Source organism: Rutidosis leptorrhynchoides, chromosome 7 (assembly GCF_046630445.1).
Source record: "Rutidosis leptorrhynchoides isolate AG116_Rl617_1_P2 chromosome 7, CSIRO_AGI_Rlap_v1, whole genome shotgun sequence".
In the NCBI taxonomy this organism is placed as follows: domain Eukaryota; kingdom Viridiplantae; phylum Streptophyta; class Magnoliopsida; order Asterales; family Asteraceae; genus Rutidosis; species Rutidosis leptorrhynchoides.
This window is the reverse complement of record NC_092339.1, coordinates 138,673,530-138,745,618: the sequence shown is the minus strand read 5'-3', so window position 1 is coordinate 138,745,618 and position 72,089 is coordinate 138,673,530.

Below are 72,089 nucleotides of genomic sequence, written 5' to 3'. Positions count from 1 at the left end.
CGCGACTCGCGGCCTTTTCTGCCTTCAAACTCCGCGAGTCGCGGAGTTTGAAATTCCAGCTCACCAACTTTGGAGTCTTTCTTGCCAACGGATTTTTATTATTTATATAATATATAAATAATTATAAGAATTATTTAAATATTATATTATATTTATGTGCATAGTTGACTTGTAATTTTTAGTCCGGTGCGTCGAGCGTTGAGAGTTGACTCTGGTCCCGGTTCCGGATTTTTGAACGTCCTTGCGTACAATTTAATATCTTGTACTTTGCGTTTTGAATCTTGTACTCTTGTAATTTCGAGACGTTTCTTATCAATAATTGGAACCTCTTTGATTGTATTTTGTACTTTTGAGCTTTTTGGTCGTTTGCGTCTTCAATTCGTCGAATCTGTCTTTTGTCTTCACCTTTTAATATTTAAATGAATATCACTTGTAAATAGAACAATTGCAACTAAAAGCTTGTCTTTCTTGTGGAATAATGCTATGAAATATATGTTCATTTTTAGCATTATCATATTAAAATTCAGGGTTTTACAACTCTCCCCCACTTAAACTAGATCGTGTCCTCGTTATCTAAACCTCATCGCGAACAAGGAAAGTTTCTTCAACATATTGAGTTCTCACACAACTCTACACCCCCTTGATGCCACCATTGCATCCTATCGGTCACACTTTCTCGCCACGTAACGTTCCAATCACACAACTATCCTCCATGATTCTTTGGCACACTCTAGAGTATCCTCACCAACCGTCAACTAATTTGAGTCATCCACACCACGCACAGGGTGATGGAGTTTCCCACATGCTCCTCGGCGACTCCAACCGACACGCAACCTTACACGACTCCCAACTCGTCCACCATTACCATGTGAACATCGTTTCGATCGTTCATTAAGGATGGTCTTGTCACTTCTCGCACGTACAAGTCCTCAATACTCTAAAGAACTTACTCTTGAACACGCTCTACACTAACATATCTCTACACGAGACAGTCAAAATCAATACTCTACATCCCGAGTTCGCTCACCAAATGGGATGACTTCCAACAAACCGCTCGAACATGCCTACCAAACCGAGGCAATACCGTACCCTCCAGGTACATACTCCCCCACTTAGGGTTTTAAACCTATACTTTCAATGCCAAGATGATAACATTTTGCGGAATTTCAGAATTCCACAACACACATGACCGGTCTCGGCGTCGGTCATACTCAACAATTCTTCGCGGGCTTACAACAAGGTACTCGAACCTTGACCTTTCAAATCGGTCAAACGTTAACGCCCGCTAAACACCATGATAACCACAGTTGTATCTTCGGGTTTCTCACCGGTACGCAAGTACAAGGTAACCACACCATCGGAGTGAAGCATTTCACTAGCAGGTATAAGGAGACACCTGAGGCAGTGTTATGCAACTCGCATCACTACCATCGAGTCTCAAGAGCTCGACCCTTACGGGGTCTACTCTCGGTGTCACACGTCACCTGACTACTCAAAGTCACACAAATCCAACGAACCTTACGGCCCAACACCCATAACTTTCTAGCGACACCCGCCAGTCACCATACACATAGGTCGCATAGATAGCCTAGAAATCCTTCCACTCATCACTAAGGTGATGCTTGGAAACACCAAGACTTACACCCTTTCCAATTTCATCATAACCATTAACACGGTTACTCTCACATCAAATCTAGTCAACAACCATGACTCTACTCGCACACTTACGTGGTTGGCGAAAGCGCCTCCCAAAATGGCACTACCACGTATACACACAAGGAAAAGTGGTCGACAAAGAGTGTACAACACTCACCACATAACTCACACTCAAAAGTGGCCGACGAAGAGTGAATAACACTCGCCACATACACATCAAACTGTAATCGTGGTCAACGAAGAGTGAAATCTCACGGGATCACTCACCACACTATATCAACTGGCTAACGAAGAGAGAATCCTTACGCCAGGAAGTCACTCGCCACCTCACTCACAACCAGCATCAAGACACAACACTCTAGATAAGACGATCACACGTCACGTACCCTTGTAAGGTGATAAAACACCTGGTACACACTAACCCAATAACACACGCACACAAGGGAACGGTACTCGCACAATGACCGCTGGCACTCGCACAATGACCGAAAGTGTACATACGTCTTATAACACTAACCCCTAGGTGGTATCAAACTCGCAAACTTAAACCCACCTTACTCGCCCATGCACACATGATGATATGGTATCGAACGCTCGAACTTTAAACCCATATCACATGCCAACCCGATGTGGTACCGAACACGAGAACTTAAACCCACATCGCATCCACGCTCTTTCGGCCTCAATTACTCAACGAGTAGTGTAACATCGCACCCTGATACACTATAGTGAATCATGACGGATACCACTAACCGTCAACACACGCTCTTTTGGCCTCGATCACAACGAGTAGTGTAACATCGCGCCCTGCTACACTATAGTGAACCCTGATGGATAGCACTAACCAACACCACAAGTACAGTATATGTAGAGACCCGTCCTAATCCATCCGGACGAAGTCCATATCGATTATAAACGATTCACAATAGTTGATTTCATCGCGAGGTACTTGACCTCTATATGATACATTATACAAACATTGCATTCGTTTTTGAAAAGACAATCTTTCATTACATCGAAAGTTGACGGCATGCATACCATTTCATTATATATCCAAATATAATTGACTTAATAATAATCTTGATGAACTCAACGACTCGAATGCAACGTCTTTTGAAATATGTCATGAATGACTCTAAGTAATATCTCTAAAATGAGCAAATGCACAGTGGAAGATTTCTTTCGTACCAGAGAATAAACATGCTTTAAAGTGTCAACCAAAAGGTTGGTGAGTTCATTAGTTTATCATAATCATTCATTTTCATCATTTTAATAGACCACAAGAATTTCATTTCCAGTTCTCATAAATATACGTCCCATGTATAGAGAAAAAAATCATTCATATGGTGAACACCTGGTAACCGACATTAACAAGATGCATATAAGAATATCCCCTATCATTCCGGGAAATCCTTCGGACATGATAAAACAACATCGAAGTACTAAAGCATCCGCAACCATGGATGGGGTTCGTTAGGCCCAATAGATTTATCTTTAGGATTCGCATCAATTAGTAGATCAGTTTACTAATTCTTAGGTTACCAAGCAAAAAGGGGCATATTCGGCTTCGATCATTCAACCATATAATGTAGTTTCGATTACTTGTGTCTATTTCATAAAACATTTATAAAAGCGCATGTATTCTCAGTCCCAAAAATATATATTGCAAAAGTATTTAAAAAGGGAGCAAATGAAACACACTCTACAATATTTTGTAGTAAAAATATTCATACGACGAAACTGAACAATGCAGGGTTGACCTCGGATTCACGAACCTATATCAGTAATATATATCAAATAATGTAATGAACCTATAGTATTAATTAAACAAATATTAATTATATAATATTTTTACTTATTTAAATTAGTAATATATATGATAAACAACTAATTAGTATTTATTATTAAGTTATCTTTATAAATTTTATTAATATAAATATGTTTAAGTATTCAAAATTTTAATATCCTAATATTTTTAAATCAATTCAATTTATAATAAACATACTTATATACAAACGTATTTAATTTAATTTTTAGCAAAAATTTATACCTTTTAATAAAAGAAAATTATAATCAATATATGTAAAATATATTTATTATATTTATTAATAACACCTATATGTATTGATCATATATAAAAATATATATATTTTTCATTTAAACCATGTTCTTGTATATATATATATATATATATATATATATATATATATATATATATATATATATATATATATATATATATATATATATATATATATATATATATATATATATATATATATATATATATATATATATATGGAGAGTTTACTTATACATATACCTATCGTTTTAAATAACAATCTTTACTCCATTACATACAAATACTTCTAAGTACGTCGTGTTAATATCTATTTATATGTCCATAAGATTATCTTAATATATCATAATCTTAATCATACATAATATAATCATAATAATAACAACAACAACAACAACAACAATACTAATAATAATAATAATAATAATAATAATAATAATAATAATAATAATAATAATAATAATAATAATAATAATAATAATAATAATAATAAAAATAATTAAAAATAATAATAATAATAATAATAATAATAATAATAATAATAATAATAATAATAATAATATTAATAATAATAATAATAATAAGAAATAAATGATTATACCCTTAAAAATCTCCTCTAAAAAGAATTGCCCATGACGAGGCTCGAACCCAGGAGCTCTCGCATACCTGCTAACACCAAAGACCATTACTCCGTATATTTTTTCCTGACTTAAATCCCATCGATATAAATATGACCCGTATTTTCGTTTTCAAGCCCAACCGAATTTTGTATTAACTCGGCCCAATGGAAAAAACACGGCCCAACAGAGAACAAGCCCAACAGCAACCTTTTAGAATTAGAAAAAAATAAGCAACTGGCTAGGTTCGATCCTAGGACCTCTCGCTCATCATCCCATCTCCTAAACCATCGAGCTACTGGCTCACATCTGTATCATATAAATCTTAAATATATTTAGCTATGACTATTTATCATCTTCTTACTAGCATCACCACAATCATCATCTTATCAACATCATAGTAACCGTAATCTTCATCATCATCATACTTTATATTTGTAGTGACCCGAACTTTTCCATGTTTATATATATTAATTGAGATTGATATTTACATGATTAAATGTTTCCAACATGTTAAGCAATCAAACTTGTTAAGACTTGATTAATTGAAATATGTTTCATATAGACAATTGACCACCCAAGTTGACCGGTGATTCACGAACGTTAAAATTTGTAAAAACTATATGATGACATATATATGGATATATATATAGTTAACATGATACTATGATAAGTAAACATATTATTAAGTATATTAACAATGAACTACATATGTAAAAACAAGACTACTAACTTAATGATTTTTAAACGAGACATATATGTAACGATTATCGTTGTAAAGACATTTAATGTATATATATCATATTAAGAGATATTCATACATGATAATATCATGATAATATAATAATTTAAAATCTCATTTGATATTATAAACATTGGGTTAACAACATTTAACAAGATCGTTAACCTAAAGGTTTCAAAACAACACTTACATGTAACGACTAACGATGACTTAACGACTCAGTTAAAATGTATATACATGTAGTGTTTTAATATGTATTTATACACTTTTGAAAGACTTCAATACACTTATCAAAATACTTATACTTAACAAAAATGCTTACAATTACATCCTCGTTCAATTTCATCAACAATTCTACTCGTATGCACCCGTATTCGTACTCGTACAATACACAGCTTTTAGATGTATGTACTATTGGTATATACACTCCAATGATCAGCTCTTAGCAGCCCATGTGAGTCACCTAACACATGTGGGAACCATCATTTGGCAACTAGCATGAAATATCTCATAAAATTACAAAAATATGAGTAATCATTCATGACTTATTTACATGAAAACAAAATTACATATCCTTTATATCTAATCCATACACCAACGACCAAAAACACCTACAAACACTTTCATTCTTCAATTTTATTCATCTAATTGATCTCTCTCAAGTTCTATCTTCAAGTTCTAAGTGTTCTTCATATATTTTACAAGTTCTAGTTACATAAAATCAAGAATACTTTCAAGTTTGCTAGCTCACTTCCAATCTTGTAAGGTGATCATCCAACCTCAAGAAATCTTTGTTTCTTATAGTAGGTTATCATTCTAATACAAGAACTTCGAGCCATCCAAGGATCCGTTGAAGCTAGATCCATTTTTCTCTTTTCCAGTAGGTTTATCCAAGGAACTTAAGGTTCGTGAATCAACCAGTGGCCAAGTCTTACTTCCCGACGAAGTAAAAATCTGTGAAAGTGAGTTATAGTCCCACTTTTAAAATCTAATATTTTTGGGATGAGAATACATGCAGGTTTTATAAATGATTTACAAAATAGACACAAGTACGTGAAACTACATTCTATGGTTGAATTATCGAAATCGAATATGCCCCTTTTTATTAAGTCTGGTAATCTAAGAATTAGGGAACAGACACCCTAATTGACGCGAATCCTAAAGATAGATCTATTGGGCTTAACAAACCCCATCCAAAGTACCGGATGCTTTAGTACTTCGAAATTTATATCATATCCGAAGGGTGTCCCGGAATGATGGGGATATTCTTATATATGCATCTTGTTAATGTCGGTTACCAGGTGTTCACCATATGAATGATTTTTATCTCTATGTATGGGATGTGTATTGAAATATGAAATCTTGTGGTCTATTATTATGATTTGATATATATAGGTTAAACCTATAACTCACCAACATTTTTGTTGACGTTTTAAGCATGTTTATTCTCAGGTGATTATTAAGAGCTTCCGCTGTCGCATACTTAAATAAGGACAAGATTTGGAGTCCATGTTTATATGATATTGTGTAAAAACTGCATTCAAGAAACTTATTTTGTTGTAACATATTTGTATTGTAAACCATTATGTAATGGTCGTGTGTAAACAGGATATTTTAGATTATCATTATTTGATAATCTATGTAAAGCTTTTTAAACCTTTATTGATGAAATAAAGGTTATGGTTTGTTTTAAAATGAATGCAGTCTTTGAAAAACGTCTCATATAGAGGTCAAAACCTCGCAACGAAATCAATTAATATGGAACGTTTTTAATCAATAAGAACGGGACATTTCAATATTATCATCATCGTACTTTATATTATCATCATCATACTTTATATTATCATCATCCCCTTGCCATCATAACATCATCATCTTCATTCATCATCGTCGTGTACCATAATCATCAACATTACATCATCGTCATCCGATTATCATTATCATAATTTTACGATCTTCATCTCCTTAAATCTGTCTGTATCGTCTATCTATATTCTCGTTTATATCTTTCTAAGAATTATCATTATCTTCAATTGCTCAGCCCATCATATACCTTGACCCAAAAGTAATATTACAAGTCCAATGTACATAGGCCTATATTAAGCAACCCGTTTCTTTTTGATCTAGTAATTATACGAGCCGTAAGGTTTCCGTTTATAAAGATAATAAAAAAAAAGGCCTCTTAATAATTAAGTGGGGTAGTTTGTGTAGTGAATGTCGGCCAATCATAAAAAGGAATCACGCATTAGCAGTTTAACATCAATGATACGAATGAAAGTGCCGGTGATGTCCTAAATAGCAATAACACACACACACACACACAAAAAAGGGCTTGTGGTGGGGTGGTGTTTCGTGACGACTGAAACAGGAAACACGAGAGTGGTGGAGGTTCGGTGATTGGTGATTAAAGGTGGTGAGGGTGTCGATGGTAGTAATAGAAACCAAAAGCAAAGGTGGTGATTGAATAGTGATCGAATAGATGGTGAAGAGGTTGATCATAACAGTATCATGAGGGGTTAGGTTTGATGGTTCATGGTTGTGGGTTACATCCAGAGTAAAAGTGGAGCTTGAAACGAGCAGCAAAATTTTATAATAATGGCGGTCGTGGTGAGATGGTGATGGTAGTGTGTCGTTGGAGAAAGAGAAGAACAAGAGAAAGGTGATCGATTTGGGTGGTGCTCGATGAGTATGATAGAGGTGGTGCTTCTCTTGTGTGGGTCTGAACCCGAAACACAATTATAGTAGGAGGTGTAGGTGGTTTTTTTTTTTTTTTGTGGTCGATGGCAAGTGGTGATCAAATTTGAGTGATTCCGACCGAAACAAGGAAAAAGAAAATGAACACAAGTGGTTTAGTTTGTCGATTACACAGAGTAGATCAAGGTGGTGTTTGCAATATTTGTATATGTAGGTATATGTTAGTATATGGATATATAAAAATTCGATAGAATATAGCGGTGATAGAAAGTTGGCTAAATAAGATAACATAATGAAATGCGGGTTTCATGGAGCAGTAGCACAACAACAAAACAAAATGAATTGATTACAAAGTGTTCGAGGAAAGGTTACTGAAAGTGAATATCAATATCAATATCTATATCATTATATTTATATTTATATAAAGTTACGGATAGTGAAGGTAACCAACAAAAACAGTAAACTTAAATAATATAGTAATAATAAGTATCTTCATTGTTTCAATGGAATCAATCAAAAGTAAAAGCAGTAATCAGTTATCATCCCGTGACAATTTGTTGGGTGTATACTATCGACAGTTTTCACGAACTACTATTTCGTATCTCGTTGACAATTAGTGGCGGATAAAAGACTTCAGAAAAATCCCATATTTGTAAATTAACTTTATTTATTTATTTTGGTCATTATAGTATAAAATTCGATCCTAAATTCGTTAGATAAAAATTACATCAACTGTCCCTCTCATTTATGGGTAAAATATAAAAAGTGTTAAAACTTAACAAATAGTTCCTAGATACATTTTTAATAAGCCTAAAATTTATAGGACTCATTTTCGTAACACCGTTTATTTTAAAATTACATAAGTTTGAATTTAACTTGCTTAATATCAATCGAAACAACAAATGAGTATTACAATTATTAATATTTATTTTTAATATACTTTATGTATATATAGAGATATATTTTAAATAATAATTATTATAATATCCTATTTTTTATTTTATTAATCTTTAATAACAACAACATATAATACTTCAAATTATATTTCGAATTATTATTTATATATACATATACACATATATATTTATAATTAATTGTTCGTGAATCGTCGAGAGCAGTCGAAGGTCAATTGAATATAAGAACATCGTTTCAAAATTTTCTAGACTCAACATTACATACTTTGCTTATCGTATCGAAATCATATAAAGATTAAGTTTAAATTTAGTCGGAAATTCCCGGGTCATCACAGTACCTACCCGTTAAAGAAATTTTGTCCCGAAATTTGAGTGAGGTCGTCATGGTTAACAATAAAAATGTTTTCATGACGAATATGAATTGATAATTGAAGTTTTATCACCGTTGAGTAATATGAATAAAACAATTTGATTACTCGAAGCGTATGAATGAAGCTGTCTCAAAAGATTGAGATCGAGATTTAACTTTTGATGTAATCACGGTGGATTTCTAGAATTTAAGGGATTTGGAGAAAATCTTCGAAATCTAAAAGATTTGATTCTTCGGTAATTAAGGAAATTAGTATCTCTATAATTAAATGTGGTTATTAGTCCTGATTGCTCTGTCGGATATTTTCACTATAAATCAACTTCCTACGTTCCATTACTTTCACCATTTCAATACTTTCTTTCTTAATTCATACATCCAAAAGATTGTGAAAATGCTTAATCCCGTTTTAATCCTTAAAATTTTTCTAATTATCATTTCTGTCATCCTTCTTTTCAATCTTTCACCGAAAAAATCTATTTACTTCTACTATTACCTTGACACTATTCTTACTTCTACCGTGTATTTATTTTGCTATCCGTATTAACATCCACGGTTTGTAATCTCTGTTTTGTTATTGGACTTTATATTTCCTCTTATAATTTGGAGATCTTTGCCTTTTTATTCTCTTCTCAACCTCTAGTAAAGCGAGTAACGGTCCAGAATTCGTAAGTATGGAGTTTCGAATGACCGTGGTTAATGTTCTAAGAGAGAAATTGTGATAGCACGCTCTTGATTGGTTAAATTACCAGAATTTAAGAGAAAAGATTTAACTATCAAGAAAATTTGTTCTTGATATGTTTATAGATTAGATAGAATGTAAGAGTCGTGTAACATGGCACATGATGATGTTATGGTCTGTGAATCATCATGTTCCATTTGGAAACTCAGCATGACTTACTGTAATATAATCACGTTGATCAATTGTCATTATATTATACTAACTCATGCATCAGTTCCCAACATTACTTTAATAACATTCATATTTTAAGCTCAAAAGTTTACAGAATATAGAAACTAACAGTTTCTATATGATGTAACACTGATAGCACGAAGAGATTAATGATTTCAGATAAGAATAGTTATGAAAATATCTTCAGAAATATGGAGGATATTTATAATGAAAGATACGATGATATCTTGAAATTTCTAATATCGAAGGATGGTGAAGAAAATTTGTTCGCAAGAGTTTGGAGTCAGAAGCAAGGTATTCGCTAAAGATTTCATCAGAAACAGAATCATCAGGATTCTTAATGTACAAGTTTAGTCCTTGTGATTTGTTCAGAGACTCCTTCGTAGTTTGCTCAATCAGTTTTTCAGTTTTAAACTTTTTCTGAGCTTTGCCAACATACAATTTTTTATCATCAACTTTTGGCTGTTGAGGTCGTTTACAGTTTTTGTTACTTCATTCAACTTTTCAAAATTCAGAGTATTAATTCGCAGACTGGGTGCTTTTTATAATTTCAGAATGGAAGATCATAGTTCTAAGAGATACATGTTATATGAATACATATAACTATTGATGTGGAAACGTTGCGAGACTCACAATACAAATTTGCTGATTCCCGGTAATTGGTATAGCATTTCTTGTTACAAGATGCGGATGAGTACATGATGAGACTTCAATAGATAAATATAGTGATTTTTCGGAGGGATTTAAACCAAGGAGCAACAAGGTTGCTGGTATGTCTGTTGGTAATATTGTAGAATATAAAAGATTTCCCGGTAACAATGGAAAACGTATATATCAAAGTTATAATAAGGTTTATTTGAACGAACAGTCGAAGTTGAGTTGTTGAAGCTGTGACAAATTTGGCTAATTTGGAAAGAAATTAAAAAGTTATTTTCGGTAATAATAACGCTAAAGGAGTTAGCACAGCTACGTGTTAAATGTTTACTCTGTTCCCGAGAGTTTTTCAGGTGCATAGCTATATGCATAAATCTTTCCTTCCGTAGATGAAGTGCGGTTGGTTCATTCTCTTGCTTGAGGTGTTTTCAAGAATCATGAAAGGTTTGAACGTAGATCGTAATCGTCAAGATACAAATGAGGTTTAAGATGAAATCAAGTGGCAAACTTGAAGAAATGTTTAGTTTCATATGTTATAATCAATATTTTAATTCATTTTAATTGTCCAATGTTATTAGTCCACAGTCGATAGTCTACAGTTAACAGTCCAATAATTCATATATCTCTTATAATATTTGAATTAATTAATACGTATCGTGACCCGTGTGCATGTCTCAGACTCGATCACAACTCAAAGTATATATATTATTATAGAATCAACCTCAACCCTGTATAGAGAACTCTAGCATTACAGCATATAGAGTGTCTATGGCGATTCCAAATAATATATATAGATGTGTCGATATGATATGTCAAAACCTTGTATACGTGTCCCGATATTTAAAGTACGTAAAATAAATAACAGAAATTAAATGACGATAAATTAAATGCATAAAGTAAATAACAGAAATTAAATGACGATAAATAAAATTGCGATAATTTAAATTGCGATAAATAAACTGCGATAAATAAAATGTAATCAGTTAGCTAGGAACAGTTAGCTAGGATTTTGTTAGCGTGGATTCTTAACAAAATTTTCTCATGGTTAATTTGTTTGTTTCTAACAAATTTTTATTTTTGTCCAATGTTTTCTTCATTATGCCACTTGTTGGATTCTGAGAGATCAAAATCTAAATATGAAATTGAATGAAAAGGGTTATTCTGCGGTGAATGGATACGTATATCGGTGGTTGTAAATAGGATAGTAAATGACTGTTGAATTAGATTTGAAAGAATGTACAGTGTACTTATTAATATGAAATCTAAATATTCCTCGGGTATTACCTACCCGTTAAAATATTTTCACCATTAACAGTTTGTACGAAAGAATTTTTTTTAATTACAATCTTTATGAAAAAAATATATATACCTATATATTTTCTTCAGATGTAATCATGGGTTTAATGAGTTAATATGATATTAAACTCATTTGATTTACCGTTAGAACAAGAATATATAATCTCTAAAACATTAGAGATTACATAATCGCTATGTCGAACGAAGATAAATGATGTAGAATGTCATGTAGAACGATGATTATACTCGAGGTACAGAATGAGATGTCGAAGCTGGTGATGCGGATGTTATTAGTGGTACTAGTGCTGTTGGTGCTGAGGCTGGTGATGTTACTGGTGTTGGTGATACTGCTGGTGCTTGTAAATTGTGTACCATGCTCTCTAAAGGTAACACTCTAGCTCGGAGTTCTTTAACTTCTTCTACTAACCCTGGTTGGTTATCAGTGTGAGGTAGAGGTCGGATATCTTCTCTAGTTCTGTTAATGGTAGCCTCAAGATGAAAAATTCTTGCAAAAAGGGTATAAACGGTGTTGCGAATAGGTTCGCCGGTGAGCGGGTCAAGTACTCCAAGGTTAGGTGGTAGATTTGGTTCATGATATGGAGTACCTTCTTCCCTTCTCCATAGGGTGAGTATGTTGCGAACCCACCCCCATTTTATCCAGTAATCATGGTAGTTGATTAGTTGGTGTGCTCCTGTCACGCTGTCTAAGGAGTCAGAGGAATGTGGTCGATTCGTAGAGGCCATCTTACGCGATCACAGAAAAGATTTTTGGTATGAAGAGTTTAGTGACAGCAATTGATAGTTGGATGTATTCTCAATGCATAATATGCATAGATATATATAGTACCAGGATCCCTTAAATTATGGAGAAATTTACGAGAGATATCAGGCAAGGTCTACAGTAACAGATACGCTAAGATATGAATTTTGTCTATACACTATTCATACAGTCAATGCAGTAAAACGTGTCGAGACTAAGAATAATGAGCAGGTATTTTCCTAAGGATGATAAACCGATGATTTCCGACAAAAATGATAAGCAAAACTTTTGACATGCAGACACGGTCGAAGTCCAGACTCACTAATGCATCCTAACGACTATCAGTTAGACACACTAATGCAAGACCTAGTTCACTAAGACCACCACTCTGATACCAACTGTAGAGACCCGTCCTAATCCATCCGGACGAAGTCCATATTGTTTATAAACGATTCACAATAGTTGATTTCATCGCGAGGTACTTGACCTCTATATTATACATTTTACAAACATTGCATTCGTTTTTGAAAAGACAATCTTTCATTACATCGAAAGTTGACAGCATGCATACCATTTCATAATATATCCAACTATAATTGACTTAATAGTAATCTTGATGAACTCAACGACTCGAATGCAACGTCTTTTGAAATATGTCATGAATGACTCCAAGTAATATCTCTAAAATGAGCAAATGCACAACGGAAGATTTCTTTCGTACCTAAGAATAAACATGCTTTAAAGTGTCAACCAAAAGGTTGGTGAGTTCATTAGTTTATCATAATCATTCATTTTCATCATTTTAATAGATCACAAGAATTTCATTTCCAGTTCTCATAAATATACGTCCCATGCATAGAGACAAAAATCATTCATATGGTGAACACCTGGTAACCTACATTAACAAGATGCATATAAGAATATCCCCTATCATTTCGGGAAATCCTTCGGACATGATAAAACAACATCGAAGTACTAAAGCATCCATAACCATGGATGGGGTTCGTTAGGCCCAATAGATCTATCTTTAGGATTCACGTCAATTAGTAGATCGGTTTACTAATTCTTAGGTTACCAAGCAAAAAGGGGCATATTCGACTTCGATCATTCAACCATATAATGTAGTTTCGATTACTTGTGTATATTTCGTAAAACATTTATAAAAGCGCATGTATTCTCAGTCCCAAAAATATATATTGCAAAAGCATTTAAAAAGGGAGCAAATGAAACTCACTCTACAATATTTTGTAGTAAAAATATTCATACGACGAAACTGAACAATGCAGGATTGGCCTCGGATTCACGAACCTATATCAGTAATATATATCAAATAATGTAATGAACCTATAGTAGTAATTAAACAAATATTAATTATATAATATTTTTACTTATTTAAATTAGTAATATATATGATAAACAACTAATTAGTATTTATTATTAAGTTATCTTTATAAATTTTATTAATATAAATATGTTTAAGTATTCAAAATTTTAATATCATAATATTTTTAAATCAATTCAATTTATAATAAACATACTTATATACAAACGCAGCAAAAATTTATACCTTTTAATAAAAGAAAATTATAATTAATATATGTAAAAGATATTTATTATATTTATTAATAACACCTATATGTATTGATCATATATAAAAATATATATATTTTTCATTTAAATCATGTTCTTGTATATATATATATATATATATATATATATATATATATATATATATATATATATATATATATATATATATATATATATATATATATATATATATATATATATATATATATATGGAGAGTTTACTTATACATATACCTATCATTTTAAATAACAATCTTTACTCCATTACATACAAATACTTCTACGTACGTCATGTTAATATCTATTTATATGTCCATAAGATTATCTTAATATATCATAATCTTAATCATACATAATATAATCATAATAATAACAACAACAATACTAATAATAATAATAATAATAATAATAATAATAATAATAATAATAATAATAATAATAATAATAATAATAATAATAATAATAATAATAATAATAATAATAATAATAAAAATAAAAAGAAATAAATGATTATACCCTTAAAATTCTCCTCTAAAAAGAATTGCCCATGATGAGGCTCGAACCCAGGACCTCTCGCATACTCGCTAACACCAAAGACCATTACTCCGTATATGTTTTTCCGACTTAAATCCCATCGATATAAATATGACCCGTATTTTCGTTTTCAAGCCCAACCGAAGTTTGTATTAACTTGGCCCAATGGAAAAAACATGGCCTAACAGAGAACAAGCCCAACAGCAACCTTTTAGAATTAGAAAAAAAATAAGCAACCGGCTAGGTTCGATCCTAGGACCTCTCGCTCATCATCCCATCTCCTAAACCATCGAGCTACTAGCTCACATCTGTATCATATAAATCTTAAATATATTTAGCTATGACTGTTTATCATCTTCTTACTAGCATCACCACAATCATCATCTTATCAACATCATAGTAACCGTAATCTTCATCATCATCATACTTTATATTATAATCATCATACTTTATATTATCATCATCACCTCGCCATCATAACATCATCGTCTTCATTCATCATCGTCGTGTACTATAATCATCAACATCACATCATCGTCATCCGATTATCATTATTATAATTTTACGATCTTCATCTCCTTAAATTTGTCTATATCGTCTATCTATATTCTCGTTTATATCTTTCTAAGAATTATCATTATCTTCAATTGCTCAGCCCATTATATAGCTTGACCCAAAAGTAATATTACAAGTCCAATGTACACAGGCCTACATTAAGCAACCCGTTTCTTTTTGATCTAGTAATTATACGAGCCGTAAGGTTTCCGTTTATAAATATAATAAAAGAAAAGGCCTCTTAATAATTAAGTGGGGTAGTTTGTGTAGTGAATGTCAGCTAATCATAAAAAGGAATCATGCATTAGCAGTTTAACATCAATGATAAGAATGAAAGTGTCGGTAATGTCCAAAATAGCAATAACATACACACACACACACACACACACAAAAAAGGGCTTGTGGTGGGGTGGTGTTTCGTGATGACTGAAACAGGAAACACGAGAGTGGTGGAGGTTCGGTGATTGGTGATTAAAGGTGGCGAGGGTGTCGATGGTAGTAATAGAAACCAAAAACAAAGGTGGTGATTGAATAGTGATCAACTAGATGGTGAAGAGGTTGATCATAACAGTATCATGAGGGGTTGGGTTTGATGGTTCATGGTTGCAGGTTACATCTGAAGTAAAAGTGGAGCTTGAAACGAGCAGCAAAATTTTATAATGATGGCGGTCGTGGTGAGATGGTGATGGTAGTGTGTCGTTGGAGAAAGAGAAGAACAAGAGAAAGGTGATCAATTTGGGTGGTGCTCGATGAGTATGATAGAGGTGGTGGTTCTCTTGTGTGGGTCTGAACCCGAAACACAATTATAGTAGGAGGTGTAGGTGTTTTGTTTTTTTTTTTTTTTGTGGTCGATGGCAAGTGGTGATCAAATTTGAGTGATTCCAACTGAAACAAGGAAAAAGAAATTGAACACAAGTGGTTTAGTTTGTCGATTACATAGAGTAGATTAAGGTGGTGTTTGCAATATTTGTATATGTAGGTATATGTTAGTATATGGATATATAAAAATTAGATAGAATATAGTGGTGATAGAAAGTTGGGTAAATAAGATAAGATAATGAAATGTGGATTTCATGGAGCAGTAGCACAACAACAAAACAAAATGAATTGATTACAAAGTGTTCGAGGAAAGGTTATTGAAAGTGAATATCAATATCTATATCATTATATTTATATTTATATAAAGTTACGGATAGTGAAGGTAACCAACAAAAACAGTAAACTTAAATAATATAGTAATAATATGTATCTTCATTGTTTTAATGGAATCAATCAAAAGCAAAGCAGTAATCAGTTATCATCCCGTGACAATTTGTTGGGTGTATACTACCGATAGTTTTCACTGACTACTATTTCGTATCTCGTTGACAATTAGTGGCGGATAAAAGTCTTCAGAAAAATCTCATATTTTTAAATTAACTTTATTTATTTATTTTGGTCATTATGGTATAAAATTCGATCCTAAATTCATTAGATAAAAATTACATCAACTGTCCCTCTCATTTATGGGTAAAATATAAAAAGTGTTAAAACTTAACAAATAGTTCCTAAATACATTTTTAATAAGCCTAAAATTTATAGAACTCATTTTCGTAACACCGTTTATTTTAAAATTACATAAGTTTGAATTTAACTTGCTTAATATCAATCGAAACAACAAATGAGTATTACAATTATTAATATTTATTTTTAATATACTTTATGTATATATAGAGATATACTTTAAATAATAATTATTATAATATCCTATTTTTTATTTTATTAATCTTTAATAACAACAACATATAATACTTCAAATTATATTTCGAATTATTATTTATATATACATATACACTTATCTATTTATAATTAATTGTTCGTGAATCGTCGAGAGCAGTCGAAGGTCAATTGAATATAAGAACATCGTTTCAAAATTTTCTAGACTCAACATTATATACTTTGCTTATCGTATCGAAATCATATTAAGATTAAGTTTAAATTTAGTCGGAAATTCCTGGGTCATCACAGTATATACGCATAAGTATCCTACTCACCAGGACATTATCACAACCTACGTCCTACGGGTCTCACTCAAGCGATTTTAATGACCCTAGTACCCCCAAGTTCCTAATCAACATAAGACTCACACAATAGAGTCAAGGCATAACTCATTAACCACACACTCAACCGAGTGCAACACAAAATCGTAAACGTAAGCTGACCGCTCGCTACAAATTATCTCCAACGGAGAATAAAGTTTAGCTAAGGCTTACTTACACACAACATGCTATAACAAAATGTACGCATACAATTATCACGCTGAAAGTACCTGAACTTCTTCTCGCGACGCCCGCCACTGCTAGCTCAGGACACTCCACCTTGCGATGTCCTCCTTTAAGGCAATTGAAACACACAATGACATTACCTCTCGATACCGGGCACTCCCAGCACTCGTGCCCTCTTTCTCCACAATTGAAACATCTAGGGGCACTAGTATCCGACACTCCTTTCCTTTCGCTACTCATACTATTAATAGCACTCCTACCTTTCTTGCTCAGAGCTCTATACAATTTACCCCTTCTCTCACCCGAAATATTTCCAACCATAGTAGGAGCATATGATTTAAAACCCTTAGCCACGGAAAATAGCTTGGCAAAAGAGTCCACTTCCCCAATGCTAATTTTCCTATGCAAATCATCATTCAAAGTATTACGAAAATCCTCCATCAACAGCCTATCGTTATTAGTATACTCGGGGCAAAATCGAGCCTTAGAAAAAAAGGTAGCCCTAAGAGTATTTAGGTCCATAGACCCTTGTCGCAAACTTCACAACTCACCACGCATCCGCGTCAAATCGGCTTACGTCCGGAACTCCTCAAAGAATTCCTTCTTAAAATCGTCCCACGACAACCTCATGAATGGTTCTTAACCAACGATATCAATCTTACCATCCAACCAATTCTTCGCATTACCCCGCAACAAACTCGTAGCGATTCTCGTTTTCTTGTCCGAAAGACATTCACTTGTATGAAAACACCCTTCGACATCCGAGATCCAATCGGTACTCACTAACAGATCGGGATCTCCATAGTACATGGGAGGTTTAGTCATTCTAAAGTTCTTGTAACTAAACTCCTTTTCACTATCACCTCGAGGTTTGAGAAACCCCCTTTCAAACTCTTCCCGAAGCGCACTCACTCACTCCGTAACTACGACTTCAATCCTAGCCGTCATCTCGTCATCGTCACTTTGTTCTCCATTTGAAGTCCCGCATCTCGTCGTCATTCTAAAGATTACAAATCAGTCAAATAACGAAACGCAAATAAACCACACACAACACCCCCCATCTTGCTTAACACCCGTCGTGCATCACTTGTTAGACGCGATTTGCACTCGTAACAATGGTAACTAGTCATTATTACGTGTACACACCGTCTCAACTCATTAGTACAACGACTATCTTGCTCGATGATATACATGAACACAAACACAAACTCTACACGATATAAACACGCGCAAGAATAATATCACGATACAAGCCACAATCTCAGTTAGTTCACCTACACGCCAAGGAACTAACCAAATTCCAGTCTGACCCATTCTCCTACAAGTCTTGCAACAAATAAGCACACACAAAAGTCTAAGTCTAGGCACCTATCTCAAGTAGCCTAAATCCCTTAGACCACTCTGATACCACTTGTAACAACCCCAAAACCGTTTACTAAAAAACAGGCTTTTTTTAACACAATCAATTTCCTGCCAGACCATATGCGCGGCGCGCATATGGGTGCGCAGCGCGCGCTATAACGTGAAACAAATTCAGAAATTAGCAACTGACCTGACCACCAGCAAATGGCCATTTGCACGGCGCGCAGGCCTACGCGCGACGAGCTCTATAACTGGGAGATAAGTTCAACCCATTTTTAACATGATAAACCATTTTTGCCCAAACTGAGATTCATAAATCCCCATCCCAAAACCAGCGCTTTTCAAATATCAATTTACCGGGTTTTAAAGGACAAAAGTACATTACGACCTTTGGGACTCCAACGACCCATAATTACATGAAAGTGACAATTTCGACCCGTTTCGTTTAAAAAACAATAAAAGACTGAGCATGGCGATTGGGGACACACTACCCAATCCTAAATCAATCCGAAAGCATGTCTTCTAAAGCAACCGACAAAAGTCCACTAGTCCCCGCGCTTACCCTTGCCACCACTTCCACGCGAATCTATAAAAATGTAAACAACGAGAGGGTAAGCTATAATGCTTAGTGAGGATAAACATACTATATACATACATATGCATAAAATGAATACGTATCACCAACACAAATAATAAACACATACCGCGTCCAAGTATAACTAGCAAGCTATACATTACGTACCACCATGTCAAATCCATAAGATTAGCTACAACACAACAATATATATATGTATATACATCTACCCAAAATCCCAAGGTTAACCCCTTAACCTTAAACTCATGAAGGTCGGCCGAAACTACACGCGCCCAGTGAATCCAAAACCACACGCGATTCACCACCTTCACCTCAATGACGATAGGTTTGGCCGAAACTACACGCGCCCCAGTGAATCCGAAACCACACACGATTCACTACCCTAAGTCATCACAACAATGGGAATGTCCGAAATCACACGCAGCATCGTGAATCTGAAACCACACGCGATTCACAAGTGAAGCCTAAACTACACGAGAATCACTACCCAAATCACCTTAACAACATCAACGGGGTTGACCTACTTGTCAATGTAAATCTGATACACACGAGATTTACTACCCCAAGGGTGGTAACCCAAAACGCATAAACGTGCCACGTAGACCCAAAACTTATAGAGTCCATCATTTCACACATCACTCTACCCCACCCGCACCCATCATATGCATACATACGCATATAATATATTTTCACTTACGTTCGCACATTGATGAATGCAATCGAATAATCCTCAACACGTCAATGGAAAGTACCTATTCAATTTATCACATAACAAACAACACAATTAGGGTGGATTACAAACCAACCCAAATTGACACTTAATGCAATTTTAACCCAATTGCACTTCCAAGAACAAACTGTGCCCAAACTAACCAATAATCACTAACACTAGTGAAAATGGTCCTAATATGCCAATTAAACCAAATCGTAAGTGTTAAACAATTATCTTTCTCAAAATCACCTGCAAACCCTAATTTTTACCCGTTTCAAAATTAGTCTTCCAAATACACCCAAATGGGTACCAACACTTCCATAATCACTAACACTAGTAATTATACCTGATTTACAAGCCCTAAACATGGCCAAGTCGATTTCCAACCCATAACCCACCAACAACAATATTAAACCCGATTACTAGCTCCTAACTTCCATTAAAGAGCTAGGTGGGTTTTCTCAAGAACCTTTAAGCTCAAACCCTAACAGGAACATCAAATCAAATAATTGAAAATCGAAGTTAGAACTTACCACCACTACCAAAATGTAGCTAGGAACGAGGTGAACAACTTTAACTCTCGAGCTTTCACCCGAATCAAGCTTCTTCTTCTCCAAATCGAGCTTCCTCTCTCTAAAAGTGGGTTTCTCTGTCTAACTTAAGAAGAGAGTGTTTGAGTGGATGAGATGGGATAGAATGAAGATAAGGTTGAGGTTTGTATCATTTTTGTGGCTCAAAACCCGTCCACATGTGAAAAGATGAAACTGCCCCTCATTAAACCCTTATTAAAATGATGAATCTGCATCTGCTCCAGTTATAGCCCACGGTGTGGCTCAATAGCCCGTGGCGCGGTTCAAAGCTAAAAACAAAACCTGTCAGTTTCCACATACTTCACCATCAGCTCACTTTATAACCCCCAAAGTGGCTCAGACCTGGGAAACATATTTTATTTTGAAGTTCAGGGACTGAAGTTGTCTGATCCTGATTCTGTTGTAAAATCTGAAAATGCACAAGTATAAGTAGACTTTTCCTTACACTTTCAGAGAACACTTTTTGGTGACACTTTCTGATGTATTAAAATTCAGGGTGTTATTATTGAGTATCTTTTTGAGGTTAATATCACCCCACTAGCCACAAATCCCTACACGTTTTGTGACATCTTGGTTTAATGGTTTAATTATTTAGTGACACTTTTTGATATCTCTCAATCCATAACTCTATTATTATTTTTGATTTAAAATTTCGTATTGAATGCGAATATATTTGACTATAGTTTTATTTCGATAATAATTCATGGCCGCAGAACACGTTTTTGAACACATTAAGTTGGCCACATAATTAATGTGATAAAACAATTTCAGTTGAAGTTTGGATCCATTTTCGCACTATGACTAGAGAAAGGTACTACGAGCAAGACTTCTTAAAGGCTTGCTTCCATTCAAAATACTTTCAATGCCGAAAAAGTCATTTTGCTATTTTTAAAAGGTGAATTTTGAACTTTCAGATTTTTCGCTAATTATTACCTTTGCATATGAATTTTTATGCATATTTAAAAACTATTTTAATACTTTTTATTTATGTAACATTGAATTGAGGTACATTGAGAATCTTTTTGAGGTTAATATCACCCCCTAGCCACAAATCCTTACACATTTTGCGACATCTTGGTTTTAATGGTTAAATTATTTAGTGGCACTTTTTGATATCTCCCAATCCATAACTCTATTATTGTTTTTGTTTTATAATTTCATATTGAATGCGAATATATTTGACTACCGCATAACACTTTTTTGAACACATTACGTTGGCCACATAATTATGCTGAATTATATGGCCAATGTGATAAATCAATTTCGGTTGAAGATTGAATCCATTTTGATAATAATTTATGGTTGCAGAACACATTTTTGAACACATTACGTTTGCCACATAATTATGTTGAATTATGTTGCCGATGTGATAGAACAATTTTGGTTGAAGATTGGATCCATTTTTGTACGATGATTAGAGAAATGCACTACCCGCAAGACTTCCTATAGGGTTGATGCCATTGGAAATAGTTTCAATACCCAAAAAGTCGTTTGGCTATTTTTAAAAGGTGAATTTTGAAGTTTTAGATTTTTCGAACTATTACCTTTGCATTTGAATTTTTATGCATATTTAAATATAATTTTGATACTTGTTATTTATGTAACATTGACTTTAGGTACATTTAGTATCTTTTTGAGGTGAATATCACCCCACTAGTCACAAATCCTTACACGTTTTGTGACATCTTATTTTAATGATTCAATTATTTAGTGGTACTTTTTGATATCTCTATATCCATAACTATATTATTTTTTTTGTTTTAAAATTTCATATTGAATGTGAATATGTTTGACTATAGTTTCATTTCAATAATAATTCATTGCCGCAAAACACATTTTTGAACACATTACGTTTGCCACATAATTATACTGAATTACGTGGCCAATGTGATAAATCAATTTCGGTTGAAAATTGTACCCATTTTCGCACGATGACTAGAGAAAGGCACTACAAGCAAGACTTCCTAAAGGGTTGTTGCCATACGAAATAGTTTCAATGCCGAAAATGTCATTTTCCTTTTTTTAAAAGGTGAATCTTGAACTTTAAGATTTTTCGATAATTATTACCTTTGCATTTGAATTATTTTTGCAAATTTAAATACCATTTTGATACTTGTTATTTATGTAACATTGAATTTAGGTATATTGAGAATCTTTTTTAGGTGAATATCACCCCTCTAGCCACAAATCCTTACACGTTTTGTGACATTTTGGTTTAATGGTTCAATTATTTAGTGACGCTTTTTGACTTCTCTCAATCCATAACTCTATTGTTGTTTTTGTTTTAAAATTTTGTATTGAATACGAATATATTTGATTATAGTTTCGTTTCGATAATAATTCATGGCCGCGAAAACATTACATTTGCCACATAATTATGTTGAATTATGTGAATGTGATAAATCAATTTCGGTTGAAGATTGGATCCAATTTCGCACGATGACTAGGGAAAGGCACTACGAGCCACACTTCCTAAAGGGTTGCTGCCATTCGAAATAGTTTCAACGCCGAAAAAGTCGTTTTGCTATTTTTTAAAGGTGAATTTTGAACTTTCATATTTTTTGATAATTATTACCTCTGCATTTGAACTTTATGCATATTTAAATACCATTTTGATATTCATTATTTATGTAACATTGAATTTAGGTACATTCAGAATCTTTTTTATGTTAATATAACCCCAATAGCCACAAATCCTTACACGTTTTGCGACATCTTATTTTAATGGTTCAATTATTTTTGGTACTTTTTGATATCTCCCTCAGTCCAAAACTCTATTATTGTTTTTTATTTAAAATTTCGTATTGAATGCGAATATATTTGAATAATAATTCATGTCCGCAGAATAGTTTTTTGAACACATTACGTTTGCCACATAATTATGCTTAATTATGTGGCCGATGTGATAAAACAAATTCGGTTGAAAATTGGATCCATTTTCGTACACTGATCAGAGAGAGACACTTAGAGCAAGACTTCCTATAGGGTTGATGCCATTCGAAATAGTTTCAATGCCGAAAAAGTCGTTTTGCTATTTTTAAAAGGTGAATTTTGAACTTTCAGATTTTTTTGATTATTATTACCTTTGCATTTGAATTTTTATGCATATTTAAATACAATTTTGATACTTGTTATTTATGTAACATTGACTTTAGGTACATTTAGAATCTTTTTGAGGTGAATATCACCCCATTAGCCACAAATTCTTACACGTTTTACGACATCTTATTTTAATGGTTCAATTATTTAGTGGCACTTTTTAATATCTCTCAATCCATAATTCTATTATTGTTTTTGTTTTAAAATTTCTTATTGAATGCGAATATATTTGACTATAGTTTCGTTTCGATAATAATTCATGGCGGTAAAACACATTTTTGAACACATTACGTTGGCAACATAATTATGCTGAATTATGTGGCCAATGTGATAAATCAATTTCGATTGAAGATTGGATCCATTTTCACACGATGATTAGAGAAAGGCACTACGAGTAAGACTTCCTAAAGGGTTGATGCCATTCGAAATAGTTTCAACACCGAAAAAGTCATTTTGCTATTTTTAAAAGGTGAATTTTGAACTTTCATATTTTTTTGATAATTATTACCTTTGCATTTGATTTTTTATGCATATTTAAATACCATTTTGATACTTGTTATTTATGTAACATTGAATTTAGGTTCATTGAAAATCTTTTTGAGGTTAATATCACCCCACTTGCCACAAATCCTTACACGTTTTGCAACATCTTGGTTTAATGGTTCAATTATTTAGTGCACTTTCTGATATCTCTCAATCCATAACTCTATTATTGTATTCGTTTTAAAATTTTGTATTAAATGCGAATATATTTGACTATAGTTTGGTTTCAATAATAATTCATGGCCACAGAACACATTTTTGAACATATTACGTTTGCCACATAATTATGCTGAATTATGTGGCCAATGTGATAAATCAATTTCTGTTGAAGATTGGATTCATTTTCACACGATGACTAGAGAAAGGCACTACGAGCAAGACTTTCTACAGGGTTGCTGCCATTTGAAATAGTTTCAACGCCGAAAAAGTCATTTTGCTATTTTAAAAGGTGAATTTTTAACTCTCAGATTTTTTGATAATTATTACCTTTGCATTTGAGTTTTTATGCATATTTAAATACCATTTTCATACTTGTTATTTATGTAACATTGAATTTAGGTACATTTAGAATCTTTTTGAGGTTAATATAACCCCACTAGCCTCAGATCCTTACACGTTTTGCGACATCTTGGTTTAATGGTTTAATTATTTAGTGACACTTTTTGATATCTCTCAATCTATAACTCTATTATTGTTTTTGTTTTAAAATTTAGTATTAAATGCTAATACATTTGACTATAGTTTCGTTTTGATAATAATTCATGATCGCAGAACACATTTTTGAACACATTACGTTTGCCACATAATTATGCTGAATTATGTAGCCTATGTGATAAAACAATTTTGGTTAAAGATTATATCCATTTTCGTACGATGATTAGAGAAAGGCGCTACGAGCAAGACTTCCTATAGGGTTGATGTCATTGGAAATAGTTTTGTTGAGTCCCCAATGTAATTAAGGATTTAATTATGACAAAACAGCAGATATGTACACTAGAATGTTATGTGCAGCCAGCACAGGTTTATTTATGTATAGACAGCAAATAATGTTGTGTCGAGTGTTTAGTTTGTTGCCTAGTCTACCAGCACAAGGTAGAGAGTATTCTTCAATTAGCATAGGATGCGTACCCTGAAATTCAAGAATATCAAGTGACTCAGCATAGAAGAACCAGCATGGCTGGAAAGCAGCTTACTACACGAGATAGCTATGCTCCATTACAAGCATAGTGGTTTCATGAGTGGTCTACATCAATTGTACTATTCAACAGAAGTCGAAGACAAAGTTGAACAGAAAAGGACACGCGTCGGCGGCTGACAAGTGACCTTACAAGATCACGTGGGAATGCAGAAGTTTAACGCATGAGCAGACATGTGTTATTCTTTGTCAACGCCTAGGGAACACAACATTCTATTTGTTTAATCAAATAGTGGTGCCAAACCGAATTGGGCTGTTCCTGCAAATAGCTACCAAAGAGGAAAGAAGAGAGCATGCTCTCTGATGCAGTTATCCCCACAAGTACAGACATCTATATACCAGTGGATAATAGAATAATTACATGGATAATAGGACTACTATAAATAGAAGTATTCACTATTGTAACAACTAGTGGTGTGGGTTTATTTATTTAGAAGTCCAAACTTGTAATAGCTTTAAGATATCCTCGATAGCTATAACTTAGATATAATCTGTATCAACCAACTATCATTCCGCCAAGGATAGTTGTAATTCTTTGTGATTCAATCAATAAAGAATAACCGTTGAAAATTACCTTAGACTCTATTTAAATTACTTTCTTAAATACTAAATTGCTTTAACTGTTAAGTTAATTAAAAAAATGTATTCACCCCCCCCCCCCCTGTGACGACCCGGGAATTTTTGACTAAATTTAAACTTAATCTTTATATGATTTCGACATGATAAGCAAAGTCTGTAATGTGAGTATCAGAATTTTTGAATTGTTTACATGGATAACATTTACCCTTCGACTATGTCCGATGATTCACGAACGATTGTGTGTAAATAAATATGTGTGTATATATATATATATATATATATATATATATATATATATATATATATATATATTAAATATTCAAATGTGTTATTATATAAAATAAGTATTACATAATTAATGATATGCAAGGTTAGTATATTAAATGTAATTACAAGTTAAGAATTAGTTGTATTAGTAATATTATTGTTATTTTCGATACTAATATTATTATTAGTATTATTTGTATTATTATTATCATTAATGTTATTATTAATATTAATATTATTATTATTATAAACATTATGATTAATAAATATCATCATTCTTGTTATTTATAATACTATTATTATTTGTATTAATAATATTAAAAGAATTATTAGTATTAATATATATATTTATATTTATTAATTATTAATATTAATATTAATGATATATAAAAAAAAGATAGTACACAGACAGTTTCCAAAATCAGTTGCAGATCACTCTCAACTTTTATCAATTTTTGTTTCTTGTCTACAATTTGTTATCTGTCAATTTCAAGGTACATTACAGAATAAAATTTATTCCTTATATAGATATATGCATTTGAGAAAGATAGAAAACCAAAAATAAGCTCGACACTCTGTACATTCATCTTTTTCACCATAATTTGATTTCGAATGAATTTCCAAAATGTAATAATGCAGTCTTGTTAGGAATCGTCTATCTAAACTATCTGTAAGTTTTCAATCTTCAATTCTTTCTATCAATTTCTAATTTGAGAGTCAAAGTTTTGGTTTTCAAAGTCAACTAATTGTTCTTGAATCAAATTTGAGTTTATTTTGATATCTCCAGTTAATTTGATGATCCATAAAGATTATAGAAATGATTTGCAACACAATTCATGTTGTAATCATAACCTATAACACTCTTAATCTAAAAATCAATTTTTGAGTTCTTGAGTTCTTCACAGTAATATACACTAACGTAAATTCGAAACAAATTTCAAAAACTAAAAATGCAGAGTTGTTAGAAATCATTTACTTAAACTTCATGCAAAATCTCAAGTTCCAATTCTTAATAACGAATTCGAATTTGCGAGTCAAAGTTAAATTGTCAAAAGTCAACTGTTTTGTTCTTGGAGAAATTAGAGCTTGTTTTGATGTTTTAAGTTCAATTGATGATTTTGATAGATTTTAGGAATGATTTGAAACATGTTTCATGTTGTAAAGATTGTCCAAAACGAACTGAAAATTGAAAAAAAAAAAAAATTTCTAGCTACGAGCAAGCAGTAGGATTTTTTTTTTTCTCATTTTTTTATATCATGAACACATTTTTTTGTTTTGTTTCATGTTGTTTACAAGTCATAAATGAAAACTCGTTCGATTGTTGTTGAGTTTTTGCCCCCGTTTGATTTAAACTTGGTGAAGAAGATGATGAACTAAGATGAAAGAAATACTAGATATATATGTTTGGGTTGCCTTATAAGTCAGAAAAACATGGATGGCAGAATGGTTAAGGGTGTTTGCGGGTGAGCGAGAGGTCTCGAGTTCGAGCCCTGTTTGGGGCAGTTTTTTTTAGAAAAGCTCTTTGAAGGTAGTTCTCATTTATAAAATTAATATTTTTATTATTATTGTTATTATTAGTAGTAATATAATTATTACTATTATTATTACTAAAATAAGAATTTATGATCATTTCATAGTATTGTTATTATGATTGTTATTATTAGTATTTAAATATTATTATCTCCATATAAGTATGATAATCATTATTATCATTATTATTACTAGTATCATACTATTAGTATTATTATTATTACCCTTAGTCAGGTATTTCTACAATTATTAATTTTGCAAAACAAAAGATATATATGTAAATATATTATTACATAAAATATACTAATATTACATAAAAATTATGTTTCAACTAATATTATTGATATAACATTAATTAAATATCAAATAAGTATCATAATATATTATAAGAATAATTAATACATAACAAATATATAAACTTAATTGATTTATACTATAATGTGTTAATACTTGATATAGGTTCGTGAATCCGAGGCCAACCCTGCATTGTTCAATGTCGTCATATGTATTTTTACTACAAAATACATTATAGTGAGTTTCGTCACTCCCTTTTTAAATGCTTTTGCAATATATATTTTTGCGACAGAGAATGCATGCGCTTTTATAAATGTTTTACGAAATAGACACAAGTAATCGAAACTACAGTATATGGTTGAATGATCGAAATCGAATATGCCCCTTTTTATTAAGTCTGGCAATCTAAGAATTAGGGAACAGATACCATGATTGACGCGAACTCTAAAGATAGATCTATCGGACCCAACAAGCCCCATCCAAAGTACCGGATGCTTTAGTACTTCGAAATTTATATCATGTCCGAAGGAGGATCCCGGAATGATGGGGATATTCTTATATACATATTGTGAATGTCGGTTACCAGGTGTTCAATCCATATGAATGATATTTTTGTCTCTATGCATGGGACGTATGATTATGAGAAATGGAAGTATGAAATCTTGTGGTCTATTAAAATTATGAAATGATTATTTATGTTAAACTAATGAACTCACCAACCTTTTGGTTGACACTTTAAAGCATGTTTATTCTCAGGTATGAAAGAAATCTTCCGCTGTGCACTTGCTCATTTTAGAGACATTACTTGGAGTCATTCATGACATATTTCAAAAGACGTTGCATTCGAGTCGTTGAGTTCATCAAGATTATTATTAAGTCAATTATAGTTAGATATATTATAAAATGGTATGCATGCCGTCAACTTTCGATGTAATGAAATATTGTCTTTTCAAAAACGAATGCAATGTTTGTAAAATGTATCATATAGAGGTCTAGTACCTCGCAATGTAACCAAATGTAATGTATTCGTCCTTGTAGATTAGGACGGGTCGTTAGAGTTGGTATCAGAGCAGTGGTGTTAGCGAACCAGGTCTTGCATTAGTGAGTCTAACTGATAGTCGTTAGGATGCATTAGTGAGTCTGGACTTCGACCGTGTCTGCATGTCAAAAGTTTTGCTTATCTTTTTTTGTCGAAAATCATCTATTTATCATCCTTAGGAAATTACCTGCTTATCATTCTTAGTCTAGACACATCTTACTGTAATGATTGCATGAATAGTGTATAGACAAAATTCGTATCTTAGCGTATCTGCTAATTCATATCTTAGCATATCTTGTACTGTAAACTTTGTCTGACAACTTCCGTAGATTCCTCCGTAACATATGGGATTTTAGTATTGTATATGCATATGTAAATTATGTATTGCAGGGTACTAATCTACATCCTATAATCTGTTTCTTATCGAAAATACTTCATCTGATCGTACGAGATGAATCCCTCAACCAGTTCGAGTCCCTCAGACTTCGATAGCTAATTCGATAGTTATTCCGACAGCTATTCCGACATGGATGTTCACCTAAGCTCCGGAGGCAACGTCACCAGAATGAATCAACCAATCAATCATCCCCAATTCATCTGATGGGTTCGTAGTCGACTTAAACGATGGAGACGAGAGGAAGGCGATCCTTTCCACCCACCAACCGAATTTACCTCTTGGCAATGAACCTGAAGCACTTACCGGTGAACCAGTCCGAAACACCATTTTCACCCCCATTTCCCGAATATCTCACCACGATTGTATTCTATCTAAAATTCTAAACCTTATTCATCCGCTTGTACCGACCGACAATCATCCCAGAATAATAGAAGAAGTCAACGAACTTCGCGCTCGAGTAATCAATCTGGAGAATATGGTGCAAAAATTACCAGCTTCAACAACATCACCGGCACCAACAGTACCATCAATAACAACACCAGTGCCATCAACAACCCATGCCTCGACGTCTCATTCTATACCTTGAGTACAATTATCGTTCTACGTATCGTTCTACATCATTTATCTTCGTTCGACATGGCGATTATGTAATCTCTAATGTTTTAGAGATTATATATTCTTGTTCCAACGGTAAATCAAATGAGTTTAATATCATATTGACTCATTAAATCCATGATTACATCTGAAGAAGATATATATGTATATATATTTTCATAAAGATTGAAATTAAAAAAAAAAATTCTTGTGTACAAACTGTTAACGGTGAAAATATTTTAACGGGTAGGTAATACCCGAGGAATATTTAGATTTCACATTAATAAGTTACACTGTACATTCTTCGAATCTAATTCAACAGTCGTTTACTATCCTACTTACGTCCACCGATATACAAATCCGTTCACCACAGAATAACCACATTCATCCAATTTCATATTTGGATTTTGATTTATCATAATCCAACAAGTGGCATAATGAAGAAAACATTGGACAAAATAAAATTTGTTAGAAACAAACAAATTAACTATGAGAAATTTTGTTAAGAATCCACGCTAACTGTTCCTAACTAATTGTTCCCAGCTAACTGATTTCACTTTATTTATCGCAATTTACATTCTCGCAATTTTATTTATCGTCATTTAATTTCTGTTATTTACTTTATGCACTTTATTTATCGTCATTTAATTTCTATTATTTACTTTACGCACTTTAATTATCGTCATTTAATTTCTATTATTTATTTTACGCACTTCAAATATCGGGACACGTATACAAGGTTTTGACATATCATATCGACGCATCTATATATATTATTTGGAGTAACCATAGACACTCTATATGCAGTAATGCGGGAGTTAGCTATACAGGGTTGAGGTTGATTCTATAATAATATATATAGTTTGAATTGTGATCGAGTCTGAGACATATACCGGTCACGATACGTATTAATTAATTCGAATATTATATATTAAACTATATATGAATCAGTGGATTGTTAACTGTGGACTATCGACTGTGGACTAAAAACATTGGACAATTAAAATGAATTAAAATATTGATTATAACCTATGAAACTAAACAATTCTTCAAGTTGCCAATTGATTTCATCTTAAACCTCATTTGTATCTTGACGATTCCAATCTGCGTTCAAACATTTCATATTTCTTAAAAACACCTCAATCGAGGGGATGAACCAACCGCACTTCGTCTACGGAAGAAAATATTGATGTGTATAGTTATGCACCTGAAAACTCTCAAAAACTGAGTAAACATTTAACACGTAGCTGTGCTAATTCCTTTAACGTTGTTATTGCCGAAAATAACTTTGCAATCTCTTTCCCAATTAGCAAATTTTGTCACAGCTCCAGCAAGTCAACTTCGACTTTCATTTGGATTAGCCTTATTATAGCCTTGATATATAAATATGCCTTTCGCCATCGTTGTTGGGGAACCTTTTGTATTCTGCCACATTAGCAGTAAACTTACCAGCAACTTCATTACACATTGTCTTAAGTCCCTTCGAAGAACCATTATATCTGTTCATTAAAACCTTATCATATATTCGTCTGCATCTTGTAACGAGTATTTCCATACCAATTACCGGGAATCAGCAATCAGTATTTTGAATCCCGCAACAATTCTACAACAACAGTTATAGGTATACATATAACCTTTATCTCTTAGAATTATGACCTTCCATTCTGAAATTATGAAAAGCACCCAGTCTACGAATCAATACTCGAAATGTTGAAAAAGCTGAATGAAGCAGTAAAAACTGTAAACGATCTTAACAGCCAGAAGTTTGATAATAAAGAATAGAATGTTGGAAAAGCTCAGAAAAGTTGGAACTGGAAAACAGATTGAGCTAACCATGAAGGAGGCCAAGGACAAATACAATGACCAAACCTTATATTCAAAGAATCCAGATAATTCTGTATCCAATGAAATTTTTGGAGAAAACCTTGCTCTATACTCATATTAAATCTTGTGGAAAATCTTTCTTCATCAACCTTCGATCTTAGAAATTCTGAAAATATCATCATAAATATCTTTGATATTTCTGAGGATATTTTCATAACTCTTCTTATTCGAAATTGGTTATCTCTTCGTGTTATCTGTGTTACGTCATAAAAGAAACTATTTTAGTTTCTAAATTCTAAAACCTTCGAGTAGAAAATATAAATGATTTTGAAGTAGTGTTGGGAACTGAAGCATGAGTTAGTATAATATAATGACATTTGATCAACGTGATTATATTACAGTAAGTCATGCTGAGTTTCTAAATGGAACGTGATGATTCACAGATCATAACATCATCATGTGCCATGTTACACGACTCTTGTATTCTACTTAACCTCTAAACATATCAAGAAAATATTTTTCTTGATGATTCGGTCTTTTCTGAGGTATTCTGGTAATTTGACAAATCAAGATCGTGCCATTACAAATTCCTTCTTAGAACATTAACTATGCTCATTTTGAAATCCATACCTACAAATTCTAGACCATTATTCGCTTGACTTGAAGTCGGGAAGAGGAGACAAAAGTATGGAATCTTTAAATATGTAAGAAAATGTGAAACTCGACAACAACACGTAAATTACAAACCGTGCATATCAATACGTATTGCAACGTAAAGGCACGGGAGAATTAAAAATACTATAACCCCAAGGTAATAGTAAAAGTAAATAAAATCCTCCGGTGGTAGATGAAAAAGAAGAATAACAGATATGAAAGTTAAGAGTATATAAAGAATCAGAACCGGATGAAGCATATTGACGAATGTTTTAAAGTATGAATTGAGGGAGGAAGAACAGAAGTTGGAAGCTGTGGAAATAAGAAAACAAAGAGGGTGGATATATAGTAAAAATATCTAACAGGGCAATCGAAATAGATCATCGCATTTAATTAAAGAGATCCTAATTTCCTTAAACCTCGAAGAATCAGATCTTATAGATTTTTAAGATTTTCTTTTGAATCCCTTGAATTCTAAAATTCAACCATGACTAGTGAAAAGTTATGATGAAACTTGTCTTTCTCATTTCACTATTTTGTGATAGCTTCACTCGTACACTTCACCTAAACGAATTGTTTTATCCATATTACTCAATGATGATAAAACTCTATTTATCAACTCATATTCGTCATGAAAACATTTTTATTGTTAGCCATGACCACCTCACTCAAATTTCAGGACGAAATTTCTTTAACGGGTAGGTACTGTGACGACCCGGGAATTTCTGACTAAATTTAAACTTAATCTTTATATGATTTCGACATGATAAGCAAAGTCTGTAATGTGAGTATCAGAATTTTTGAATTGTTTACTTGGATAACATTTACCCTTCGACTATGTCCGATGATTCACGAACGATTGTGTGTAAATAAATATGTATATATATATATATATATATATATATATATTAAATATTCAAATGTGTTATTATATAAAATAAGTATTACATAATTAATAATATGCAAGGTTAGTATATTAAATGTAATTACAAGTTAAGAATTAGTTGTATTAGTAAAATTATTGTTATTTTCGATACTAATATTAATATTAGTATTATTAGTATTATTATTATCATTAATGTTATTATTAATATTAATATTATTATTATAAACATTATGATTAATAAATATCATCATTCTTGTTATTTATAATACTATTATTATTTGTATTAATAATATTAAAAGAATTATTATTATTAATATATATATTTATATTTATTAATTATTAATATTAATATTAATGATATATAAAAAAGGATAGTACACAGACAGTTTCCAAAATCAGTTGCAGATCACTCTCAACTTTTATCAATTTTTGTTTCTTGTCTACAATTTGTTATCTGTCAATTTCAAGGTACATTACAGAATAAAATTTATTCCTTATATAGATATATGCATTTGAGAAAGATAGAAAACCAAAAATAAGCTCGACACTCTGTACATTCATCTTTTTCACCATATTTTGATTTCGAATGAATTTCCAAAATGTAATAATGCAGTCTTGTTAGGAATCGTCTATCTAAACTATCTGTAAGATTTCAATCTTCAATTCTTTCTATCAATTTCTAATTTGAGAGTCAAAGTTTTGGTTTTCAAAGTCAACTAAGTGTTCTTGAATCAAATTCGAGTTTGTTTTGATATCTCCAGTTAATTTGATGATCCATAAAGATTATAGGAATGATTTGCAACACAATTCATGTTGTAATCATAACTTATAACACTCTTAACCTAAAAATCAATTTTTGAGTTCTTGAGTTCTTCACAGTAATATACACTAACGTAAATTCGAAACAAATTTCAAAAACTAAAAATGCAGAGTTGTTAGGAATCATTTACTTAAACTTCCTGCAAAATCTCAAGTTCCAATTCTTAATAACGAATTCGAATTTGCGAGTCAAAGTTAAATTGTCAAAAGTCTTCTGTTTTGTTCTTGGAGAAATTAGAGCTTGTTTTGATGTTTTAAGTTCAATTGATGATTTTGATAGATTTTAGGAATGATTTGAAACATGTTTCATGTTGTAAAGATTGTCCAAAACGAACTGAAAATTGAAAACAAAATTTTTTTTTTCTAGCCACGAGCAAGCAGTAGGATTTTTTTTGTTTTTTTTCTCATTTTTTTTATATCATGAACACATTTTTTTTTTGTTTCATGTTGTTTACAAGTCATAAATGAAAACCCGTTCGATTGTTGTTGAGTTTTTGCCCCCGTTTGATTTTAAACTTGGTGAAGAAGATGATGAACTAAGATGAAAGAAATACTAGATATATATGTTTGGGTTGCCTTATAAGTCAGAAAAACATGGATGGCAGAATGGTTAAGGGTGTTTGCGGGTGAGCGAGAGGTCTCGAGTTCGACCCCTGTTTGGGGCCAGTTTTTTTTAGAAAAGCTTTTTGAAGGTAGTTCTCATTTCTAAAATTAATATTATTATTATTATTGTTATTATTAGTAGTAATATAATTATTACTATTATTATTACTAAAATAAGAATTTATGATCATTTAATAGTATTGTTATTATGATTGTTATTATTAGTATTATAAATATTATTATCACCATATAAGTATGATAATCATTATTATCATTATTATTACTAGTATCATACTATTATTATTATTATTATTACCCTTAGTCAGGTATTTCTACAATTATTAATTTTGCAAAACAAAAGATATATATGTAAATATATTATTACATAAAATATACTAATATTACATAAAAATTATGTTTTAACTAATATTATTGATATAACATTAATTAAATATCAAATAAGTATCATAATATATTATAAGAATAATTAATACATAACAAATATATAAACTTAATTGATTTATACTATAATGTGTTAATACTTGATATAGGTTCGTGAATCCGAGGCCAACCCTGCATTGTTCAATGTCGTCATATGTATTTTTACTACAAAATACATTATAGTGAGTTTCATCACTCCCTTTTTAAATGCTTTTGCAATATATATTTTTGGGTCTGAGAATGCATGTGCTTTTATAAATGTTTTACGAAATAGACACAAGTAATCGAAACTACATTATATGGTTGAATGATCGAAATCGAATATGCCCCTTTTTATTAAGTCTGGTAATCTAAGAATTAGGGAACAGACACCCTGATTGACGTGAACTCTAAAGATAGATCTATCGGGCCCAACAAGCCCCATCCAAAGTACCGGATGCTTTAGTACTTTGAAATTTATATCGTGTCCGAAGGAGGATCCCGGAATGATGGGGATATTCTTATATACATATTGTGAATGTCGGTTACCAGGTGTTCAATCCATATGAATGATATTTTTGTCTCTATGCATGGGACGTATGATTATGAGAAATGGAAGTATGAAATCTTGTGGTCTATTAAAATTATGAAATGATTATTTATGTTAAACTAATGAACTCACCAACCTTTTGGTTGACACTTTAAAGCATGTTTATTCTCAGGTATGAAAGAAATCTTCCGCTGTGCACTTGCTCATTTTAGAGACATTACTTGGAGTCATTCATGACATATTTCAAAAGACGTTGCATTCGAGTCGTTGAGTTCATCAAGATTATTATTAAGTCAATTATAGTTAGATATATTATAAAATGATATGCATGCCGTCAACTTTCGATGTAATGAAATATTGTCTTTTCAAAAACGAATGCAATGTTTGTAAAATGTATCATATAGAGGTCTAGTACCTCGCAATGTAACCAAATGTAATGTATTCGTCCTTGTAGATTAGGACGGGTCGTTAGACCCCCCCCCTCTCCCCCCCCTCTACAATACTCCTGTTGTTAATCAAAGGACCAACAAATTTCAATGCCCAAAAAGTCGTTTGGCTATTTTTAAAAGGTGAATTTTGAACTTTTAGATTTTTCGATAACTATTACCTTTGCATTTGAATTTTTATGCATATTGAAATACAATTTTGATACTTGTTATTTATGTAACATTGACTTTAGGTACATTTAGTATCTTTTTGAGGTGAATATCACCCCACTAGCCACAAATCCTTACTCGTTTTGTGACATCTTATTTTTGATTCAATAAGTGGCACTTTTTTATATCTCTTAATCCATAACTCTATTATTGTTTTGTTTTAAAATTTTTGAATGCGAATATGTTTGACTATAGTTTCATCTTATTTTAGATTCAATTATTTAAATACCATTTTGATACTTGTTATTTACGTAACATTGAATTTGGGTACATTGAGAATCTTTTTGAGGTTAATATAACCCTACTAGCCACAAATCCTTACACGTTTTACGACATCTTAGTTTAATGGTTCAATTCACTACAACAAAAATGACCTTACGGAACCCCCAAAAGGGTCCTAATATGTGCCAATTTGGGACACTTTTGCTCATAGGACCCTTTTCGGAATGGTTACTAGATAAGGCTTCACTAAAGGTAATAGGGTCCCAAAAAAATGACCTACAAGGACCCCCAAAAAGGTCCTATCATGTGACGACCTGCGTTAGTAATAGGGTCCTAAAAACATTTTAAGACCCTTTATTAAAGGTTCTAAAAAAATTTTGGGACCCTTTATTTGAAATGTCCCGTTCTTATTGATTAAAAACATTCCATATTAATTGATTTCGTTGCGAGGTTTTGACCTCTATATGAGACGTTTTTCAAAGACTGCATTCATTTTTAAAACAAACCATAACCTTTATTTCATAAATAAAGGTTTAAAAAGCTTTACGTAGATTATCAAATAATGATAATCTAAAATATCCTGTTTACACACGACCATTACATAATGGTTTAAAATACAAATATGTTACATCGAAATCAGTTTCTTGAATGCAGTTTTTACACAATATCATACAAACATGGACTCCAAATCTTGTCCTTATTTTAGTATGCAACAACGGAAGCTCTTAATATTCACCTGAGAATAAACATGCTTTAAACGTCAACAAAAATGTTGGTGAGTTATAGGTTTAACCTATATATATCAAATCGTAACAATAGACCACAAGATTTCATATTTCAATACACATCCCATACATAGAGATAAAAATCATTCATATGGTGAACACCTGGTAACCGACATTAACAAGATGCATATATATATAAGAATATCCCCATCATTCCGGGACACCCTTCGGATATGATATAAATTTCGAAGTACTAAAGCATCCGGTACTTTGGATGGGGTTTGTTAGGCCCAATAGATCTATCTTTAGGATTCGCGTCAATTAGGGTGTCTGTTCCCTAATTCTTACATTACCAGACTTAATAAAAAGGGGCATATTCGATTTCGATAATTCAACCATAGAATTTAGTTTCACGTACTTGTGTCTATTTTGTAAATCATTTATAAAACCTGCATGTATTCTCATCCCAAAAATATTAGATTTTAAAAGTGGGACTATAACTCACTTTCACAAATTTTTACTCGTCGGGAAGTAAGACTTTGCCACTGGTTGATTCACGAACCTATAACAATATATACATATATATCAAAGTATGTTCAAAATATATTTACAACACTTTTAATATATTTTGATGTTTTAAGTTTATTAAGTCAGCTGTCCTCGTTAGTAACCTACAACTAGTTGTCCACAGTTAGATGTACAAAAATAAATCGATAAATATTATCTTGAATCAATCCACGACCCAGTGTATACGTATCTCAGTATTGATCACAACTCAAACTATATATATTTTGGAATCAACCTCAACCCTGTATAGCTAACTCCAACATTCACATATAGAGTGTCTATGGTTATTCCGAAATATATATAGATGTGTCGACATGATAGGTCGAAACATTGTATACGTGTCTATGGTATCTTAAGATTACATAATATACAATACAAGTTGATTAAGTTATGGTTGGAATAGATTTGTTACCAATTTTCACGTAGCTAAAATGAGAAAAATTATCCAATCTTGTTTTACCCATAACTTCTTCATTTTAAATCCGTTTTGAGTGAATCAAATTGCTATGGTTTCATATTGAACTCTATTTTATGAATCTAAATAGAAAAAGTATAGGTTTATAGTCGGAAAAATAAGTTACAAGTCATTTTTGTAAAGGTAGTCATTTCAGTCGAAAGAACGACGTCTAGATGACCATTTTAGAAAACATACTTCCACTTTGAGTTTAACCATAATTTTTGGATATAGTTTCATGTTCATAATAAAAATCATTTTCTCAGAATAACAACTTTTAAATCAAAGTTTATCATAGTTTTTAATTAACTAACCCAAAACAGCCCGCGGTGTTACTACGACGGCGTAAATCCGGTTTTACGGTGTTTTTCGTGTTTCCAGGTTTTAAATCATTAAGTTAGCATATCATATAGATATAGAACATGTGTTTAGTTAATTTTAAAAGTCAAGTTAGAAGGATTAACTTTTGTTTGCGAACAAGTTTAGAATTAACTAAACTATGTTCTAGTGATTACGAGTTTAAACCTTCGAATAAGATAGTTTTATATATATGAATCGAATGATGTTATGAACATCATTACTACCTCAAGTTTAGTAGGTAAACCTACTAGAAGTGACAAGAAATGATCTAGCTTCAAAGGATCTTGGATGGCTTGAAAGTTCTTGAAGTAGGATCATGACACAAAAACAAGTTCAAGTAAGATTTTTACTCGAATTAAGATAGTTTATAGTTATAGAAATTGAATCAAATTTTGAATATGAATAATACCTTGAATAAGAAAGATAACCTACTGTATATAACAAAGGTTTCTTGATCTTAGATGATTACTTGTAATGGATTAGAAAGCTTGGAAGTAAATTAGTAAACTTGAAGGGATTTTTGAAGTGTTCTTGAAGTGTTCTTCCTATGATGATTATAGCTTGATTCTTGAAGTGATTTTTGATGAAGATGATGATTAACTACTGGAAAAATACGTTCATAATAGTGTGTGTGTGTGTGTGTGTTGAGAGAGAATTAGAAAGAGAATTAGAAGTGAAATGGAGTGAATGATGAGTGGTAATTGGTGAGTGGTGAGTGGGGTTAAAAGGAGTTCTAGTTAGTTGACTAGCTCATGGTAGAAGTTAAAATTGATTAGTCATACATGACATAATCAAGAGTGGAATCCCATGCTAGTTCCTATTGGTATATACCCATAGTAAGTACGTTTTGAAGCTGTGTATAATACGGGTAAGAATACGACTAGAATTCTTGATGAAAGAAAAGAATGGGAAAGTAACTGTAACCATTTTCGTTAAGTGTGAGTGTTTTGATATATGTCTTGAAGTCTTCCAAAAGTATTTTAATACATCTAAATACACTACATGTATATACATTTTAACTGAGTCGTTAAGTCATCGTTAGTCGTTACATGTAAGTGTTGTTTTGAAACCTTTAAGTTAACGATCTCAATTAATGTTGTTAACCCATTGTTTATTATATCTAATGAGATGTTAAATTATTATATTATCATGATATTATGATATATTAATATAACTTAATATGATATATATATACATTTAAATGTCGTTACAACGATAATCGTTACATATATGTCTCGTTTCGAAATCCTTAAGTTAGTAGTCTTGTTTATATGTATATAACTCATTGTTAATATACTTATGGAGATACTTACTTATCATAATCTCATGTTAACCATATGTATATCCATATATATATCGTCATGTCGTTTTTACAAGTTTTAACGTTCGTGAATCGCCGGTCAACTTGGGTGGTCAATTGTCTATATGAAACATATTTCAATTAATCAAGTCTTAACAAGTTTGATTGCTTAACATGTTGGAAACATTTAATCATGTAAATATCAATCTCAATTAATATATATATAAACATGGAAAAGTTCGGGTCACTACAGTACCTACCCGTTAAATAAATTTCGTCCCGAAATTTTAAGCTGTTGAAGGTGTTGACGAATCTTCTGGAAATAGATGCGGGTATTTCTTCTTCATCTGATCTTCATGCTCCCAGGTGAACTCGGGTCCTCTACGAGCATTCCATCGAACCTTAACAATTGGTATCTTGTTTTGCTTAAGTCTTTTAACCTCACGATCCATTATTTCGACGGGTTCTTCGATGAATTGGAGTTTTTCGTTGATTTGGATTTCATCTTACGGAATAGTGAGATCTTCTTTAGCAAAACATTTCTTCAAATTTGAGACGTGGAAAGTGTTATGTACAGCCGCGAGTTGTTGAGGTAACTCAAGTCGGTAAGCTACTGGTCCGACACGATCAATAATCTTGAATGGTCCAATATACCTTGGATTTAATTTCCCTCGTTTACCAAATCGAACAACGCCTTTCCAAGGTGCAACTTTAAGCATGACCATCTCTCCAATTTCAAATTCTATATCTTTTCTTTTAATGTCAGCGTAGCTCTTTTGTCGACTTTGGGCGATTTTCAACCGTTGTTGAATTTGGATGATCTTCTCGGTAGTTTCTTGTATAATCTCCGGACCCGTAATCTGTCTATCCCCCACTTCACTCCAACAAATCGGAGACCTGCACTTTCTACCATAAAGTGCTTCAAACGGCGCCATCTCAATGCTTGAATGGTAGCTGTTGTTGTAGGAAAATTCTGCTAACGGTAGATGTCGATCCCAACTGTTTCCGAAATCAATAACACATGCTCATAGCATGTCTTCAAGCGTTTGTATCGTCCGTTCGCTCTGCCCATCAGTTTGTGGATGATAGGCAGTACTCATGTCTAGACGAGTTCCTAATGCTTACTGTAATGTCTGCCAGAATCTTGAAATAAATCTGCCATCCCTATCAGAGATAATAGAGATTGGTATTCCATGTCTGGAGACGAATTCCTTCAAATACAGTCGTGCTAACTTCTCCATCTTGTCATCTTCTCTTATTGGCAGGAACTGTGCTGATTTGGTGAGACGATCAACTATTACCCAAATAGTATCAAAACCACTTGCAGTCCTTGGCAATTTAGTGATGAAATCCATGGTAATGTTTTCCCATTTCCATTCTGGGATTTCGGGTTGTTGAAGTAGACTTGATGGTTTCTGATGCTCAGCTTTGACCTTAGAACACGTCAAACATTCTCCTACGTATTTAGCAACATCGGCTTTCATACCCGGCCACCAAAAATGTTTCTTGAGATCCTTGTACATCTTCCCCGTTTCGGGATGTATTGAGTATCTGGTTTTATGAGATTCTCTAAGTACCATTTCTCTCATATCTCCAAATTTTGGTACCCAAATCCTTTCAGCCCTATACCGGGTTCCGTCTTCCCGAATATTAAGATACTGTTCCGATCCTTTGGGTATTTCATCCTTTAAATTTCCCTCTTTTAAAACTCCTTGTTGCGCCTCCTTTATTTGAGTAGTAAGGTTATTATGAATCATTATATTCATAGATTTTACTCCAATGGGTTCTCTGTCCTTCCTGCTCAAGGCATCGGCTACCACATTTGCCTTTCCCGGGTGGTAACGAATTTCAAAGTCGTAATCATTCAACAATTCAATCCACCTACGCTGCCTCATATTCAGTTGTTTCTGATTAAATATGTGTTGAAGACTTTTGTGGTCGGTATATATAATACTTTTGACCCCATATAAGTAGTGCCTCCAAGTCTTTAATGCAAAAACAACCGCGCCTAATTCCAAATCATGCGTCGTATAATTTTGTTCCTGAATCTTTAATTGTCTAGACGCATAAGCAATCACCTTCGTTCGTTGCATTAATACACAACCGAGACCTTGCTTTGATGCGTCACAATAAATCACAAAATCATCATTCCCTTCAGGCAATGACAATATAGGTGCCGTAGTTAGCTTTTTCTTCAATAACTGAAACGCTTTCTCTTGTTCATCATTCCATTCAAATTTCTTCCCTTTATGCGTTAATGCAGTCAAGGGTTTTGCTATTCTGGAAAAGTCTTGGATGAACCTTCTGTAGTAACCAGCTAGTCCTAAAAACTGGCATATGTGTTTCGGAGTTTTTGGGGTTTCCCACTTTTCAACAGTTTCTATCTTTGCCGGATCCACCTTAATACCTTCTTTGTTCACTATGTGACCGAGGAATTGAACTTCTTCCAACCAAAATGCACACTTTGAAAACTTAGCGTACAATTCTTCCTTCCTCAATACTTCTAACACCTTTCTCAAATGTTCACCGTGTTCTTGGTCATTCTTTGAGTAAATAAGTATGTCATCAATGAAAACAATGACAAACTTGTCAAGGTATGGTCCACATACTTGGTTCTTAAGGTCCATGAACACAGCTGGTGCATTAGTTAAACCAAACGGCATGACCATAAACTCGTAATGACCGTAACGTGTTCTGAAAGCAGTCTTTGGAATATCATCTTCTTTCACCCGCATTTGATGATACCCGGAACGTAAGTCAATCTTTGAATAAACAGACGAGCCTTGTAGTTGATCAAATAAGTCATCGATTATCGGTAGTGGGTAGCGGTTCTTGATGGTAAGTTTGTTCAACTCTCGGTAGTCGATACACAACCTGAATGTACCATCTTTCTTCTTGACAAACAAAACAGGAGCTCCCCACGGTGATGTGCTTGGTCGAATGAAACCACGCTCTAAAAGTTCTTGTAATTGGCTTTGCATTTCTTTCATCTCGCTGGGTGCGAGTCTGTAAGGAGCACGAGCTATTGGTGCAGTTCTTGGTACAAGATCTATTTGAAATTCAACGGATCGATGTGGGGGAAATCCCGGTAATTCTTTCGGAAATACATCGGGAAATTCTTTTGCAATGGGAACATCATTGATGCTCTTTTCTTCAGTTTGTACTTTCTCGACGTGTGCTAGAACAGCATAGCAACCTTTTCTTATTAGTTTTTGTGCCTTCAAATTACTAATAAGATGTAGCTTCGTGTTGCCCTTTTCTCCGTACACCATTAAGGGTTTTCCTTTTTCTCGTATAATGCGAATTGCATTTTTGTAACAAACAATCTCTGCTTTCACTTCTTTCAACCAGTCCATACCGATTATCACATCAAAACTCCATAACTCTACTGGTATCAAATCAATCTTAAATGTTTCGCTAACCAGTTTAATTTCTCGATTCCGACATATATTATCTGCTGAAATTAATTTACCATTTGCTAATTCGAGTAAAAATTTACTATCCAAAGGCATCAATGGACAACTTAATTTAGCACAAAAATCTCTACTCATATAGCTTCTATCCGCACCCGAATCAAATAAAACGTAAGCAGATTTATTGTCAATAAGAAACGTACCCGTAACAAGCTCCGGGTCTTCCTGTGCCTCTGCCGCATTAATATTGAAAACTCTTCCGCGGCCTTGTCCATTCGTGTTCTCCTGGTTCGGGCAATTTCTAATAATGTGGCCCGGTTTTCCATATTTATAACAAACTACATTGGCATAACTTGCTCCGACACTACTTGCTCCGCCATTACTCGTTCCGACACCATTTGTTCCTTTCGTTCTATTAACCCCTGGTCCGTAGACCTCATACTTCGCCGCGCTATGACCATTTCTTGTACACTTGTTGCAAAATTTGGTGCAGAACCCCGAGTGATACTTTTCACACCTTTGGCATAGCTGCTTCTGATTGTTGTTGTTGTTGCGGTTATTATTGTTGTTGGGATGATTGTTGTAGTTGCTGTTGTTGTTGTTGTTGTTGTTGGGCCATTTGTTGTAGTTGCGATTGATGTTGCGATTGTTGGGATAATTGTTGCGATTATTGTTGTAATTGCTGTTGTTGTTGTATTGGTGATTCTTATCACCGTTTTCCTCCCACTTTCTTTTGACTTGCTTCACATTGGCCTCTTCAGCAGTCTGTTCTTTAATTTTTTCTTCAATCTGGTTCACTAGTTTGTGAGCCATTCTACATGCCTGTTGTATGGAGGCGGGCTCGTGTGAACTTATATCTTCTTGGATTCTTTCCAGTAATCCTTTCACAAACGCGTCGATCTTCTCTTCCTCATCTTCGAATGCTCCCGGACACAATAGGCACAATTCTGTGAATCGTCTTTTGTACGTGGTAATATCAAATCCTTGGGTTCGTAACCCTCTAAGTTCTGTCTTGAGCTTATTGACCTCGGTTCTGGGACGGTACTTCTCGTTCATCAATGCTTGAATGCTGACCATGGTAGTGCGTACGCATCGTCTTGTCCCACTTGCTCTAGATAGGTATTCCACCATGTTAACGCAGAACCTGTGAAGGTATGCGTAGCGTACTTCACTTTGTCCTCTTCAGTACACTTACTTATGGCAAACACCGATTCGACCTTCTCGGTCCACCGTTTCAATCCGATCGGTCCTTCGGTTCCATCAAATTCCAAAGGTTTGCAGGCAGTGAATTCTTTGTAGGTGCATCCTACACGATTTCCTGTACTGCTAGATCCAAGGTTATTGTTGATATGTAGCGCAGCCTGTACTGCGGCTATGTTTGAAGCTAGAAAAGTACGGAATTCCTCTTCATTCATATTCACGGTGTGTCGAGTAGTCGGTGCCATTTCCTTCAAAATAGTCAAATGGAACAAGTTAATCATACAGAATATTAAGAGTAGTTAATAGTATTTCGTAGCATAATATGAACTCATTTATAAAAGCTTTTCCTTCATATTAGCATTTTATAAGTTTAAATTCGGGTAGTACCTACCCGTTAAGTTCATACTTAGTGGCTAATATACAATTCAACTACTACAATTCTATATGAAAAACTGATTATAATAATATTTCGCGTTCAAACTTTTACACAATATTTTACAAACTTACAATACCGCTTATTTTACATATAGCATGAAATATAGCACACAATAAATTTGATACAAGATGGTTGTGAAGATAATTCTAGCTAGTACACAAGTCGTTCAGCAAAGGCACTAAAGACACGTAATTCATACGTCCAGAAACAAGTTATGCATTCTGGTTTTACTAGGATTACTTCCCATCCTTGGTCTTGTGGAACATAACCGTTATGGCTGTTGATAAGACAGCGTGTTGTAATGTCGTCAAAGGGACGAGGGTTATGTAATGTCCAACAGTCCCGTAACAATCTAAAAACCTCATTTCTTACCCCAATTACCGACTCCGTCACTTGTGGGAACGTTTTGTTTAATAGTTGTAGCCCGGTGTTCTTGTTCTCACTTTGGTGTGAAGCGAACATTACTAATCCGTAAGCATAACATGCTTCTTTATGTTGCATGTTAGCCGCTTTTTCTAAATCACGAAGTCCAATATTTGAATATATTGAGTCAAAATAATATCTTAACCCATTGCGTAAAATAGCATTTGGGTTCCCCGCAATATATGCGTCAAAGTAAACACATCGTAACTTATGGATTTCCCAATGTGATATCCCCCATCTTTCAAACGAAAGCCTTTTATAAATCAAGGCATTCTTGGAACGTTCTTCGAATGTCTTACAAACTGATCTCGCCTTAAATAGTTGTGCCGAAGAATTCTGACCGACTCTAGACAAGATTTCATCAATCATGTCTCCGGGTAGGTCTCTTAAAATATTGGGTTGTCTATCCATTTTGTGTTTTTATACTGTAAAATAGAACAAGAGTTAGATTCATAAAAAAATACTTATTAATACAAGCAATTTTTACATATATCATAAAGCATAAGCACACTATATTACATATATTACACCACACGAATACAACTATCTTATTCCGACTCGCTTGTTTCTTCTTCTTCGGTTTTGGTTCGTTTTGCCAAGTTTCTAGGGATATATGATGTTCCCCTAATACGAACCATCGTTTTCCACATTGGTTTAGAAAAACTTGGTGGTTTAGAGGTTCCCGGGTCATTGTTACAACTTAAGGACTTTGGGGGTTGACGATACATATAAAGTTCATCGGGGTTGGAATTAGATTTCTCTATTTTTATGCCCTTTCCCTTATTATTTTCTTTTACCTTTTTAAATTCAGTTGGGGTAATTTCTATAACATCATCGGAATTCTCGTCAGAATCCGATTCATCGGAGAATTGGTAATCCTCCCAATATTTTGCTTCCTTGGCGGAAACACCATTGACCATAATTAACCTTGGTCGGTTGGTTGAGGATTTTCTTTTACTTAACCATTTTATTATTTCCCCCACCGGTTCTATTTCTTCATCCGGTTCCGATTCTTCTTCCGGTTCCGATTCTTCTTCCGGTTCCGACTCTTCTTCCGGTTCATCTTCGGGAACTTGTGAATCAGTCCATGAATCATTCCAATTTACATTTGACTCTTCATTATTATTAGGTGAGTCAATGGGACTTGTTCTAGAGGTAGACATCTATCACATAATATCAAACGCGTTAAGAGATTAATATATCACATAATATTCACATGTTAAAAATATATAGTTTCCAACAAAATTTGTTAAGCAATCATTTTTCAAGTAAACACGGTCGAAGTCCAGACTCACTAATGCATCCTAACAAACTCGATAAGACACACTAATGCAAAATTCTGGTTCTCTAAGACCAACGCTCGGATACCAACTGAAATGTCCCGTTCTTATTGATTAAAAACGTTCCATATTAATTGATTTCGTTGCGAGGTTTTGACCTCTATATGAGACGTTTTTCAAAGACTGCATTCATTTTTAAAACAAACCATAACCTTTATTTCATAAATAAAGGTTTAAAAAGCTTTACGTAGATTATCAAATAATGATATTCTAAAATATCCTGTTTACACACGACCATTACATAATGGTTTACAATACAAATATGTTACATCGAAATCAGTTTCTTGAATGCAGTTTTTACACAATATCATACAAACATGGACTCCAAATCTTGTCCTTATTTTAGTATGCAACAGCGGAAGCTCTTAATATTCACCTGAGAATAAACATGCTTTAAACGTCAACAAAAATGTTGGTGAGTTATAGGTTTAACCTATATATATCAAATCGTAACAATAGACCACAAGATTTCATATTTCAATACACATCCCATACATAGAGATAAAAATCATTCATATGGTGAACACCTGGTAACCGACATTAACAAGATGCATATATATAAGAATATCCCCATCATTCCGGGACACCCTTCGGATATGATATAAATTTCGAAGTACTAATGCATCCGGTACTTTGGATGGGGTTTGTTAGGCCCAATAGATCTATCTTTAGGATTCGCGTCAATTAGGGTGTCTGTTCCCTAATTCTTAGATTACCAGACTTAATAAAAAGGGGCATATTCGATTTCGATAATTCAACCATAGAATGTAGTTTCACGTACTTGTGTCTATTTTGTAAATCATTTATAAAACCTGCATGTATTCTCATCCCAAAAATATTAGATTTTAAAAGTGGGACTATAACTCACTTTCACAAATTTTTACTCGTCAGGAAGTAAGACTTGGCCACTGGTTGATTCACGAACCTATAACAATATATACATATATATCAAAGTATGTTCAAAATATATTTACAACACTTTTAATATATTTTGATGTTTTAAGTTTATTAAGTCAGCTGTCCTCGTTAGTAACCTACAACTAGTTGTCCACAGTTAGATGTACAAAAATAAATCGATAAATATTATCTTGAATCAATCCATGACCCAGTGTATACGTATCTCAGTATTGATCACAACTCAAACTATATATATTTTGGAATCAACCTCAACCCTGTATAGCTAACTCCAACATTCACATATAGAGTGTCTATGGTTGTTCCGAAATATATATAGATGTGTCGACATGATAGGTCGAAACATTGTATACGTGTCTATGGTATCTCAAGATTACATAATATACAATACAAGTTGATTAAGTTATGGTTGGAATAGATTTGTTACCAATTTTCACGTAGCTAAAATGAGAAAAATTATTCAATCTTGTTTTACACATAACTTCTTCATTTTAAATCCATTTTGAGTGAATCAAATTGCTATGGTTTCATATTGAACTCTATTTTATGAATCTAAGCAGAAAAAGTATAGGTTTATAGTCGGAAAAATAAGTTACAAGTCATTTTTGTAAAGGTAGTCATTTCAGTCGAAAGAACGACGTCTAGATGACCATTTTAGAAAACATACTTACACTTTGAGTTTAACCATAATTTTTGGATATAGTTTCATGTTCATAATAAAAATCATTTTCTCAGAATAACAACTTTTAAATCAGAGTTTATCATAGTTTTTAATTAACTAACCCAAAACAGCCCGCGGTGTTACTACGACGGCGTAAATCCGGTTTTACGGTGTTTTTCGTGTTTCCAGGTTTTAAATCATTAAGTTAGCATATCATATAGATATAGAACATGTGTTTAGTTAATTTTAAAAGTCAAGTTAGAAGGATTAACTTTTGTTTGCGAACAAGTTTAGAATTAACTAAACTATGTTCTAGTGATTACGAGTTTAAACCTTCGAATAAGATAGTTTTATATATATGAATCGAATGATGTTATGAACATCATTACTATCTCAAGTTTAGTAGGTAAACCTACTGGAAGTGACAAGAAATGATCTAGCTTCAAAGGATCTTGGATGGCTTGAAAGTTCTTGAAGTAGGATCATGACACAAAAACAAGTTCAAGTAAGATTTTTACTCGAATTAAGATAGTTTATAGTTATAGAAATTGAATCAAAGTTTGAATATGAATAATACCTTGAATAAGAAAGATAACCTACTATATATAACAAAGGTTTCTTGATCTTAGATGATTACTTGGAATGGATTAGAAAGCTTGGAAGTAAATTAGTAAACTTGAAGGGATTTTTGAAGTGTTCTTGAAGTGTTCTTCCTATGATGATTATAGCTTGATTCTTGAAGTGATTTTTGATGAAGATGATGATTAACTACTGGAAAAATACGTTCATAATAGTGTGTGTGTGTTGAGAGAGAATTAGAAAGAGAATTGGAAGTGAAATGGAGTGAATGATGAGTGGTAATTGGTGAGTGGTGAGTGGGGTTAAAAGGAGTTCTAGTTAGTTGACTAGCTCATGGTAGAAGTTAAAATTGATTAGTCATACATGACATAATCAAGAGTGGAATCCCATGCTAGTTCCTATTGGTATATACCCATAGTAAGTACGTTTTGAAGCTGTGTATAATAAGGGTAAGAATACGACTAGAATTCTTGATGAAAGAAAAGAATGGGAAAGTAATTGTAACCATTTTCGTTAAGTATGAGTGTTTTGATATATGTCTTGAAGTCTTCCAAAAGTATTTTAATACATCTAAATCCACTACATGTATATACATTTTAACTGAGTCGTTAAGTCATCGTTAGTCGTTACATGTAAGTGTTGTTTTGAAACCTTTAAGTTAACGATCTCAATTAATGTTGTTAACCCATTGTTTATTATATCTAATGAGATGTTAAATTATTATATTATCATGATATTATGATATATTAATATATATTAATATGATATATATACATTTAAATGTCGTTACAACGATAATCGTTACATATATGTCTCGTTTCGAAATCCTTAAGTTAGTAGTCTTGTTTATATGTATATAACTCATTGTTAATATACTTATGGAGATACTTACTTATCATAATCTCATGTTAACCATATGTATATCCATATATATATCGTCATGTCGTTTTTACAAGTTTTAACGTTCGTGAATCGCCGGTCAACTTGGGTGGTCAATTGTCTATATGAAACATATTTCAATTAATCAAGTCTTAACAAGTTTGATTGCTTAACATGTTGGAAACATTTAATCATGTAAATATCAATCTCAATTAATATATATAAACATGGAAAAGTTCGGGTCACTACATTATTAAAGGTCCTTACTAAATTGGGACACTTTATTACGATGGACAATGGTCCTTAAAAACATATTGGGACTCTTTATTACGAAGGAAAATGGTCCTTAAAACATATTTGGGACCCTTTATTACTACCGATAAGGGTCCTATAATAGATATCCTGTAATGGCCTTAATATCAATAGGAAACGATAAACTAATGTGACTAATTTAGGACTTCTAAAAAGGATCCTAAAAATATATTTTGTAATTTTCATGTCATAACCATGATATTAAAAAGCAACAAAATACAAATTAGTACTCCCAAAAAGGGTCCTATAAAATGTAATATGTAATGGCAACGATATACTAATTAGTACACCCAAAAAGGGTCCTGAAACTATATTCTATCATTTATTTTTCATCACAATGATCCCAATAGGATATGTATTTATATTTATATTTATTTATATATATTTATTATATTTATTATATTTATATATTTATTATATTTATACAAAGCTTTCTTTACGAATATGGACATGCAATTAATAATTTCCATTAATTAAATAAAAATGAAATACATAATATTGTTGCAAACTGAACAAAGGATAAATAAGTGACACACTTAAAAAAACTTCCAACAGAAAAGTAATCGAACATTTTTTTTTTAAAAAAAAAGAGCAGCAACATCATCAAGATTAAGTACCCTCTAATCATGCGATCTTAATCCAGTGTCACAACCTACAAAAAAATAATTAATGTATAAGCATAAGCTTCCAAAGTTATTAAAATGAATTACATCAACAATTTAACAATGGCATACCGAGAGTAAAGAAGTTGGCCACTCAATAGCCACACCGGTAGCCTCTATCATTGTAGTAACAAGTTCAAATGGTCTTATCACTGCTTCATCAACTTTTATTGCGACTTGAACACTTACTTCACTCCAGCCAAGACCAATCTCTATTCCTCCAACCACTTTTAGTGGGTCTAAACTACCAAGCCAGCCTTTTGTGACAATCGGGGTAGAATTATTAATGCTCTTAAGGTAGACTTCTTTCCCAACCTATTTTTATTTCCAACTATTAATTATTCAACTATAAATATTTTAACATGGAGAATAACAATAGTAACTAAATAGAAATATACCTGTAGAGGCGTATTGGTAATTATTCCATTATTTGTTGATGCATGTTGATTAACAATTAAATCATCAGAATTATCGTTCGTAATGTTCTTTTTTCACGTTCTTTATACTCATGGAGTTCTGCTTTCAACTGGACGTTCTCTCTGCATATAGTTTCACGACTCCTGAATTCAGCCTAAACATCTGATACACGAACACCGAGACCATACATTTCTTCTTGTCCGTGTTTAGGTATACCCCTGACTTGTGAATAGATGTCATCTGATCCAGGCTCATCGAGTGAACCTTCGGGTGGTTCCTTGCCAAGCTCTTTCATTTGTTCCTGTAATTAGATAAATGATCACAAGAACATTGAAATCCCCAAGGTAAACTACTGCTATAGAGGCCATAAAATAATGATTACATTTAAGCAAACATAGTTGTCATTCTGCCAGCACAGTCCACTAAAAAAAAGTCCACTTATAGGACCTTTTTTCTGGGACCTAGTAAAATAAGGTCGTAAAAGTTACTTAGATAGGATCAGACGATATTTAGGGTCCCATTATGATATACTCTTTTAGAGTGAGGTCCTAAACAGTTCTTTTCTGGGACAAATTATTTTTGTGTGTCCTATTATCAAATATTTTTATAGGACACTTAGAAAGTGAGTCCTAATAGAGGAGCTTATACGACCTTTATTCGTTAGTGTCTCATTATGTGTTTATGTAATAGGACACTTGTTATGAACGTCATATGAAATATACGTTTAGAGGCCATTTATTTTCGAGAGTCTTATTATAATGTAGCATAATAGGACGAATGAGTTTTGGGGCCCTAATTATCATCATAGTTAATATAATATGATAGGACATTTAAATTGTGTATCATATAAAGGGACTTTATAAGACATTCAAATGTGTGTGTCTTCTTATTTGGTAGAGTAATAGGACACATGATATGACGGTCATATGAAACTTACTCTTTATAAGACCTTTATTTGTGTGAGTCGTATTATAGTAGATATAATAGGACACTTTTAGTTTTTGGGGTCATAATTATCATATGATTTTATAGGACACTTTAGTTGTGAATAAATAAAATGGTACTTTATAAGACATTTAACAGTTTAGTGTCGCATTATGTTTTTTTAATAGGACATTTTATATAGAAGTCATATGAAATAAATTATCATAGGACATTTATTTGTCCTAGTCATATTATTTATTTAGCTAATAGGACATGTAATACTTATGTCATATCATTGTTAAGTTTTAGGATAGTTTTAGTTTTTGGGGTCATAATTATAATATGATTTCATAGGACACTTTAATTGTGAATCATTAAATGGTACCTTATACGACATTTAACGGTTTAGTGTCGCATTATGTGTTAATTTAATAGGACACTTTATATAGAAGTCATATTAAAATAAACTATCATAGGACATTTATTTGTCCTAGTCGTGCTATTTATTTAGCTAATAGGACATGTAATACTTATGTCGTATCATTGTCAATTTTTAGGATACTTTTAGTTTGGGGTCATAATTATCATATGATTTCATAGGACTTTAATTGTGAATCATTGGTACTTTATAAGACATGTAACGGTTTAGTGTCGCATTATGTGATAATTTAATAGGACACTTTATATAGTAGTCATATGAAATAAACTATCATAGGACATTTATTTGTCCTAGTCGTATTATATATTCAGCTAATAGGACATGTAATACTTATGTCGTATCATTGTCAATTTATAGGACAATTTTATTCTTTAATATGACGAAGGATTTTTTGGAGTCTTAATTATCATATAATTTCATAGGTCATTTTAATTGTGAATCATAAATTGAAAGTTTATAAAACATTTAACGATTTAGTGTCACATTATGTCTTAATTCAATAGGACACTTTATATCAAAGTCATTTGAAATAAACTATCATTGGACATTTATTTTTCCTAATCGTATTATATCATAAGCTAATAGGACATGTGATACTTATGTCGTATCATTGTAAATTTTTAAGACGTTTTTATTCTTTAATATGATGAAAGAGCTTTTGGAGTTTTAATTATCATATAATTTCATAGCTCATTTTAATTGTAAATCATAAATTGAAACTTTATAAACATTAACTACACATGATAGTTGAAATGAGTAAGATGATTATCCATGCGTTGTTGCAGTAGAATTCATTACGTGCTGAATATGCAAATTTTATAGAACTAGGATTGAGGCCCGTGCTCCGCCGTGATTTTGCGTAAATACAATTACTTCACATATTTTGTTATTTTATGTGATGCAGCAATATGTATGTCAAAATTTAAGACTGGCACATAGTCATAGTGATGTTGTATGTTTCTCAATATAAACAAATCAAAGTAGTATGTATTACATCTTACAACCAAATAAATAATAGCAACTTGATAAGCATTACAATAAATATCGACAATATTACCTTATAACTTGTCATCCAACATCTAAAAACCAAAAAAAATTGTATATGACTACATTTGTATAACTTATAACAAACAAATATGACTATAAAATTAGCTCACTACTGGTTAACACAACAACTCAATCTAAATAGGAATTAGTTTCTCTAATTGCTAGATATCCATTAAACTAAATACCAAATCTTGAAGTTAATTTAAAATTTAAGTAGTGCATCATACTCATTCATAAGAGATGTCTTTCCAACCCTGTAGTCAATCAATAAACACATAATAACAGTTAAATATAGCTTAGATCAGTTTATGTAATAATAATGAATCACAATTCAGTAAAATAAATAATTAGTGTAGGAGAGATGCACAAACCCACTGTCACTGAGGATTATGGCTTTGAGCAACATTTGACAACGGGACGCCATGGGTCTACCCAACACATTTGGCCCATTTCCACCCATATTACACAATGACCCAATACAACCTTTTACCCGACCGGCCTATCTTGCTACTTCTATGGTCTATACAACACGTAAACAGAAGCATTAACTATTTGTTTATGAATGCCCTAAAAACAGAGCTATCTAAATATAAATTCTAATAGTGAATGAATTATTTTAATAGATAATAAAACAAAAAGTAATAGATAATGTAAATAAAAAATCACCATTTCTAACAGGTTCTACATCAACATGATTACTTTCAACACGATTAACACCAACACTTAATCGTCCAAGAGCACATGAAGAAGCAGATTCAGATGCAACTCCAATAACAAATCCAAACGTACGAGCAATTACAGTCGAGTTACTACGATTGGATCCAACAGCCACTTCATTATTTTTAGCACTAACATTTTGTGTGCTTACAGACAAACTAGAATCGCTCAAACTATTCAATGGAATATAGTACTCGCACTGAAAACATCATAAGAGTCACCCGGAACACTACCACTACTACTACCCTTACGTCATCTTTTACTATTTGAAGTAATAATAAAAATAATTCTAATACACCACAACATATCACATTTTATAGCAAAATCAAAGACATTTTATAATAAACAACCATTAAACAGCAGTAACAAACACATCAGAAACCAACAGTATATGATACACAAATCAGAAACAAAAACCATAACAAATATAGTACCTTTACCAGCTTAAACACCATAATTGAAACAAGTAACCAACATGGCAGCAATAAACGACATCAACAATAAAACACAAAATATTTAACAACTATAAAATGGGAAAAAGTAAGACGATACTCGAAAGCATATGCACGAACCAACTCACAACTTATATCGAGCAAGAAATCAACATATTAAGTAACTATCAAATGTTAAAAAATACAAAACTAATAAACAATCGCTAAACAAACAAAATATAGATGATGACACAAACTTGCCACCTTCTCACAACATTAAACTAATAGAAGGAGTAACCTCTCAACTGCAAAACAAAAAAGAAATATACAATATTTGACACCTGAATGAACGCAATTCCGTCGAAAAAAAAGAAAAAAAAAACGAAGAGTCAATAACAAAATTAACAGTAGATAAAGCCCATTTACAGAGTTACCTCGAAGTCATCAAGCATAAACAAACGTTACCTGGAATTCAATTATAATTCTAAATATAATTATAATTACAATTATAATTAAAATAAAAAAACGTAATTAAAACGGGTAAAAGGAAAGGTGAAAAAGGATATGTTTAGTAACAACATAAAGTCAGCAAAATATCCCATTTTGACGATGTTTTCAAACCCATTTACACTTGACAAACCCAAACATTTCATATACCATTTTGAAGCTCGTCGAATATATTTTTTAACCCAATAATAATTTTTAGCAAATGATAACAATTTTTAACTAATGTGTACGCAAAGTTGGCCCAAGTCATTTTCACACTTTTCACCAAAATTTGTATGTAATCGGTTAGCGACTCGCTTTCTTAGATTGCTTATCAAACTAACCTAAATTTATTCGACAGCTTCCAAATCAACTTTTAACATGTTTGTTTTGTAACTTCAAATCGTCAAATTTACTAAAGCGGGTCAAAATGGAGACATTTGTACACAAATGGGTCACAACTTTCCCTTTTACTTAAATAAAATCAAAGCTCATTTCAAGATACCAAAACTTGTAAATCCGTATAATAAAACATAATGGACGTGTCCAACATGATCATTGCCTAACGTGACTAAAAAAATGGTCAATCAGATCAAAGGGTCAAAATGGACAACCAAAACACATTGACAATGTAACACCTAAACAAACATCATTTCCTAATTTTTTTTTACAGATTATAGGAACAAAAGCAAACCACCAATCATCATAATCTTGTAAAGTCTGAAGCAGAATCAGGAAGTGTCGTCTATCTGCAAGATAAAAGAAGCCAAAAACAGAGATCAATAAGAAAATCCATCCAAGCGAACATACTTACTAAAATAAGAATATAAAACAATAAAAGTATGAAACGATTATTTTGTAGTGTGCATATATCAAAAGATATTGGTTAGTATAATCATTCGAGTCAGATGAATATGAAAATTGCTAGTAAAGAGCATGATAACTCGCCATATGGTGCCATATGATTCATTCTCCGATTAATGAAATTTAAAATGTAAAGCTCAAATTCAAAAAAAAAAAAATTGATGATTTTTACATCTTCAAAGTAACCTTTACAGCAAGAAAGACAATACAGATTCATATTCAATATATCCAATACAAAGATTAAATCGAAACTGATAGATAAAATCAAACTAAACAAATTTATTATATTGAATCATGTACATCACTAACAAACAAATATTTTTACAATCATTTCTGATTAGGAACGGATATTGAACCTCAAGAAAACTTTAATTTATGGTATGAAATTGAATTAAGTGAATCAAATTATTCAAGATTAAGTATTGTAAGAATAGAATACCTTAGTAGATGTTGAAGCACATGTTACTTAGAGGATTGGCAAACCCAACCTGATTCAATCGATGATGAATTGTTCGTAATTATGATCGTTGTTATCTTTTGTGATTTCTGCTCGTTATTTATAAAAACAAAAGAAGGAAGTGGCATTTTGGTCTTCCCCAATTTATCATTAACGAATGATTTGCATGTGCTTTGTATATTTAATTCAAACAATTCAATTTCAATTGTAATTTGTAATTGAAATTAAATTGAATTGATGTACTTTTTGAATAATGGGGGATAACTTCCACGTCGTTTTTTAGGGATTTTTAATGATCAGAACATAATTCATGGTGTAGGAGGGAAAACATAAAGGATCCCTCTAAGGTGAATTTTCTTATTTGTTAGCATTTTTTAACTGAAGAATTATATATATCATATGTTTTATCTTTTATATAATTTTCTTTCCTAAAACAACGAATACTATTAAAATATAAACTCATCATCGAATGATGAAAGCACCCTTAAATCATTACAAAGGAGATAAAATGAGAAAAGCTCGCAATAAATAAGTTTCCTTTGATCCGTAGAGACGTTTGTCTGATGAACACACTTATCTAAACTCTAATCTCTAAATCCTAACTTTAAATTTAAAATTTTAACCATAACTGCCCAATGCAAAAGTGAATAATAAATGAGTAATGATGAAACAAGCATAATGAAACCAAAATTTATTTACACGTGAACAAGCTAGCAATATACCACACAATTACAAAGAAGACCGACACATCCACTAAACTAGAATAAAACTATTAGGGATATTAGTAGAGTCTCAACTTAATAAAGAGAGTTGTACCTTTATTAAAAAAAGAACATATAACCTAGCAGTAGGAAACAACACTCCCCCATCTACCATACAATCGGCTTGACTTTATAGCTTCTTTTTACATAAAGCGACATTTTCTCTGTAGTATTGTCACATAATTGCCCGCTTATAGGAGCCACTTGCTATGTAGTGTTGTCACATAAAATAAGTACGTCGGCCGTCTGGAATAAAATTATACAACAAGACTACCATCAATGGGGTGTGGCCACCAAAGGCCAACCAAAACACCCACAAACCACAACAGGTGAATTTAGTGCTACTAAGGTTAATGGCACAAGAATTTAGTGTTACGAAGATGCGTTCACAAGAATTATTTGTATGTGGTTACTTACTCGATCGTTTGTTGGAGTTAGTTTGAGTAGGTTTGCCGTTTACGCTCACCTTTCTGGTACTACCTCCGTCCCATTACAAAGTCTACTTACTTTTTCACACAGAATTATAAAATTTCACTAACCTCATTCCCAACCAATCAGAACTCTTCTATATGTATAATAACCTCTCATGATTGGTTAAAATATAAATATGATTTGCGTATTAATGCTCATAAATATTTTTTAAAGACTCATTTTATCTAAACCAAATAAATCAAGTAAACCTTAGAATGATCGAATGTACATATGTGATATTGCTTATAACCTATAGTCAAATCTCTAATTTTAAGTAGGGGTGTGCATCTTTTGGTTTCAAAGTAAATAAACCAAATCTTGAATCGAATCCGAACCAAAAAAACACCAAATTGAATTTTTTAAACGGTTTTTGGATCGATCAAAACTGAAACCGAAACCAAATTCGTAATCCGATTTTCGGTTTGGTTTTTGGTTTTGAAAATTTTAAACTCAGTTAACTCGAAAACCGAATTAAAAACCGAATTCAAATTAATAACATATTAAAACATATTTATATTTATCATATTTATATATTTATATTATATTTGATGTATTATAATATTTATATATTTATATTATATTTGATGTATTATTTTATTTTTATTAAACAATAAACATGTTATATACCATGTATACTTAAATTAATTTCACAACCGTTATTCCTAATTTATATGTAAATTTATGCTGGTTAGCATTTTTATTTTTAGTGATTTTCAGTTTTAACCTAAACCAAACCGAAATTAAATTCGGTTTTCAGTTCGGTTTTGGTTATGGTTTTGAAATTTAAATTTGGTTTTGGTTTGGTTTTCGATTTTAATTTTATAAGTTTCAAAACCGAAAAAACCGAACCGAATAAACCGAAAAACCAAAACCGATTCGATGAACCCCCCTAATTTTAAGCCAACCTTGTTTTTGATAAATGTATTTAATAAATAGTTGAAATAGTATTTTGCTTCCAAAATTTCAATTAAGAACATTTAAAAGTGTACTTAATTTTAACTTATGTAACGTACTAGTGAACATTATCTTTTTATTTATTTTAATTGAATTTTTTGAAACTAAACCTAAGAGCTATACTTAAACTTTTAGACCATACATTAAATAATGGTACTTAGTTGCAAACTACACTCCTCACTTGCTAATAACCATTTTCCTAACCTTTTTAACTATTAATAATGAACTGCGTAGTAATATTTTAATAAGTATTGTAATAACCCGCCTTTTTCCGTTAAATTTATTTTAATGCCGTCTTTTTTTTTATATATTATCTCTCGTTATCTAAATTCGTATCTTTCGTTAATTAGCATTTTCAATAACTCTGTTATTAAATTATAACATCTCTCGTTTACTCTAGCGTTATAAAAATAATTCGTTCGGTTAATTTACGCACCCGCTTTTAAACTCGAGGGACTAAAGTTGCCAAGTGGGCAAACTAGTGACTAGGTCAACTAGTCATCCCACTCTTCCCCACCATTCATTCATCTCCCACCTCCCACCTCCCTTTTTCTCATTAGTTCAAGAAACCCCATTTCCACCAAAATCATTCAATCATCATCTAAATTGAATCTAGCAAGCTTACAACAAAACAAATTGCATATTTGGAATCCTTGCATCTTCCTCTACAACTTGATACTAATTTCATCTCTTTTGGGTATCTTTTTAAAAATTCTAGATTTCATGTTCTTAGTGTTTTTAACTTGAAAGGGTGTTAGTTAGCGTCTATGGCTCGAGTCTAACATGAATATGTGATTTATTTGCTCGATCTTGTTATTTTGAGTAACTAGCTTGAACTTGAAAAGTGACTAGCTAAATCTTTGATTTTGGGTGATTAAATGTTAAAGTTCATGTATTAAATGTGTTACTAGCATCATTAGCTTCAATTTGATGTGTAGGTTGACTTGGAAAACTTCACTAACATGATTATTGATTTTGTGATTTTTGGTTAGGGTTGATAGACTTAAATACAAACTTTTGATGCATTGAATACTATGAAATGTTGTTAGTAAGTGTTTAGTTGCAATGTATGTTTAATTAACTTTGAAACGGCATATCGTATGTGTAAGTTGGATGCCTGAATCATCTTATGCATTTATGAGCTTGAAACGTTAAATAATGATCATTCGAAGAGGATTTATTTGTTGTAAATGTTAGATTTGAATAATGATATGTGTTTAGTTGCATTCCTCGTTAAATTACCTTTCCAACGATATAAGATACGTGTTTTGAATGTTTGCGGTTCATTATTTGTGAATTGGTGAAGTTTGGCTCGATTTAACACTTGAAAAACTGCCCAGAATTCTGATCAGGTGCCACCCGCGGCGAAGGCCTCCAATCTGTGGCACGGCTTAACACTGACCTAGATGGTCTGGGGTCATTGAAACCCTCGACCCTCAAATCACCTTTAAGCCCGCGGCGCGGGTATCCCAGGCGCGGCGCGGCTTAAGCCTGATCAGCAGGCTGTCCAATTTGGCCAATTTTCATTTAAATCCAACTATGCTACGCACTTCCAATTAACATGTAACTCGTTCTAAGATGCTCATATATGATTATATAACTCAGAAAAATTGTCTGAGACCCGACCCGAACGTGTTAACTTTTTCGTTGACTTTGACTTGACCAAAGTTGACTTTTATTCAAACTTAACCAATACTTTGTTTAATCGTTATAACCCTTCGTTTATACTTATATCTTGCATGAAACTTGACAACTTAACTCACATGCTATATAATCGAGTCATAACGAGCCATATGACTAATTGAACACATTTCGTCCGACCTTGTGTCGTAACCGGTAATTGATACAATTTACTTGTTTAGGTCAAGACTAAATAACTTTCATGCACACATTTACTTTGTGAAGTACCTTTATACTCGTGCACTCAAGGTGAGATCATAGTCCCATCTTTTCAATAACTTTTAGTGTTTAAATCATGGGATGAGAAACATATACGTATCATACTTTTATGCTTTGAATACAAGTACGAAAACAAACATTCCACAGCGAGTTAGAACAAAAAGCCTCAATTCAATTATCATTAGTTACACTTGTAGGGTGTAAATGTGAACTTCTGTTGTGTGGATCCATACGGGCTTGACGTGTGACGACCCAGAAATTTCCGACCAAATTTAAACTTTAATCTTTATATTATTCAGACACGATAAGCAAAGTTTGTTAAGTTAAATCTCAAGAATTTTAAACTGTGTTCATACATTCATTATAACCTCGACCAAATTCTGACGATTCACGAACCGTTATATATAAATAGATATGTATATGTATATATATATATTATAACTTGAGAATATTAATAAAGTATTAAACGTATAATACTTTACACGAACGTATTTGTTTCAATATGATTTTCGACGAAAAAAATATATATTAAATGATTGAATTATCAGAAACATTGAATTATGATTACAAGTCTCTGTTGAGAGGTCCACTATGATTTGAGAAAATCTATTCCTCTTAACGATATTTAGAATAATTTGTAAAGCTATTTATAAATAAAAACAAAAAGTGTCATTTACGAAAGTTAGACAAAAGTTAGTGGAGAATTGGTTTCCATAATATTCTATTAATCTATTTTCAAACGTACAAAGACGTTTTCAGTTTAAAAAGAACTTTATTATTAAAACGTATATAACTTTTATAAATATCTAGAATCACTTTTGACAACTCATTACTTAACCAGTATAATAAATATAACGATATTTATATTTTATTAAATATATATAACGATTTAAATTAATATTATATATATTTATACGCGTATTATACATACATAGTTTTTTATACTTTTACTATACTTTAACTTTAACTTTACCTTTACTTTACTTTTACTTTAACTTTAATAATTCATACTTTAATAATTCACTTTAATAATTCATACTTTAATAATTCACTTTAATAATTCATACTTTAATAATTCACTTTAATAATTCATACTTTAATAATTCACTTTAATAATTCATACTTTAATAATTCACTTTTATAATTCAAAAATATATTATAAATAGAATTCAATAGGTTTCATTATTTCATAGAAACTTGAAAATATATTTCTCTAAACTCTCTCAATTGATATATATATATATATATATATATATATATATATATATATATATATATATATATATATATATATATATATATATATATTTGCTCTGTATTATTTCAAGATATTATTAGTATACATAAAATATTACGACGGAGTGCTGTCCGAGTGATTTCAAAATAGTTTTTTTGAATGAGTCGAAGCTAAGGAAATTAAAAGTTATAACTATGGAGGTGATGGGTATGGTTCATGGGTATGCTCGTGAGGTCAATCTAGTGTTTATCATCTCCGTTGTGTCTACGTACTTTCCTGCAATATTGAGTCTCAATATTGATACGTTCGTGAATCCGAGGCCAACCTTGCACTTATTAAATGACGTTATATGTATTTTTACGACGAAATACAGTATTGTGAGTTTCATTTGCTCCCTTTTATATATATTTTTGGGACTGAGAATACATGCGCTGTTTTTATTAATGTTTTACGAAATAGGCACAAGTACTAAAACTAATTCTACGTGGGTTTAAACCAGAAATATACCCTTAGCTTGGTAACATTAAACTACTTGTCTATGTACGGTAGGCGCGAATCCTAAAGATAGATCTATTGGGCCTGACAAACCCCATCATGACTATGGGATGCTTTAGTACTTCGAGGTTATTTTAAACACACCTGATCTGGTGTACTTCAGAGGGTAAAACATGAACGTTAAGGCTTGTTACCGGGTGCCTACAACTTATAGAATACTTTTATACACTTGCGAGTGTACATATATTTATAAACGGAAATCTTGTGGTCTATTAATATATTGAAATGATTGTTATGATAAACTTATGAACTCACCAACCTTTTGGTTGACATTTTAAAGCATGTTTATTCTCAGGTATTAAAGAAATCTTCCGCTGTGCATTAGCTCATTTTAAGGATATTACTTGGAGTCATTCATGGCATATTTTGAAAGACGTTGCATTCGAGTCATTGAGTTCATCAAGATTATTATTAAGCCAATTATAGTTGGATGTATTATGAAATGGTGTGCATGCCATCAACTTTCGTTGTAAAGAAAGTTTGTCTTTTAAAAACGAATGCAATGTTTGTAAAATGTATCATATAGAGGTCAAATACCTCGCGATGTAATCAACTATTGTGAATCGTTTATAATGTATATGAACGGGTCCTTTCAGTTGGTATCAGAGCGGTGGTCTTAGCGAACCAGGTCTGCATTAGTGTGTCTAACTGATAGTCGTTAGGAAGCATTAGTGAGTCTGGACTTCGACCGTGTCTGCATTTCAAAAGTTTTGCTCATCATTCTTGTCGGAAATTACCTGCTTATCATTCTTAGTCTAGACACATCTTATTGCATTGATTGCATGAATAGTGTATAGACAAAATTCATATCTTAGCGTATCTGCTAATTCATGTCTTAGCGTATCTGTTACTGTAAACTTTGCCTGACATATTCCGTAAATTCCTCCGTAATCTACGAAACCTTTTGCTCTATATAATTAGAATACCACCCGATAGCCGGAAAATCATTTCATATCGAAAAATTCTTTATTCAATCGTACGAAATGGAATTCGTCATTAGTTCAAGTCCCTCGGATTCCGAAATGGAATCCCACTCAAGTTCCGAAAGCAGTGTGACCGGAATGGATCAACCAATTAGTCATCATCTATTCTGGATGAATTGGGGATGGGTTCGTAGCCTCCTTAATCATTGGAGACAAAAAGAAGGTGATCCCTTCCATCCACCACATTGCCCTCTTGGCGAAGAACCTGAAGCACTTACCAGCGAACCTATCCGAAACACCATTTTCTCTCTTATTTCTAGAGTATCTCGTCACGATTACATACTACACCAAATTCTAGATTTTATTTATCCGCTCGTCCGAACCGACAATCACCCCGATGTAATAGAAGAAGTCAACGAGCTTCGCGCTCGGGTAGTAGCTTTGGAGAATATGGTGCAAAGGTTACAAACACCAGCAGCAGCACCAGCAGCATAAACAGTACCACCATCAGCAACACCAACAGTACCATCACCATCACCAACAACAACATCCACATCCCACACCGCAACATCACAATATGTATCTCAAACATCAACGTCATACGCCCTGTAAATATCCAGGAATATCAACAACAACAAACGATGAAGTATTAATTCATAAACTTCATTGAAGAGATATCTCTGCGGCAGTTATGTAATCTCCAAAATCTTAGAGATTATTTAATTCTGACCGTAAATAAGATGAGTGAACGGAGATGGTAGAGTAGAAACTTTGATCGAAAATGGTGTACGATTTACAAGCTAGAATTGTTTTACCAACAGCATCAACAGGACCGTAGCATCATCAACACAGTCAGTGACGTCAGTATCGTCAGAATCAACAGCACTTGTAACATCACAAACTCTGTCAGTTCAAGAATCATTGTGGACATCATTACGAATCAACAACAAATATATTGTATCAACGAGTTACGAAGTATTAACTCATTTCCAATCGAAAGATTTATATGTATATTTTATATGTATAAATTTTTAAACCATAATAAATCTTCCCGTACTAAGCTATTATGTGTGAATCTTAACTACTCAGTTAATTCATATTACAAATATGCAATGATGTACGTCCTTCGTCCGCAACTTAACCATCGTTAATTACAATCTCTTTCTCAATTCAATAAAAAATCCAATTTATAATAAATCAAGTGTATTATTCGAATATATGTTTGATTTTACACTTTCATCATCGATGTACTCGAAACTTTTCAAATAACATCATTCGTACCTTGCGAAGTTCACAAGAATTTCACGAAAACCAACAAATAACAAAGTAATGATTCATAATTTCAATATTATTGAAGAAATACTTATGCAATTTATAAAGTTTTAGGGATTACTCAATTCTAGTTCCAACCATAAAACAAATTAGTTTAATTTAATATTAACTCATTAAATCTATATTACATCTAAAGAAAATATACACATATATTTTCATAAAGACTGTAATAAACTTCTTTTGTACAAAATATTAATTGTGAAATTTTTTTAACGGGTAGGTAATACCCGAGAGATATATAAATTCACAATTAATATATTACATTTTTCGAAACTGATTCAGCAATCATCAACTATACTCCCTACTTTCACAACAATATCCATTCTTTCATATAAATCAAAACAATCATACTCATTCAAATTCAATTACATATTCTGATTTTGAAATCGCATAATTCAATTCAAAATATAACCAGTATCATCACTCTTAGATTCCTATATCTTTCAAAGCTATACTTTGACTTCAAAACTGTGTTAGAACATCATATGTATTAATGATTACAATATGTGCTCAAACCCTTCGAAATTCCTGAAGACACTTCAACTAAGGAACAATCGAGATGATGATCCAACCACATGTTACCCACAGTTATACACCTGAAAAACTCTCAAAACCCAAGTCATAGTTCGACACGTATCCGTGTTAGACCCTTTGGCATTTACTAGCTAAAATAACTTTTCAATTCCGTTTCAAAATAGACAGTTTTGTCACAGCTCCAGCAAGTCATCTTCGACTTCTCAATCAAAACAGTCTTATTATAACCTCGATAGATACGTTGCCCTTTCGCCAACGTTACCGGGGAATCGTTTATATTCACCACATTAGCAATAAACTTACCAACAACTTCATTGATCTTTGACTTTCCAAAAAAAAAAAATCATTATAATTATCGAAACCCTATCATATACTCATTCGTACCTTATAACAAGAATTGCCATACCAATTATTGAGAATCAGCAATCAGTGTTTTGAAACCTCGCAGCATGTCTACATCAACAATTACATATACACACAACGTCTACCTCCAAGACTTACATTCTTTGAATGAGAAATTTCTGAAAAACACCCTAAACTGCGAACCAGTTCTCGAAATTTTGAAAAATGCTGATGAATCAGTAAAAACTGTAAACGACCTTAACAGTAAAAAGTTGGATGATAAAGGATAGTATATTGGCAAAGCTCAGAAAAAGAGAAGCTTTGGAACGGGAAAACGGATTGAGCAAAGTATGAATGAGGCTGTGGACAAATCACAAAGGCTGAACCTGCCTTCAAAGAATCCAAATGATTCAGTACTTGCTGAAGTCATTAACGAATACCTTGCTCCTGACTCTAAACCCTTGCGGACAATATCCTTCATCATCCTCTGATATTAGACATTCTAAGATATCATCGTATCTTTCATTATAAATATCATCCATACTTCTGAAGATATTTTTATAATTATTCTTATCTGAAATCATTTACCTCTTCGCGCTATCTGTATTATATCATAAAAGAACTATTTTAGTTTCTAAATTCTGAAACATTCGAGTTTAAAATAGGAATATTATTGAAGAAGTGTTGGGAGCTGAAGCATGAGTTAGTATAATATAATGACACTTGATCAACGTGATTATATTACAGTAATTCATGCTGAGTTTCTAAATGAAACATGATAATTCACAGATCATAACGTCATCATGTGCTATGTTACACGACTCTTGTATTCTCTTTGATCTCTAAATATCAAGAAAATATTTCTTGATGATTCAGCCTTTTCCGAGGTATTCTGGTAATTTGACAAGTCAAGATCGTGTCATTACAATTTCCTTCCTAGAACATTAACAATGTTCATTCCGAAATTTATATCTGCGAATTCTGGACCATTACAAGCGATGCTTAATCGCAAGAAGAAGAAACGGAAGGACAAAGCTCCGAACTAGAAATGGGAGTATAAATCATAGCAAATAGAAGAGAGCATTAACTGTGGATAACAATGATTATAGAAGAAGCAAGGACTTTGAAATATAAGGGAAGATATAAAACCCAACAACAACCCAGAAATCACAAACCGTATATATCAATGCATATAGCAATATAAAGACACGGGAGAACTAAAAACACTATAAAACCAAGAATATAGTAGAAGTAAATAGATTCTTCCGGAGGCAGATGAAAAAGAAGAGCGACAGATATGAAAGTGAGGAGTATATCAAGAATCAGCACTGGATGAAGCATATTAACAAATACTTTAAAGTATGAGTTGAGAAGGTGTGAGTTGTAAGAAAACAAATGAGGTGGATTTATAGTAAAATATCCGACAGAGAAATCAAAATGGATTATCGCATTAATTCGAAGAGGATCATAATTTCCTTAATCGCCGAATAATCAAATCCAATATAGATTACAAAGATTTTATTTTCGGAGATCAATCGTGATGACGTCAAAAGATACGACGAATCACTATTATCTTATTTCATTCATTTACGATAACTTCACTCATACGCTTCGAGTAATCGAATTATTTTATCCATTCTTCTTGAACATGATAAAACTCTATAATCGTTATAATAACATTCTCATTGTTAGTCATGACGACCTCTATCAAATTTCGGGGACGAAATTTCTTTAACGGGTAGGTACTGTGACGACCCGGAAATTTCCGACCAAATTTAAACTTTAATCTTTATATTATTCAGACACGATAAGCAAAGTTTGTTAAGTTAAATCTCAAGAATTTTAAACTGTGTTCATACATTCATTATAACCTCGACCAAATTTCGACGATTCACGAACCGTTATATATAAATAGATATGTATATGTATATATATATATTATAACTTGAGAATATTAATAAAGTATTAAACGTATAATACTTTACACGAACGTATTTGTTTCAATATGATTTTCAACGAAAAAAATATATATTAAATGATTGAATTATCAGAAATATTGAATTATGATTACAAGTCTCTGTTGAGAGGTCCACTATGATTTGAGAAAATCTATTCCTCTTAACGATATTTAGAATAATTTGTAAAGCTATTTATAATTAAAAACAAAAAGTTTCATTTACGAAAGTTAGACAAAAGTTAGTGGAGAATTGGTTTCTATAATATTCTATTAATCTATTTTCAAACGTACAAAGACGTTTTCAGTTTAAAAAGAACTTTATTATTAAAACGTATATAACTTTTATAAATATCTAGAATCACTTTTGACAACTAATTACTTAACCAGTATAATAAATATAACGATATTTATATTTTATTAAATATATATAACGATTTAAATTAATATTATATATATTTATACGCGTATTATACATACATAGTTTTTTATACTTTTACTATACTTTAACTTTAACTTTACCTTTACTTTACTTTTACTTTAACTTTAATAATTCATACTTTAATAATTCACTTTAATAATTCATACTTTAATAATTCACTTTAATAATTCATACTTTAATAATTCACTTTAATAATTCATACTTTAATAATTCACTTTAATAATTCATACTTTAATAATTCACTTTAATAATTCATACTTTAATAATTCACTTTTATAATTCAAAAATATATTATAAATAGAATTCAATAGGTTTCATTATTTCATAGAAACTTGAAAATATATTTCTCTAAACTCTCTCAATTGATATATATATATATATATATATATATATATATATATATATATATATATATATATATATATATATATATATATATTTGCTCTGTATTATTTCAAGATATTATTAGTATACATAAAATATTACGACGGAGTGCTGTCCGAGTGATTTCAAAATAGTTTTTTTGAATGAGTCGAAGCTAAGGAAATTAAAAGTTATAACTATGGAGGTGATGGGTATGGTTCATGGGTATGCTCGTGAGGTCAATCTAGTGTTTATCATCTCCGTTGTGTCTACGTACTTTCCTGCAATATTGAGTCTCAATATTGATACGTTCGTGAATCCGAGGCCAACCTTGCACTTATTAAATGACGTTATATGTATTTTTACGACGAAATACAGTATTGTGAGTTTTATTTGCTCCCTTTTATATATATTTTTGGGACTGAGAATACATGCGCTGTTTTTATTAATGTTTTACGAAATAGGCACAAGTACTAAAACTAATTCTACGTGGGTTTAAACCAGAAATATACCCTTAGCTTGGTAACATTAAACTACTTGTCTATGTACGGTAGGCGCGAATCCTAAAGATAGATCTATTGGGCCTGACAAACCCCATCCTGACTATGGGATGCTTTAGTACTTCGAGGTTATTTTAAACACACCTGATCTGGTGTACTTCAGAGGGTAAAACATGAACGTTAAGGCTTGTTACCGGGTGCCTACAACTTATAGAATACTTTTATACACTTGCGAGTGTACATATATTTATAAACGGAAATCTTGTGGTCTATTAATATATTGAAATGATTGTTATGATAAACCTATGAACTCACCAACCTTTTGGTTGACATTTTAAAACATGTTTATTCTCAGGTATTAAAGAAATCTTCCGCTGTGCATTAGCTCATTTTAAGGATATTACTTGGAGTCATTCATGGCATATTTTGAAAGACGTTGCATTCGAGTCATTGAGTTCATCAAGATTATTATTAAGCCAATTATAGTTGGATGTATTATGAAATGGTGTGCATGCCATCAACTTTCGTTGTAAAGAAAGTTTGTCTTTTAAAAACGAATGCAATGTTTGTAAAATGTATCATATAGAGGTCAAATACCTCGCGATGTAATCAACTATTGTTAATCGTTTATAATGTATATGAACGGGTCCTTTCATGACGCGCCCTCATTCGGACGGTTCGCTACCGTTAGCGGATGAAATATATTTTCGGGTATAGTGTAGTGTAACAACCCAAACCAATAACCAATTGATTTCGCGAAACAAAAGAATTTTTTTTTTTACAGAGGAGTGCGCCACGCGCACCACCATAGGGTGCGCGGCGCGCACAGGCCCTAAATCAGTTCTGTCCGAATTTGTAAATTTTCAAATAAAGATCTCCCACTTCCCGACACAAATAGACGAAACGATTTTCACAACATGTTCTAATATGGAAAACTAATACGATTCAAACATAAAATGAGTTTTACAAAATGGGACCCACATCGGCCGTTTTACGAGTTTCATACAAAAGTTCGAGTTTCGACCACACTAGTTTAAATTCTAAACGACACTATGAGCATGGTGTTTGGGGTTAAACTACCCAAATCTCGGTCAAACTCCAAAAGCTATCACATCCCAAAAGCGTCCCCTAAACAACAAGCGGGATCTCTAATCCAATTAAAGGCCCTTACCCTTGTCAACGCCGGAGCCTATAAAAAGATAAACAATGAGAGGGTAAGCAAAGCTTAGTGAATGCAATAATTATACCCATATATATATAACATACCTACTTGCAATCACTTACACATATACCGCATACACGCTAGCAATACAATTAGCATACCATCTCAAGTACAAAGCTAATAATCTCCAACAAACCGCTACTAGCGTAATCAATAACATATAATCGACACAATATAATATGCTACAAAACAAAATACACAACCATCGTTAACCATTCTCGCGTCATGGTGCTACTGGCTCTTTGGTTCACACCATACGCATTTGTCATGATGCTACCGGCTCTTTGGTTCACATCACAACACGAGTCATACTCACGCTAGAGTGCTACCGGCTCTTTGGTTCACACTCTAACAACGCTAAGGTGCTACCGGCTCTTTAGTTCACACCCTAACAAATCATGCTATAGCGCTACCGGCTCTTTAGTTCACACTATAACACACATACTATGACGCTACCAGCTCTTTGGTTCACATCATAGCACGCTCGCACATACTATGGCACTACCGGCTCTTTAGTTCATACCATAGCATACAAATAAATACATTACATACATATGCATATAATCATTCCACTCACCTTTAACGATTTGGTGACGGTTTTATACTTCCGCAAGCTTCAAAGCAAATTACCTAATATAATAAGTACTTCAATCAACCCACATAACTAGTTGGACTAAATACCAACAATTTCACTTATGTGCATTTAATGACTTAAAAGCATTAAATGCCCCATTTTCACCAAAACCGCCCTTTAAGGGTCTGATGTGCGTAGAGGTGTATACGAAATAGTTATATTTTTACTACGAAAAACTATTAAATACGATACAATTTTACACAAGTTATTTATTTATTTATAGAGTGGATATACCTAAACCTTGCTACAACAGTTATAGGTAGTGTACCTAATCGTACAGTAGTGTAGTTTTTAGTAAGTCTGGTTCGTTCCACAGGGATCTAGCCAAGTTTAGCGCTATATATATTTTAAACTATATTTGTATAAATATACATACATACATAGATATATATATATATATATATATATATATATATATATATATATATATATATATATATATATATATATATATATATATATATATATATATATATATTAATAATATAGTATTATTATTATTATTATTATTATTATTATTATTATTATTATTATTATTATAAAAGGGGGTTTTACCGTTTAATGACCGGTTTGTCGATTTTAAATAAAGCGTAAAGATAAATGACGATAATATAAATGATAGAATTTAAATTAAGATAAAGTAAATTGCAGTAATTAAAATGACAGTAAATAAAGGTACGATGAAATATGAAATAAAAGTATTATGCTTATTTAAACTTCCGTAATCATGATGTTTGACGTTTTGATTAATTCTTACCCGGGTTAATCGTCCTTTGTCCTGGATTATTTGATACCTATTTGGTTTTTGTCCATAATAGTCCATCGGTCATAATTATAAAATGCTCGTCAAATTAACCTTATTCCCAAAGTCAAATATTCCAACTAATTAGGG